Source organism: Triticum dicoccoides, chromosome 3B (assembly GCF_002162155.2).
Source record: "Triticum dicoccoides isolate Atlit2015 ecotype Zavitan chromosome 3B, WEW_v2.0, whole genome shotgun sequence".
NCBI classification, from domain to species: domain Eukaryota; kingdom Viridiplantae; phylum Streptophyta; class Magnoliopsida; order Poales; family Poaceae; genus Triticum; species Triticum dicoccoides.
In genome coordinates this window covers 135,626,740-135,698,828 of record NC_041385.1, presented here as the reverse complement: position 1 = coordinate 135,698,828, position 72,089 = coordinate 135,626,740, and the positions used below count along the sequence as shown (strand labels likewise).

Below are 72,089 nucleotides of genomic sequence, written 5' to 3'. Positions count from 1 at the left end.
GATTCAATGCGGTACCACACTATGCATACCTCAAGCTCAAGATGCCAGGCCCGCGCGGTGTCATAACAGTCAACGGAAATATGGACCGCTCTCTTCGTACAGAAGAGCACACTGCAGCCCTTGCGGCCGAAGTACAATGCGGCCTCCTCCGGCAAACCACCAATCCGGTGACGACAACCTCAAGCTCCGTCAAGCGAGGGCGGAACACCCCACAACAAGATCAGCAGGCACGCCAAGAGCATAACAAGTAGTCCGACCTCCGCTCAAATCCCATCCAAGCAGCATTCGTGCCACACGCACACAATTACGCACTCAAAATATCATGGGGACAGGCAGAGGCGTAGCAGTGGCTCAGTCAAAAGTACGGTATTGCTTCGTAACCTTTCCATTTACCCTTAAGGACATTGCTTTAGTGCAGCTTCTCCAGAAGAGCCGGATTGTCGGACTTACATAGGAGAGGAAACCCAGGAGGCAACAGGCTTCGGGCACAGCAGGAAACACCCAGGTGGAATCTATTTACGATAATTGTCCCTGCTTTATCTATCTGTACTTAGCCTGCCCCTGGATAGGATATGTCAAATAATCCTATTTATCTCCGCTTAATGCATTCATTGTAAACATACGCTTAAACATATTATTCATCAATGGGAGACCATATATAGCGTCAGCTTATCCTTCTTATTTGAGCATTTTTTTACAAATGTCTATTTGATTTTGCATCCGTACACTTTGGTACGCTTAGTTTGCTAGGGGCTTCTTATGACACCCCATAATACGGCAAGACAAGTCCGAACACTTTCAAAGCGCGGCACCCCGAACTTATAGCATTATATGCATCAGCTCCGAATCATGTCTTGGGTCTATAGTTGGGATAGCCCGGCTCCCTTATTTTGGTACCTTACGTTCCGTTAATTTGGCTAAGGTAGCACAGGGAGAACTACTGCGATTGTGCCCTGGTTCTTCCAGACGAGCACCTCAGTAGAGAAAGCACAAAACTGACCGGCATGATGTGGCGAGAGCTGGTCGCTGTTCGAGAGGTCTTAAAATCCTTAAAGATTTTTCCGCTTTAGGAAATAATTCGGCTTTGTCCGATATAGGCGTGTATAGCGCCCCAATTCGGCCTTCTGGATTCTAGGGGCTTCGCCAAAATTTAAAATTGTAGACTTCTATGGCTAAGTGAAGGTTATAAAGCCGTATAGTCTGATTGCCTTGTTCGTTGCGCTGGACACCTCCTTAAGGGACCAAACATTTGGATAAAGAGTGTCCAGGTTTTCCACGAACACCCCAGTACTAGTTACATGGGGGCGGAAGCCAACGACTGGCCTACTTTCAGAATTTGATAAACAGCCGCACAGAAGGTAATATTTTAAATAACAATGGCGCTACATAGCGCAAGTAACTTCGTCTTTAAATTACAAACATGACAGAGGTGAATTCATTCAAAAATTATGTCTTTGGTACATTCATCTGCCACGAGGCAAGCACCCTTCATAACGCCATCATAATATTTCTCGGGAACGTGATGCGGCTTACCCTCTAGCGGCCCGTCCTTCACCAGCTTCTCCGCATCCAGCTTGCCCCAATGCACCTTCGCACGGGCAAGGGCCCGGCTGGCACCCTCAATGCAAATGGAACGCTTGATGACTTCCAGGCGTGGACATGCATTCACAATCCGCTTGATCAGGCCGAAGTAGCTGGTGGGCAGGGTCTCACCAGGCCACATCCAGACTACGACATCCTACATAGCCACTTCGGCCGCCTTGTGGAGTTTGACCAACTGCTTCGGTTGGTCACTCAGAGGCGTTGAATGTTCGGCCCCAGCATACTGGGACCAAAACAGCTTCTCCGTTGAGCTCCCCTCCTGGGCACGGTAGAACTCCGCGGCATCCGATACGCTGTGTGGCAGATCTGTGAATGCCCCTGGAGAGCTCCGGACTCGGGTAAGTAAAAGAAACGCCTCCTCAACATGTTTGCTTTGCATAAAAAATTTCTTACCCGCCACTATCTCTTGGGCCTCCTGGATCTCCCGTTGTGCCCTCTCGGCTCCGGCCTTGGCGTCTTTTATATTTGTAAGGGCCTTCGCAAGCTCGACCTATTTTGCTTTAAGCTCATGCTCCATGGACTCGAGCTTCTTGCCGAGCTCCTGGAGCTCTTCTTGTACTTCGCCCACTCAGCCTTCTTTCTTTTGGCACTCCTTGTGTTCCAAGGCTGCTTTGTGTTCAGCCTCGGACAATGCCTTCTTGAGGGACGCCACTTCGGTGGTGGTCTCTGCTACCAAATCACGACGCTTCGTCATTAGCATAATCAAATTTTATTTATATTTTACTATATGAGAGAGGGGAATCATTCACCTTTGCTCTCCTCGAGCTGCCTCCTCGTAAGGCCGAGCTCTCCCTGCACCCGCTCCAAGTCCTGCTTTAGGCCGGCGATTTCGGCCGTACGGGCGGCAGCGGCCAAGAGCACAGCCTTTTTATTCATATTCAATCTTACTATTAGACTCCTGTGGATTATAATTGACCCTCCGTTTGGTTTTTCCTTCCGAACACCAAACAGAGTATCAGGGGCTACTACCTATCGGGTGGTAATTTCACACATTTTTACTACTTACCTCAAAGCCTGTTAGTAGGCTCGTGCAGGCTTTGGTTAGTCTGCTCTTGGCGGACGAAACCTTCTGAATCACCGCACTCATTAGGTTATGGTGCTCTTCATGTATGGAAGCGCCTCGAAGCGCTTCTAGCAGACAATCCGGCGCCTCGGGCGCAACATAAGTCCTCGACATAGACGGCCCTCCCTCCCTAACGAGGGGTTGCCCGCCTGAATCCGGAACCATTGAAGGCTCCGGGATAGTGTTCGGCTAAGAGTCCGGCTTACTGCGGCTCTCACCAACACGATCCGCAGGGATCTTGAACCCCGCATGTCCGACGTTTGGAATGCCGCCTTGGGGCGCCACCAGATCCACCTGCCCCTGCTCGGGGAGCCTTTGGGACAACACCTCCGTGTCATCCGCAGGCCGAGGAGAGGTGGCCGTTGGAAGTGAGTTCATTGCTGACTCACTCAAGGACCCGTCCGAAGACGACACCTCGGGATGGGCCCTGGCCGGACTGCATACAAGTTCGGCATTATAACAAAACTATGAAGCAAATTACGATGGCGTGCAGATACTTATGATCGCACTAGGGGCTTCCTCCTGGGCAGCCACCCTTCCTCGCTACCGACGCCGGTGGCAGAGTAGTTCGGAAGGGGCACCTTTCCCTTCTTGGACGTCCCAGTCTCTCCCACCGGGGCGGCCTTCCTCTTTTTCTCCTCCCCAGTACGGGGAGGTGGAGTTTCTTCTTGTTTTCCCCCTCTTCCGCGGGAGGAATCTGCCTCGTCGTCATTAGACGACAAGGCTATGACGGCCTTGCGACGGGGGCCTCTTCCTCCTCTTCTTCTTCTTCTTCCCCTTCGGGGGAGGAGTGCGCCTCGTCGTCTTCGGACGAGGCTTGCGCAGCCTTACACCGGGAACCCTTTTGGGTCCCCGGGGCCTTCTTATCGGCCTTCTTCTCCGGTCCCTTGTAGGGCGCCGGGACTAGCATCTCCGTCAGGAGAGCGTCAGCTGGGCTCTCCATCAATGGAGCCGGACAATCAATCTGCTCCGCTGTCTCCAACCAGTCCTGAACAAATACGCATGATTACTTAAAGGTTTCCCCTCGGATATACAAGGAAGAACCGAATCCGGTGGCAGCCCGAGAACTCACCTGACTAGGAGACCGCGTGGCGTGGAACCCACGGTCCTCGGATAGGAGAGGATGTACTTCAGAGGCTTTGAACAACGCCTTCCATGCGTTTTTGTGCTTCATGCCGTAGAGCCTCTGTAGCGTCTGGTGTTCGGCTGGATCGAACTCCCACAGATTAAATGCCCACCTTTGGCACGACAGAGTTCGGTGAACGAGCATGACCTGGATAACGTTGACGAGCTTGATTTTCTTGCCCTTCATGCCCTTGATGCAGTTTGTGAGTCCGGTCAGCTCTGTGGATTCGCCCCACAACAGGCCCTTCTGTTCCCAGGAGGTGAGCCGCATAGGGGTTCCAGATCGGAACTCGGGGGCCGCCGCCCAGTTGGTGTCGCGCGGCTCGGTGATGTAGAACCACCCCGATTGCTACCGCTTCACGGTTTCCGCAAAGGAGCCGTCAAGCCAGGTGACGTTAGGCATCTTGCCTACCATGGCTCCTCCGCACTCCGCTTGCTGGCCGCTCACGATCTTCGGCTTCACGCAGAAGGTTTGCAGCCACAAGCCAAAATGAGGCTTGATGCGGAGGAAAGCCTCACATACGACGATGAACGCTGGGATGTTGAGGACGAAGTTCGGGGCTAGATCATGGAAATCTAGCCCATAGTAGAACATGAGCCCGCGGACAAAGGAATGGATTGGAAACCCCAGTCCACGGATGAAGTACACGACCCTCTCGTGGGGTCCTGGAGTTGGAATGACCTGCCCGCCGTGTGGTAGCCGGTGCACTATGTCTACGGCCAAGTATCCGGCCGCCCGAAGACTTGCGATGTTCTTCTCCTTCACGGTGGAAGCCACCCATTTGCCTCCTACTCCAGACATGTTTAGTTGTGCGGAGAAGACTTGGACTAGGGCCCTGGAGCTCGAGGAGGCAAGAGTGGGCAGAGAAGGTAGAAGGCGTGGGTAAGGATGGGGAATTCTTATCCCTTTATAGAGGCAGCAAAAGCGGTGCGCCTCCCCACTAGCCTGTTGAGAGTCGCTTACTTCCCAAGCGCCACGATTGATGGCACGGGGGGATTACCCATACCCGCATTGATGAGAATCCCATGAAAAGGGGACACGATCTCTGCTTTGACAAGACGTGTCAAGGAAACCGCCTGGCAATACGCGCTGTGGCTGGTTGCGGAAAAATGGTTTGAATAATGACCCGACCATAAGGACATGTCACATCGTTTAAAAATTGTCAGCTGAAGTATAATTCTCTCTACGGTGGTATGTGAAGATCACTTTGCAGATCCGGACACAGCCTACATGTTCGATAATAACCTTGGAGTATTCGGAGAAGGAAACCGCCTTGCAATGCCGAAGACAAGACTGCGCGCCGGACTCATCGTCATCGAAGCCTGGTTCAGGGGCTACTAAGGGAGTCCTAGATTAGGGGGTATCCGGACAGCCGGACTGTATACATCGTTCGGACTATTGAAGCGTGAAGATACAAGACTCAAGACTTCGGCTCGTGTCCGGATGGGACTCTCTTTTGCGGGGAAGACAAGCTTGGCAATCCGGATATTATATTTCCTTCCTTGTAACCGACTCCATGTAAACCCTAGCTCTCCGGTGTCTATATAAACCGGAGAGGATGGTCCTTAGAAGGCCGATCACAATTACAATCATACCATCATAGGCTAGCTCTTAGGGTTTAGCCTCTACGATCTCGTGGTAGATCTACTCTTGTACTACACATATCTTCAATATTAATCAAGCAGGAAGTAGGGTTTTACCTCCATCGAGAGGGCCCGAACCTGGGTAAACATTGTGTCCCTTGCTTCCTATTACCATCAGCCTCAGACACACAGATCGGGACCCCCTACCCGAGATCCGCCGGTTTTGACACCGACAGTGCTCCTTCCCCTCGGGCAGTCCCTCGGTCATCAGCTTTTCAGCATCCAGCTTTCCCCAGTGCACTTTCACGCGGGCAAATGCCTTTCGCGCACCTTCTATGCAGACCGACCGCTTAATGATGTCAAGCCGAGGACAAGCACTCACAATTCGCTTCACGAGCCCAAAGTAACAGCTTGGAATTGGCTCGACGGGCCATAGCCGGACAATCAAGTCCTTCATGGCTAGTTCGGCCGCCTGGTGCAGTTCGACCAGCTGTTTCAGCTGATCAACAAATGGCACCGGATAATTCGGTGCCAAATACTGCGACCAGAAGAGCTTTTCTGCAGTCTTCTTCTCCTCAGCTTGATAGAATTGAGCAGTATCAGATATGCTGGGTGGAAGCTCCGCAAATGCCCCTAGAGAAATCAGAAGTCAATTTGTCACCTAGAATCTCTCAAGTTACTGCATAAAAATCGCTTTGAATAAGAAAAAGCCTCACCAGCCGCAATCTTCCTCTCCTGCTGAATGTACTTCAGAGCACCTTGGGCTTCCTCCCGAGCATCAGTGGAGGCTTGGAGAGCTTGGGCGAGTTCGGATTCTTTCAATGATTGACTCTACTCCAAGGTCTCGCTTTTCTTCACGGCCTCCTGAAGCTCTCGTTCAGCTTCAATGATCCTGGCCTCGTGCTTCTCGCGAAGAGCCTGCTCCGCGGCTGCTTTCTTTTCAGCTAAGGCCACAGCCTTCTTCAGTGCCTCAATTTTGGCATTTGTCCCTAGAGCGTGCAATATAAATACCTTCATTAGGCACACCTACTTATTTGTGCTAAACTTAATAAGGTTTCGACATACCTTGATTGTCCTCCAACTGCTTCTTCACCCGGCCAAGTTCTTCTTCGGCCTGCTCCAGACTTTGCTTCAGTTCAGATACTTCCGCAGTATGAGAGGCGGCAGTCGCTGCAGACGCCTGTTTATAAAGGAAGAGAAGAGATATATGCCATGCACTGAGTCTCCTGTGGGCGGAAATTTGATCCCCTGCCCGGTTCCCTCTTTCACCGGACAGTGTATCAGGAGCTACTATCTATACTATGACAAATCTTCTAAAAACTCCTAAAAAATACCTCCAAGCCTTTTATAAAGCTGATGCAGGATTCATTCAGTCCACTTTCAGCGGCCTGAACTTTCTCAATCACCACGCCCTTATGGGCGCGATGTTCATCGACGATGGAAGCACTCTTTAGCGTTGTCGATAAGCTGCCATGCACCTCTGGTTGGACAGAGGTTTCCGGCGGAGAAGGATCGCCCCCTCTAGTCAAGGGGGGCTGCCTACCTAATCCCGAAGCCTCAAAGGTCTCCAGGACTGTGTCCGGCTATGGGCCGAATCCAAGACCGCCCCCGCTGTCGACACTCATGGGAGACGCTGCTCCCGTATATCCGGCCCCTGAGGTATGCTCCTCCTAGTCTAGGTCCTTTTGGGGCGACACCTCGGTGTCATGCACGAGCTTTGGGGAAGGGGCCTTCGGAGGTATCTCGCTCTCTAGGGCATCTGAGGTCAACGAATCCTTTGATGAGGACTGTTCGGCGCGAGACCTAGCCGGGCTGCAAAAAGTGCGGCACCAATTAATTTCTTATGACTCAATAATCCTGGACGCATAGGTGTGTTCGGATTTCGTGTACTCACGAGTTTTCCAGGGGCTGGGCCCTGGGATCCCACTCCGGGCTGCTGTCGGTAGCCATAGTGGACGCCTCTGGCAGGGGAGTTTTCCCCTCTTAGGCAATTCGGCCTCTAGAGATGAGGAGGCCGTCCTTTTCTTTCCTCCCCCCATGGGGGACTCGTCTTCTTCCTCCTCTTCTCCCTCTTTAGAGGAGAGATGCGTATTAGAGTCTTTGGATTTTGTGTCTGAAGCACCACGACGATGGAGGCTGCTCCTGGTCTCCTTGGCCTCTTTATGGGCCTCTTTCTTTGGCGCCTCGTAAGGCGCCGGGACCAGCATCTTTGTCAGAAGTGTTCCGGCTGGTTCTTCTGGCAGCGGGGCTGGACAGTGTATCCGCCCCGCCTTCTTCGTCCATCCCTAGGATAATTGTGGGAAGCACGTTAGAGCATCTTCCTCGAGATATGCCAATGAAACATATGGATAGACGAAACATAATGATGACTTACCGGACTTGCAGGGCGGGACAGTTGGTACCCGCGGTCCGCGGCAGAGTCCGGCCACGGTTTGCCGGACTTAAAAAGCACCTTCCAAATGTCCTTGTGTGAGGATCCATAAAGCTCTCGCAGGGTCTGGTGCTCGGCCGGGTCATACTCCCACAAATTGCAGGCTCGGTGCTGACAAGGAAGAACCAGCCGGACTAACATCACCTGGACTACGTCAACAAGCTTGATGACCTTATCTTCCATACTTTTGACACGTGTCTGGAGCACCGACAGTTCGTCGGACGAAGACCAGTTCAAGCCCTTCTTGGACCAGGACGTAAGCCGCAAGGGGGCTCTGGATCGGAATTCAGGAGCGGCAGCCCACTTTTTGCCGCACGGCTCAGTGATATAGAACCACTGCTGCTACCACTCCTTGACGGAATCATTGCAAGTACCTGTCGAACATGTGACCTTGGGCATCCTGCTCACCATGGCGCCTCCGCACTCGGCGTGCTCGCTGTTCACCACCTTGGGCTTCACATTGAAGATCTTCAGCCATAAGCCGAAGTGTGGCGAGATGCAGAGAAAGGCCTCGCACACGACGATAAACATCGAGATGTTGAGGAAGGAATTGGGGGATAGATCATGAAAATCGATCCCGTAATAATACATGATGCCGCGAACAAATGGGTGAAGGGTAAACCCAAGCCGGCGGACAAAATGAGGGAGGAACACGACCCTCTCATGGGACTCCGGAGTAGGGACAATTTGTCCCGTTGTCGAAAGACGGTGGCCGATTTTCTTGGCTAGGTACCCGGCCTCCCGAAGCTTTTTGATATCCTTCTCCTGGACGGTAGAGGCCATCCACTTGCCTCCTGCTCCGGATCCGGACATTTTCGGAGAACCTTTGTTGGTGGAGAATATGAACGCTCGGGCGTTAGGGCTCAAGTGAAAGGGAATGGGCGAGCAGAAGGAGAAGGCGTGGGTGGAAAGGAAGAGGCCTTTCCTCTTTATAGAGGCAATGAAACTTTGCGCCTCCCCACATGGCTAGTAAAACCTGCTCGTTCCCCACTTACCGCGATTGGTGGTGTGGTTGGGTTACCCACGCCCGTATTGATGAGAATCCCGCAATAAGGGGACACGATCTCTGCTTCGACAAGACGTGCCAAGGAAACCGCCTCGCAATATGCGCAGTGGCTGGTTAGAAAAAATAGTTCGAATAATGACCGGACCATGGCGTGATATCACTCTGCGGAAATTGTCAGTAGATGTGATTTGTTGAATACTATGCTCTCTGCGATGGAATGTGGAAATTATCTTTGCAGAGCCGGACATGATCCTTGTGTTCGGAATCTTTCACGGAGTATTCGGAGATAGAACCCGCCTTGCAATGCCGAAGACAATCTGCACGCCGGACTCATCGTCATTGAAGCCTGGTTCAGGGGCTACTGAGGGAGTCCTGGATTAAGGGGTATCCGGACAGCCGGACTATATACTTTGGCCGGACTGTTGGACTATGAAGATACAAGATTGAAGACTTCGTCCCGTGTCCGGATGGGACTCTCCTTTGCATGGAAGGCAAGCTTAGCGATTCGGACATTAGATATCCTTCTCTGTAACTGACTCTGTGTAACCCTAGCCCCCTCCGGTGTCTATATAAACCGGAGGGTTTAGTCCGTAGGACAAGAACAATCATAATCACAGGCTAGCTCCTAGGGTTTAGCCTCTACGATCTCATGGTAGATCAACTCGTGTAATATTCATATCATCAAGATCAATCAAGCAGGAAGTAGGGTATTACCTCCATCGAGAGGGCCCGAACCTGGGTAAACATCGTGTCTCCAATCTCATGTTACCATTAGCCTTAGACGCACAGTTCAGGACCCCCTACCCGAGATCCGCCGGTTTTGACACCGACAGCCGTGAAGGGATTGACAACCCCTTTATCGTGTTGGTTGCAAGGTTCTTGTTTATTTGTGTAGGTGCAAGGGACTTGTGAGGAGCCTCCTACTGGATTGATACCTTGGTTCTCAAAAATTGAGGGAAATACTTACGCTACTTTGCTGCATCACCCTTTCCTCTTCAAGGGAAAAACCAACGCATGCTCAAGAGGTAGCAAGAAGGATTTCTGGCGCCGTTGCCAGGGAGGTATTTGCTCAAGTCAAGACATACCAAGTACCCATCACAAACTCATCTCCCTCGCATTACATTATTTGTCATTTACCTCTCGTTTTCCTCTCCCCCACTTCACCCTTGTCGTTTTATTCGCCCTCTCTTTTCCATTCGTCTCCCTTTTTCTTTTGTTCCTCGTTTCTTCCGCCACTATGTCTGAAACTGGGGAGGTTATTGTTGATAAGGATAATAGTAATAACTTGGGAAACTTTGATGCTTTTGATGATCCTGTTGAAGAACCACCCATCTTACATACTAAAAGGTTTCGAATCGGTAGTGGTAATATTATTGGAAAAGGGGTCATTCAAGATTTCTTTACTTGTGTCGGTGCTTTACCCACTATGGGTGGATCTATTCTTCATAGAACTAATAGTCTTGCGGATGCTATATCCTTGCTTATAGTTGAACTTGAAAGACAATTTATGCATATGCATCCTTGCATCCAAAGAATTTTCCTAGAATTTTCCAATTTTCAGCATTCTTCTGTCAAGTGTGCAACTACTATCTTTTTGGTTCATGAGTTTAGATTCATAATAAAAGAAGCCAAAGAAATTTTTGCTCACTATAAAGTAGACGCTGGCCGTCCTCCCATAGAGGCAATCCTCTACAATCAAGAGGACATAATGCGCTTACAATCTTTATATTATATTGGTTTTAATGAAAACCTTAGAAAAAAGGTTCCTACCAACGTTCTAGTTGATAGAATTTCCGAACTTAATAATGATTTTGCCATTTGAAATAATGAGCTAGGATTTTCTATTGAGTATAGGCTCATAACTTTCTGCCAAAAGAATGCTTACAATAATGAATTAGTTGTACAATATGAAGGGCCGAGGGAGGAACCCATACCTCCCGAGATTGATCTTGGGGACTCTTGTCCCATTAAATATAGCCCTTTTGATTGTTTTTTCTTGCCACAAAGAAAACTTGCTGCTGAACGTAGGGAATATGAGATGAGTTCTCGTGATTTATCTTATCATTATGGCAATACTTAGATCTATCCTCGCTTTTATGCCTAGCTAGGGGCGTCGATAGCGCTTGTTGGGAGGCAACCCAATTTTATTTGTGTTCCTTGCTTTTTGTTCCTATTTAGTAATAAATAATTCATCTAGCCTCTGGTTAGACGTGGTTTTATGTTTTAATTACTGTTTGTGCCAAGTAGAACCTATAGGATCATCTTGGGTGAAAGTTAATTTGATCTTGCTGAAAAATAGAAACTTTTGCGCTCACGAGAAAAAATCTAATAAATCACAGAAACGTGCTTTTGAGTTGATTCTTTTTGCAGTAGATCAATAGACAAAATTCCTAGGACTTACTATTTTGGTAGGATTTTTAGAGTTCCGGCAGTATTTGAAAGTTACAGATTGCTACAGACTGTTCTATTTTTGACAGATTCTGTTTTTCGTGTGTTGTTTGCTTATTTTGATGAATCTATGGCTAGTATCGGGGGGTATGAACCATAGAGAAGTTAGAATACAGTAGGTTTAACAGAAATATAAATAAATAATGAGTTCATTACAGTACCTTAAGTGGTGGTTTTTCTTTCTTGCACTAACGGAGCTCATGAGATTTCCTGTTGAGTTTTGTGTTGTGAAGTTTTCAAGTTTTGGGTAAAGATTTGATGGACTATGGAATAAGGAGTGGAAAGAGCCTAAGCTTGGGGATGCCCATGGCACCCCAAGATAATTCAAGGACAACCAAAAGCCTAAGCTTGGGGATGCCCCGAAAGGCATCCCCTCTTTCGTCTTGGTCTATCGGTAACTTTACTTGGAGCTATATTTTTATTTACCACTTGATATGTGTTTTGCTTGGAGCGTCTTGGATGATATGAGTATTTGCCTTTTAGTTACCACAATCATCCTTTCTGTACCCACCTTTTGTGAGAGACACACATGATTCGGAATTTATTAGAATACTCTATGTGCTTCACTTATACCTTTTGAGCTAGACAGTTTTGCTCTAGTGCTTCACTTATTTCTTTTTAGAGCACGGCGGTGGTTTTATTTTGAAGAAATTTTTGATCTCTCATGCTTAACTTATATTATTTTGAAAGTATTTTAGAATAGCATGGTATTTGCTATGGTTATAAAATTGGTCCTAGAATGATGGGCATCCAAGTTGGGTATAATAAAAACTATCATAGGAAGTGAATTGAATACTATGATCAACTTGATGTTGGATAATTGTTTTGAGATATAAAGGTGGTAATATTAGAGTCATGCTAGTGGAGTAATTGTGTATTTGAGGAATACTTGTGTTGAAGTTTGTGATTCCCGTAGCATGCACGTATGGTGAACCGTTATGTGATGAAGTTGGAGCATGATTTATTTTTTGATTGTATTCCTTATGAGCGGCGGTTGGGGACGAGAGATGGTCTTTTCCTACCAATCTATCCCCCTAGGAGCATGTGCGTAGTACTTTGTTTCAATAACTTGTAGATTTTTGCAATAAGTATATGATGTAACGCCCCGGATTCGAAGCGCCAGGTGTCTGCCAGTTATTCGCCGTAGTTGCAATGTCATTTGCTTGCGTGTTGCATTTTGCCATGTCATCATCTGCATGTTTTTCAAAACTTGCATCCGTTCGGGTTCTTCCGTTTCTCTCCCTTGTCCCTTCGGAGTTCGGACCATTCGCGCGTGCCTGTCGCCCCCTCTCAGACCTTGTTTCATGTGCGGGTGTTAAACTTTCTCGGAATGGACCGAGGTTTGCCAAGCGGCCTTGGTATACCACCGGTAGACCGCCTGTCAAGTTTCGTGCCATTTGGAGTTCGTTTGATACTCCAACGGTTAACCGCGTAGCCCGAAACCCCCCTTTCTCTTTGCAGCCCAACACCCTTCCAAAGTGGCCCAAAACCCAGCAAACTCCCCTCCATGCTCTCGGTCGTTCGATCACGATCGCGTGGCCGAAAACCGCTCCTCATTTGGACACTTCTAGCTCCCTCTACCTATAAATATGCCCTCCCCTTCCAATTTTCGCAGTCCAAACCCTAGCCCCGCTCCCCTCGCGCGCCGGACATGTCCGCTCCCTCGCCGGACATGTCCACCACCACCAGCCACGTCGCCCGGCCAATCCCCGTGCGCCACCTCACCCCAGCGGCCGCTCCCGACCAACCGGAGCGCGCCACGTCAGCTCCTCCGCCGCCAGCCAGCCGCCTCCACCGCGCCGGACCCACAGGGCCCAGATCCGGCCCGTCCGGGCCTGGATCCCCGCCGCCGCCGGGCCGAGCGCCCGCTCCGCGCCTGAGCCTCCCGCTCCCCCGAGCCTGCTCTGCCTCCGCCGGCGCCGAACCCCTCCGCCCGCGTAGGTGCGCCGCCCGCCGTCCCGCGCCCGTAGGCCCCTGCCGCCGGCCTCAGCCTCCGCCGCCGCGCCCGTCCTCCGCGCCGCCTTCTCCCGCCGTCGCGTCCCGGCCGCGCCGCCCGTCTCCACCTCGCCCTTGTCGCCGCCCCGTCACGGTTTCACCTCCCGTCGCCGAAGTCCGGCCAGATCCGGGGAGCCCTCGCCCGGAGCCGCCGCCCGTGCCCCTCACAGGACCGAGCTCGTCGTCCCGCGGAGCCCCGTCGCCGGAACCGCCATCCCCGAGCTCGCCGGAGCTCCCCGTCGCCGGATCCGGAGAAGGTGGACGAGATCCACCAAGCCCCCGATCCAAACGGGCCCGCGCCGTACCGCTCCATCCCGGGACCCCTCCGTCCCAGTTTTCTGCGAGGTCTAAATTCCACCGTCCTTTTCTTTGTAACATTTTCATGCCCTGTTTGACCTGCCATATCTCCTAGCATATTGCTCCGTTTTGTGCGTGTAATATGTCAAATTGTTCGCCTCAACGAGTACTTCATTTAACTGCATTGAACCATGTTCATTTGAGTCCATCTTAATGCCTAAATCATCATAGCAAGAGTGCTTCATAATGTTGTCTGCTGTCTGTTAACAGAACTTGCTCTTTTGTCATTTTTGCCATGTTTGATGTGTGCATCCTATGAGGTTGATGTCTACATGTGTTTGAACTATGCCATGCCTTCTTTACAGTGGTGCTTACCATGTATTTTTGTGATCAATGTGGTGACTAGCACAAGCATGTAAACTAGGCTTCGTGATGTTGCTGATTTTAGTCCCTGTTCTGCTGTTATTTTGATGCCATGTAAACATGTTGCTACAGAGAGATCAATGCATATTTTGAGATACTTCAATAAGGGTGTTTTATTATACATGTCATGCTCTATCCATTCATGCCCCTGGTTGCATTTATAGCCTGCTGTAGCTTGTTGTAATCTTGCTCCAAAGTTGTTAAATAACGTTACTGCCAGCCTGTTAACATTAAGTTCAGTTGTTGCCATGATTGTTGCTAGTGTTCCATGCACCCTATGAACTTTCTCTTGCCATGCTTAGATTCACAAACATGCCTTCTTACTGTTAGTTGCCTTGCCATGCCTTCTTATCGGTGTTCCTGCCATGTATGAATCTGTAATATAACTAGCCATTTTTACATGGGTGTCATCATATTTTCTGATCCTTTTTGCTCATGGTCAGTAAGGGACTCTTGTTCTATGCAATTAGTAGATTCATGCCATGCCTTTGGTCTCCATGATAAGTTCTTGTATCATGTTGTTTGATAGCTCTAAACATTGTAACCTGATGTTAATTTCTGCAAAGTCTGAAATTGTTATTATTTGCAATCTTACCATGTGTGTTTGAGCATGTTCTAGTGATTTCTCGAGATAGCTCAGTGTTCATGTTTTGTTAATCTCTACCTGTACATCTTGACCATGTCTATTGTTTTCATGTTGAGATGTTGTAGCATGTTGTTTTGATGCTTGCAATATGCCTAGTTGCTGTTTTGGACAGCTTGTCCTTATAACTTGTTTCATGTGTGCGTGTTGAACCATTGCTCCGTTTTGAGTGTGCTCTATATGAAACTTGCTTAGAATTGCATATAGTGTCATATTATCATGTTGCATCCATGTTTTGAGGTGTTTGCTTGATGTTTGGGTGCATTTTGCATCAATGCCATGTTTAACTTGTTTTGCTCATATCTTCTAGGCCGTAGCTCCTAATTAAATGAACTTTATATGTAACTTGACTAGAATCATGTGTAGATCATCTTGGTGCATCTTAATTTGTTGTTTAACAACTTGAACATAATGTTTATTCAGATCTGGACCTATTTCGAAATATGCACATGAGGACTTACCGGAATTGTTATATGTTGTTCCTGGCCTCATTTAAACTTGCCTTGATGTGTTATTCTTATATGCATCATCTCTTGCCATGACTAGCTTCATGTAGTTTTGTCTTGCATCATGCTTGTTGTGCATCATGTCTTGTCTATGAGTGGTGTATTTACTATGTTGTGTGCTTCTTCTCGATAGTTCCTGTTTCGTGATCGCGAGAGCTTATCATGGGCTAAGTTGGGACACCCCTGCAGGGTATAATCTTTCGAAAGCCGTGCCTGCGGTTATAGGAAGACGGGAATTTGTTAATGTCCGGTTGTAGATAACTTGACACCAGATCCGATTTAAAATGCATCAACCGTGTGTGTAGCCGTGATGGTCTCTTTTCGGCGGAGTCCGGGAAGTGAACACGGTTTCTGTGTTATGTTTGACGTAAGTAGGAGTTCAGGATCACTTCTTGATCATTGCTAGTTTCACGACCGTTCCATTTGCTCTCTTGTCGCTCTTATTTGCGTACGTTAGCCACCATATCATGCTTAGTCGCTCCTGCAGCCTCACCACTTTACCCCTTCCTTTCCTATTAAGCTTTGCTAGTATTGATACCCATGGTAATGGGATTGCTGAGTCCTCGTGGCTCACAGATTACTACAACAACAATTGCAGGTACAGGTTATGCGATGATCATGACGCGAGAGTGATGTTTTCTTGTTTTGGAGTTCTTCTTCTGCTTCTTCTTCGATTAGGGGATAGGTTCCAGGTCGGCAGCCTGGGCTAGCAGGGTGGATGTTGTTTGAGTTTCTGTTTGTGTTTCATCCGTAGTCGGATGTTGATCTTGTGTATGATGATGTTGTATTCATGTGGCATTGTATGCCTTATGTATGTATCCCCATCTATTATGTAATGTTGATGTAATGATATCCACCTTGCAAAAGCGTTTCAATATGCGGGTCTATCCTTGGTGGGACCTTCGAGTTCCTTTTGGATATGGTCGCATATTGGGCCTGAAAAGTTCTTTATGACTAATGTTGAGTCCATGGATTATACGCACTCTCACCCTTCCACTATTGCTAGCCTCTCTTGTGCCGCGCAACTTCCGCCCTGTACCATACACCCACCATATACCTTCCTCAAAACAGACACCATACCTACCTATTATGGCATTTCCATAGCCATTTTGAGATATATTGCCATGCAACTTTCCACCGTTCCGTTTATTATGACACGCTCCATCATTGTCATATTGCTTTTGCATGATTATGTAGTTGCCGTTGTATTTGTGGCAAAGCCACCTTGATAATTCTTTCATACATGTCACTCTTGATTCATTGCATATCCCGGTACACCGCCAGAGGCATCTACATAGATTCATATTTTGTTCTAAGTATTGAGTTATAATTCTTGAGTTGTAAGTAAATAAAAGTGTGATGATATTCATATTAGAGCATTGTCCCAAGTGAGGAAAGGATGATGGAGACTATGATTCTCCCACAAGTCGGAATGAGACTCCGGACTTCAAAAAAAAAGAGGCCAAAGAAGCCCAAATAAAAAAAAGAGGCCAAAGAAGCCCACAAAAAAATGAGAGAAAATGAGAGAAGGGACAATGTTACTATCCTTTTCCACACATGTGCTTCAAAGTAGCACCATGATCTTCATGATAGAGAGTCTCCTATGTTGTCACTTTCATATACTATTGGGAATTTTACATTATAGAACTTGGCTTCTATATTCCAATGATGGGCTTCCTCAAAATGCCCTAGGTCTTCGTGAGCAAGCAAGTTGGATGCACACCCACTTAGTTCTTTTGTTGAGCTTTCATACACTTATAGCTCCAGTGCACCCGTTGCATGGAAATCCCTACTCACTCACATTAATATCTATTAATGGCCATCTCCATAGCCCGTTGATACGCCTAGTTGATGTGAGACTATCTTCTCCCTTTTTGTCTTCTCCACAACCACCATTCTATTCCACATATAGTGCTATGTCCATGGCTCACGCTCATGTATTGCATGAAAGTTGAAAAAGTTTGAGAACATTAAAGTATGAAACAATTGCTTGGCTTATCATCAGGGTTGCGCATGATTTAAATATTCTATGTGATGAAGATAGAGCATAGCCAGACTATATTATTGTGTAGGGATAGCTTTCTTTAGCCATGCTATTTTGAGAAGACATTATTGCTTTGTTAGTATGCTTGAAGTATTATTATTCTTTTGTCAATATGAACTTTTATTTTGAATCATTTGGATCTGAACATTCATGCCACAATAAAGAGAAATACATTGAGAAATATGCTAGGTAGCATTCCACATCGAAAATTCTATTTTTATCATTTACCTACTCGAGGATGAGTAGGAATTAAGCTTGGGGATGCTTGATACGTCTCCAACGTATCTATAATTTTTGATTGTTCCATGCTATTATATTACCTGTTTTGGATGTTTATGGGCTTTACTATACACTTTTATATAATTTTTGGGACTAACCTACTAACCGGAGGCCCAGCCCGAATTGTTGTTTTTTGTGTGCCTATTTCAGTCTTTCGCAGAAAAGGAATATCAAACGGAGTCCAAATGAAATGAAACCATCGGGAGCGATTGTCGGTGTCAAAACCGGCGGATCTCGGGTAGGGGGTCCCGAACTGCGTCTAGGCGGATGGTAACAGGAGACAAGGGACACGATGTTTTACCCAGGTTCGGGCCCTCTTGATGGAGGTAAAACCCTACGTCCTGCTTGATTGATATCGATATTGTGGATGTTTACAAGAGTGGATCTACCACGAGATAAAGGAGGCTAAACCCTAGAAGCTAGCCTATGGTATGATTGTAATGGTTGTTGTTGTGTCCTACGGACTAGAGCCATCCGGTTTATATAGACACCGGAGAGGGCTAGGGTTACATAGAGTCGGTTACAATAGTAGGAGATCTACATATCCGTATCGCCAAGCTTGCCTTCCACGCCAAGGAAAGTCCCATCCGGACACGGGACGAAGTCTTCAATCTTGTATCTTCATAGTCTTGGAGTCCGGTCGATGATGATGATAGTCCGGTCGATGATAGTTCGGCCGATGATGGTAGTCCGGCTATCCGGGCACCCCCTAATCCGGGACTCCCTCAGTAGCCCCTGAACCAGGCTTCAATGACGATAAGTCCGACGCGTATATTGCTTGGCATTGCAAGGCGGGTTCCTCCTCCGAATGATAGAAGATTGTGAACACCAGGATAGTGTCCGGCTCTGCAAAATAAATTCCACATTCCACCGTAGAGAGAATAATATATACACAAGTTCAATCTACTGACGTTTTTTGCGGCATGACGTCACGCCACTACCAAGCCATTACTTGAATCGTTTTTTACTCTACCACCTCAGCGCATTTAGCGAAGCGGTTTCCTTGGCACGTCTTGTCGAAGCAGAGATCGTGTTCCCCCTTAATCCGGGATTCTCATCAATACGGACGTGGGTAACCCAATCACGCCATTGATGGTGACGCTTGGGGGATAAGCGAGTTTTACCAGGCCGGTGGGGGACGCGTAGACTTCGCCCGCCAATATAAGGGATAAGGATTCACCTTTTCACCTACGCCTTCTTCCTCCTTTGCTTATCCATCTCCGTGCACTCGAGCTCCAGCGCCCAAGCCCGCACATCTCATCTCAACCTTCCCCAGTCATGTCTGGAGCGGGAGGCAAGTGGATGACCTCCTCCGTTACGGAGGAGCACATCAAAAGACTGCGCAGCGCCGGCTACCTGTCCGGCGACATTGCGCACCGGCTGCCCGACGAGGGGCAGCTCATCCCCACTCCCAGGCCCCATGAGAGGGTCGTTTTTCTTCCCCACTTCCTCCGCAGACTGGGCTTTCCACTTCACCCCTTTGTCCGAGGGCTCATGTTCTACTACGGCCTGGATTTCCATGATCTGGCGCCAAACTTCATCCTCAACATCTCGGCGTTTATCGTCGTGTGCGAGGCCTTCCTCTGCATCTAGCCCCACTTCGGCTTGTGGCTCAAGACCTTCAATGTCAAGCCGAAGGTAGTGAAGGGCACTCAAGCGGAGTGCGGAGGCGCCATGTTGGGCAAGATGCCCAACGTCCTTTGGTTCGAAGGGGCCTTCGTGGAATCCGTCAAGGGGTGGCAATCGGGGTGGTTCTATATCACCGAGCCGCGCGACCCTACGTGGGCGGCGGCCCCCGAGTTCAGATCTGGTATCCCCATGCAGCTTACCTCCTGGAAAGAGAAGGGCTTGCTGTGGGGTAGTTCGGAGGAGGTGACAGGACTCCAAGCCTGCATCCAGAAGCTGGTGAAGAAGCTTAGGCTGGTTAACGTGGTCCACATCATGCTCGTCCGCCGGATTCTCCCATGCCAGGAGCGGGCATTCAATCTGTGGGAGTTCAATCCGGAACAGCACCAGGCGCTGAGCGGGCTCTTCGACACGACGTACGAAGGCGCCTGGAGGGTGCTGTTTAAGGGCGCCGAAGCCCCCGCATCCGCGACTGAAGATCGCGGATCTCACTCGCAGCATCAAGCCGATGAGGTAAGTGATTCTACCCCTTTACGGGACACTTGCTTTTCATAGTTTGACTCTATGCAAGTTTTGATTTCCCCTTTTCCTTTGACAGGACTGGATGAGGAAGGCAGAGCAGATTATCTGCCCGGCTCCTATGCCAGAAAACCCAGTAGACGCCCATCTAACGAGGTTGCTAGTTCCGGCATCGCACGTGGTGCTGGAGAAGAAGGCCAAGAAGGAGGCCACGGGTGCTCGAAAGAGTTCCCGTTTTCAGGTGTCCGACGACTCCGGGGCGGACTCCTCCCCCGAAAACGAGGAGGAGAAAGAGGACTCTCTCCCAGAGGAGGGAGATAGGAAGAGGAAGGCTTCCCCAACAAGGGAGGCTGAAGGGTCGAAGAGGGTAAGGACTATTCCCCCGGACAGCTCCGCCAACATAATCGTTGGCGAGGAAGAATGGACTTCAAGGGCCAGGCCTCCGGCGAGATCGTAAGTATCCGGATTCCTGAATGATTTATAATTTCTTTTTCTGTGTCACATAGTGTCATTCTGATGCCGCATGCTGCTTGTAGTCCGGCCAATGATGATCTCCCCGCTTGATCGAGCGGGTCGTTGGCTCCGTCGGATGTAGACTCCATCCCGACCGCCTCCACCCCTCGCGACACCGAGGACGCCGAGGTGGGATCCCAAGAAGGGACCCATCAGGGGGAGGCTCCGGAGGCTCCATATCAGAACCCGCAGTGGTTCCGGAGTCCGGCCGGCGGCCCCTTCACACGAAGGGCAAGACCGTGATGCCAGCAGCTTCTGTCCAACCAAAGGCGCCGGATAATTTGTTGGAGGCGCTGCAGAGCGCTTCCATCGAGGAAGAACACCGCACTATTATGCGTGCGGTGATTCAGAAAGTACAGCTTGCCAAGAGCGGGCTGACCGAAGCCTGCAATAGCCTTCTATCAGGCTTTGAGGTAAGAAGTTAAAAATATGCAATGTAATACCGCATAGACAGTAGCCCCTGATGCTCGGTTCGGTGTTCGGAAAGAAAAGCCGGACTGAGGATCTGAAAAAAAAAGAAGATATACGCAGGGTTGCTTAAAAATTATGTCAATATGGGTTGCAGGCTGCGCTGCTGACCTCTGCCGCACTGACTGCGGAAGTTGGTGCTTTGAAGCAGAAGCTCGAGCGGTCCGAGCAAGAGCTCGGCCGCGCCAAGAAGCAGCTCCAGGACAAAGAAGGTGAGTAACACCTCTTTGAACTTGTACCTTACAGAAAAGGATTTAGGTTGCAGCAAAAAAAATAACAAGGATAACATGGGTACTGCAGGGGCCACGAACGAGGTGGCGACCCTGAAGGAGGCCGTGTCCGCGGCCGAACGCAATGCGGCCGCGGAACGGGCAGAGCGAAAAAAGCAGGAGGTGCGGGTGGCGGTGGTTCGGCAAGAGCTCCAGGCTCTCATGGAAAAGCATGAGATTTTGGAGCGTGACTCAAAGACTCGAGAGTCCGAGCTTGCCTCGGCTCTCAAAAGTGCCAAAACTGCCAAGGCCGATGCCCATAAGTCCCTTCAGGAGATTGAGTCGGTGAGGAAGATATCGGCGGGTAATTCATTTTTCATGGAGAGCAAGCATGTGAATGTAAATTACATGTTACTTACCCGAATTCGGAGCTCTCCAGGGGCGTTTGCAGATCTGCCTCGCAGCGTGTCTGATGCCGCCGCATTCTACTGAGCCGAGGAGGGGAGCTCAACGGAGAAGGTCTTCTGGTCTCAGTATGCTGAGGCCGGCCATCCGGTGCCCCCTAGCGACCAGCTGAAGCAGCTGGTCGAGCTCCACAAGGTGGCCGAGCAGGCCATGAAGGGCCTCATAGTCCGGCTGTGGCCGGGAGAGGCCATGCCTGGGAGCTACTTCGGCCTCGTGCGACGGTTGGTGGATGCATGCCCCTGGGTGGAGGTTATCAAGTGCTCCGCCTGTATTGAAGGTGCTCGTCGGGCCCTTGCCCGCGCAAAGGTGCATTGGGGCAAGCTGGATGCGGAGAAGCTAATCACTGACGCGCCACCAGCGGGCAAGGAATATCGTACGCCCGAGATGTACAATAAGACTGTCCTGAAGGGTGCCCGCAAGATTGCGGATGAGTGCCCCAGGAATGTAATTATTGAGTAAATTCGCAATGTGTTATCCTGTGCGCTGAAAACTTTGTTCATATGCGCTAAGCAACGCTTGTTGATTTAAAATATTACCTTCTGTGTGGCCGTTTATTAAATCTGAGAGATGGCAAGTCGTCGGCTTCAGCCCCCATGCCATGAGTGCTGGGGTGTTCGGGATAAACTTGAGCACTCTTGTTCCCATTTTTGGGTCCATCTAGGGAGGCGCTCAATACAATGAACAAGGCAACCGGACTTATAGTGCTTGAACACTCTCACTTAGCCATAGAATTCTATAATTTTAAATTTCGGCGAAGCCCCTAGTATTCGGAAGACCGAATTTGGGCGCTATCCACGCCTTCGTCGGACATTATCCGGTACTTCGATCGAAGCGGCGTAGGTCTTTAAGGACCCGAAAAGACCTCTCGAACAGCGACCAGTCTCTCGCCTTATCATGACGGTCAATTTTAGCTTTCTCCACTGAGGCGTTAACCCGGCTCAACCGGGGCGCAATCGCAGTGGTTCTCCCAGTGCTACCTTAGCCGATAGAACGGAACGTAAGGTGCCAAACATGGGAGCCGGGCAAACCCAACTATTGACCCAAGACATGATTCGGAGCCGATTCATATAATGCTATAAGTTCGGGGTGCCGCACTTGTGAAAGTGTGCGGACTTTATCACACCATAATGCGGGGAACATAAGCCCCTGGTGTATTTGGCCGTACCAAAGTGTACGGATGCAACATGTCGTAAATGAACATATATATGTATAAGGTAATGCAATTATGGGCAAAAAGTGCTGCATTTTATTCGAGAAGATTTGCTATGAGCGCGGAATGATACAAATAGTGCGGAAAGCAAGGGATTGGACGAATTAAAGGCGTCTCCCTCCAGGGGTAGGCCGCGGAATGGTGTATTTAACAAATTTAATGCTCATAAAGGAGACCACCTGAGTGTTCGTCGCGGCCTTTGTCCCTCCCTGGTTGTTGCATCATGAGTTCGGCAGGTTCGCCGCCGGAGTGGGTTCTGTATAAAAAAGAGAGAAATAAAAGATAAAAAGAGCGACACACTTGGGAGCCCCTGGCGTGGTCGAACCGCACTCTGGGTCAGTTGTGGTTGCGCCTCTCCCCCTATGCCCATGGTATCTCCAAGGCGTATTTATGTACGCGGAGAGTTTGTCTTACAATTGTGCGAGGGCTGGGGTTGAGGCCGCATTGCTACGCGTGCTCGGAATGTGCCAAGTGGTCTTGGTTGATGTTGCTCCGGGCGCGTTTGGCCGTGTCTGGTCGTTTAACGGCCGGACTCGAAAATTGCCTTAAAAGGCTGCTCTGTACTTCTGCCGCGAGAGCCGCTGTATGTTCCTCCGTTCGGAGGGAGCGTTCCGTGTTTCCATTGACCGTGATGACTCCACGAGGGCCTGGCATCTTGAGCTTAAGGTATGCATAATGCGGCACCGCGTTGAATTTTGCGAACGCGGTTTGTCCGAGCAGAGCGTGATAGCCACTGCGGAATGGGACTATGTCGAAGATTAACTCCTCGCTTTGGAAATTATCCAGGGATCCGAAGACCACTTCCAGTGTAACTGAGCCTGTACAACTGGCCTCGACACCTGGTATGACGCCTTTGAAGGTTGTCTTTGTAGGTTTAATCCTTGAAGGGTCTACACCCATCTTTCGCACTGTATCCTGATAAAGAAGGTTCAGGCTACTGCCGCCGTCCATCAGGACTCTCGTGAGGTGAAATCCATCGACGACTAGGTCTAAAACCAATGCGGCGAATCCGCCATGGCGGATACTGGTCGGATGGTCTCTTCGATCGAAAGTGATCGGGCAAGAGGACCATGGGTTGAATTTTGGGGCGACTGGCTCCATCGCGTATACGTCCCTTAGTGCACGCTTCCGCTCCCTCTTGGGTATATGCGTTGCGTATATCATGTTTACCGTCCGAACTTGAGGGGGGAATCCCTTTTGTCCTCTGTTGTTCGGCGGCCGGGTCTCTTCCTCGTCATCACTGTGTAGCCCCCTGTCATTGTTTTCGGCGATTAATTTACCTGCCTGCTTGAATACCCAACAATCTCTGTTGGTGTGGTTAGCTGGCTTTTCGGGGGTTCCATGTATTTGACAGGAGCGGTCGAGTATTCGGTCCAAATTGGACGGGCCCGGAGTGGTTCTTTTGAATGGCTTCTTCCGTTGACCGGGCTTAGAGCCTCGGAATCTGGCGTTGACTGCCGTATCCTCACTGTTGTCGCCGTTAATGCGGCGTTTGTTTTTGCTTCGACGCGACCTCCATTGCGGTCCTTGGTATCCGGACTGCCAGCATTTTTGCAGAGGTTGTTGCTGCAAGCTAGCCAGCTATCCTCTCCCGCACAGAAGCGGGTCATGAGTGATGTGAGGGCTGCCATGGATTTCGGCTTTTCCTGTCCTAGGTGCCGGGCCAGCCACTCGTCGCGGATGTTATGTTTGAAGGCAGCGAGGGCCTCTGCATCCGGACAGTCGACGATTTGATTTTTCTTTGTTAAGTACCGTGTCCAGAATTGCCTGGCCGATTCGTCTGGCTGCTGGATTATGTGGCTTAGGTCATCTGCGTCCGGTGTTCGCACATACGTGCCCAGGAAGTTGTCGAGGAATGCGGCTTCCAGGTCTTCCCAGCATCCAATAGACTATGCGGGCAGGCTGTTAAGCCAATGCCGAGCTGGTCCTTTAAGCTTGAGCGGGAGATATTTGATGGCGTGAAGATCGTCGCCGCGGGCCATATGTATATGGAGGAGATAATCCTCAATCCAAACCGCGGGGTCTGTTGTGCCATCGTAGGATTCGATATTAACGGGTTTAAACCCTTCAGGGATTTGATGATCCATTACTTCGTCAGTGAAGCATAGTGGGTGCGCGGTGCCTCTGTATTGAGCAATATCGCGACGTAGCTCGAGAGAGCGTTGTCTGCTGTGTTCGGCCCGACCGGAGTAGTTGTATCCGGCGCGACGGTATTCGTCGCGGGTCTTGGGGCGCCCACGTGATCCATAGATAGATCTGGATTGTCTTGCCTTGTCCTCCAATATATCCCGCAAGTCCGGCGCGTTCCCCCGTGGCTTCATGCTTTTTGAGCGGTGCCGGGGTACGGTTTTGGTGGAGGGCTTGCACGCCTCTCTGTCGCGGCCACGAGGTGGTCGGTCTACCGTATTGTGCGCTGGTGATGCCGATTTGTACGCTTCCTCCTCTAGTCGGGGGAGCAACTTGCATTTTGGGTAACTTTTGGAGGGGTGTTCGAGTTCATACTCTTCGACCGCGAGGACCTCGGTCCATCTGTCGGCCAGTAGGTCTTGATCAGCTTGAAGCTGTTGCTGCTTTTTTCTGTAGACTGTTTGCCGTGGCCATTAGCCTGCGTCTGAAACGCTCTTGTTCGATGGGGTCCTCAGGGACGACGAATTCGTCGTCGTCGAGGCTTGCCTCGTCTCCGGAGGGAGGTAAGTAATTATCATCCTCGACCTCTTCGTCTGCCGCCCTCTCGTGAGGGCTTGCTTCTGCCTCCTCCTGCGCTGGATCGTGCTGGAGGGGGTTGTCTTCGGCACTTTCTAGGGTGTTATTGTCTCCTGTGCCGGAATCTCTATTCTTGCTGTGGCGGGATTTAGAGCGGCGCCGCTGATGTCGGCGCTTGGGCTCTTTCTTTAAGGAATCGGCCTCCGTTGCTTCTTCGCCGTCCCCATCTTTTGGGGTGTCCATCATATATATGCCGTATGACGAGGTGGTCTTCCAGTGTCCTGTAGGCACTAGTTCTTGATGGTCTCCGGCGCCGTCGTCCATACCGTCGATGTCTTCGGAGTCGTAGTCGAGTACGTCGGTTAGATCGTCGACGGTGGCTATGAAGTGGGTGGTGGGTGGGCTCTGAATTTCTTCGTCGTCCGCGTCCCAACCATCCTGGCCGTAGTTCGGCCAGGGCTCTCCGGATAGCGAGAGATGCTTCAACGAATTTAAGATATCGCCGAAGGGTGAGTGCTGAAAGATGTCCGCAGCGGTGAATTCCATGATTGGCGCCCAGTCGGATTCGACTGGCAGGGGCGCAGGAGGTTCGGAGTCCGGCAGAGAGTCCGACACCTCGGAGTCATGAGCTTTATGCGGGACAAGGTAAGTGTTCGGCTCCATCGCCGTAGAAGTTGCAGCTCCCGAGGCGGTGTCCAGCCATCCGTCCTCGATCCGTGCGATCGGCTCCGGACCATGGGTCGGAGCGGATTCGTGTGCGGCCTCCAAGGTGCTGTCCGGCGGCAGAGTTAGGTCGTGCCCATCGCGACAGCGCGGCACGCTCGGCTGTGGCTCAGATCCATCGAAGATCAAGTCCCCGCGGATATCGGCTGTGAAGTTTAGGCTTCCAAACCTGACCTGACGGCCAGGGGCGTAGCTTTCGATCTGCTCCAGATGGCCAAGTGAGTTGGCCCGCAGTGCGAAGCCGCCGAATACGAAGATCTGTCCGGGGAGAAAAGTCTCACCCAGGACTGCGTCATTGTTGATTGAAGAGGCCATCAAGCCTATCGGTGACGACACAGAGGAACTCTTAATGTAAGCACCAACGTCGGTGTCAAAACCGGCGGATCTCGGGTAGGGGGTCCCGAACTGTGCGTCTAGGCGGATGGTAACAGGAGACAAGGGACACGATGTTTTACCCAGGTTCGGGCCCTCTTTATGGAGGTAAAACCCTACGTCCTTCTTGATTGATATTGATATTGTGGATGTTTACAAGAGTGGATCTACCACGAGATCAAGGAGGCTAAACCCTAGAAGCTAGCCTATGGTATGATTGTAATGGTTGTTGTTGTGTCCTACGGACTAGAGCCATCCGGTTTATATAGACACCGGAGAGGGCTAGGGGTACATAGAGTCGGTTACAATAGTAGGAGATCTACATATCTGTATCGCCAAGCTTGCCTTCCACGCCAAGGAAAGTCCCATCCGGACACGAGACGAAGTATTCAATCTTGTATCTTCATAGTCTTGGAGTCCGGTCGATGATGATGATAGTCCGGTCGATGATAGTTCGGCCGATGATGGTAGTCCGGCTATCCGGACACCCCCTAATCCGGGACTCCCTCAGCGATCTTTTTGGAACAAACGCAATCCAGGAGACTTGGAGTGGATGTCAAGAAGCAGCCGAGGCGGCCACGAGGGTGCAAGGCACGCCCTAGGGGGGGGGCGCCCCTGCCTCGTGGGCCCCTCGTGGCTCCCCTGACCTACCTCCTTCGCCTATATATATCTACGTATCCTGAAACCATCCAGGAGAACCATGAAAAACTATTTCCACCGCCGCAACCTTCTGTATCCGCGAGATCCCATCTTGGAGCCTTCGCCGGCGCTCCGCCGAAGGGGGAATCGACCATGGAGGGCCTCTACATCATCACTAAGGCCTCTCTGATGAGTTGTGAGTAGTTTACCACAGACCTTCGGGTCCATAGTTATTAGCTAGATGGCTTCTTCTCTCTCTTTGAATCTCAATACAAAGTTCTCCTTGATCTTCTTGGAGATCTATTCGATGTAACTCTTTTTGCGGTGTGTTTGTCGAGATCTGATGAATTGTGGGTTTATGATCAAGTTTATCTATGAGAAATATTTGAATATTCTCTGAATTATTTTATGTATGATTGGTTATCTTTGCAAGTCTCTTCGAATTATCAGTTTGGTTTGTCCTACTAGATTTATCTTTCTTGCAATGGGAGAAGTTCTTAGCTTTGGGTTCAATCTTGCGGTGTCCTTTCCCAGTGACAGCAGGGGAAGCAAGGCACCTATTGTATTGTTGCCACCGAGGATAAAAAGATGGGGTTTATATCATATTGCTTGAGTTTATCCCTCTACATCATGTCATCTTGCTTAATGCGTTACTCTGTTCTTATGAACTTAATACTCTAGATGCATGCTTGATAGCGGTCGATGTGTGGAGTAATAGTAGTAGATGCAGGTAGGAGTCGGTCTACTTGTCACGGACGTGATGCCTATATACATGATCATGCCTAGATATTCTCATAACTATGCACTTTTCTATCAATTGCTCGATAGTAATTTTTTCATCCACCGTAATAATTATGCTATCTTGAGAGAAGCCACTAGTGAAAACTATGGCCCCCAGGTCTATTCTCTATCATATAAGTTCCCAATCTACTTTATTTTTCAATCTTTACTTTTCAATCTACATCATAAAAATAGCAAAAATATTTATATTATCATATTATCTCTATCAGATCTCACTTTCACGTGGCCGTGAAGGGATTGACAACCCCTTTATCGCGTTGGTTGCGAGATTCTTGTTTGTTTGTGTAGGTGCGAGGGACTTGTGAGGGGCCTCCTACTGGATTGATACCTTGGTTCTCAAAAACTGAGGGAAATACTTACGCTATTTTGCTGCATCACCCTTTCCTCTTCAAGGGAAAACCAACGCATGCTCAAGAGGTAGCAGTACTACCAGGCCAAAAATGGTGGATTGTATGCCACTTGTTGACTGCATGGAGAGAAGGATGACAGCTAGTTCTTCTTTCCTTAACCAAGGGGAAAGGCTTCAGTTCTTAAATTCTGCCCTGTCCTCCATGCCCATCTTCTATCTTGGTAGCTTGCTTGCTCCTGCAGGAATTTTAAAGCAATTGGAGAGAATTCAGAGACAGTGCTTATGGAGAAAGCATAGGGATGAGCCCTCACCATCTCTAGCAGCTTGGGACCTCATTTGTAGGCCCAAAAATAAAGGTGGTTTGGGAATTCTAAACTTTGGTGTACAGAACATGGCCTATTGCTCAAACATTTGCACAAATTTCTAAATAGGGTGGATCTGCCATGGGTCTCTCTTATTTGGGACACACACTATCATTCCTCTGTACCTAAAGGGACTGATTTTTGTGGCTCTTTTTGGTGGAAAGACATTTGTAAGCTGCTGGATCACTATAGGAACACAACTTGGGTTGAGATCAATTCTGGACAGTTTGCTCTATTTTGGTCTGATAAATGGAAGATTGGTGACTCAGTAGCACCATTGCAGTCTAGGTTCCCTAGGCTTTTTTATTATGTGAAAGATCCATGGATTACAGTCTTTGAAGCCTTCCAATCTTAGGATATGATTCATATGTTCCATTTGCCAGTATCTGCACATGCATATCAGGAATTTATGACTGTGCATGATCTAATGGTCTCTTGCAATAGGGAAGTGGAGGCACTTGACATTTGGTTCTGGCAGGGGACATGTAATGCTTTCAAGCCAAAGTTGTTCTACTCTTTCATGCATTCTAACATGTATTTTAACCCTCTCCTTCTGTGGATATGGAAATCCTCCTGCACGATGAAAATCAAAGTGTTTCCCTGGATGTTAATCATGGATAGGCTCAATACCAAAGATATGGTTGAAAGAAGGCATTGGCATTTGGATGATGGAGTTAATTGCCTTCTTTGTCCCTTGAGGACTCCTGAGACCAGGAATCACCTGTTCTTTGAGTGCAACTTTAGTGTGAGGATATGGAACTATCTGCGAGTTACATGGCCACCTGGGGATGACATGTCTGCTATTGTTCTGCAAGCTAAACAGGATTTTGCAAAACCTTTCTTTACTGAAGTTGTTTTTGTTGCTTGCTGGAACATTTGGATAATCAGAAATGCAAAAGTGTTTAGACATGAGAGGCAGAGTTTTAATAAATGGAGAAGTGCATTCATCCATGATATTACACTTATGCAACACAGAGTCAAGGCCAGGTATAAGGAGGAGCTACTTAAATGGATTTCCATTCTACCTCCATGAGGTTTTGTATACTAGATGCTTAGTTCTTCCTTCTTTTTCTTTCTTTTATGATTACCTCTTGTAATCTTTGTACATTGTATACCTTTGCATATGAATAAAATTTAAATGCTATGGGGGGTTTCCCCTACAGTCACCAGTCAAAAAAAACCTCAACCACTTTCTCACATCCACATATGTCCTAAACCGAAATTTCAAACTCGGCCCCACCGCTTTGATCTATCCGGCGCCACCGAGTTTCACTTGAAATAGCCACTGCCACAAACCCTAGTTGCTTCGGTCTCACCGACAAGGATCTCGGTCTCACTGAGATGGGATTGCAAACTCTCTGTTTCCTTTTTGTAACATTTCGGTCTCACCGAAATGAGAAAATCGGTCCCACCAAGTCTGCATTGCAAACTCCCTGTTTCCTTTTCGTAACACTTCGCTCCCACTGAAGTGAGCGAATTGGTCCCATCGAGTTTGCCTGACCAGCCCTCTATGTACCTATTGCTGAAATCGGTCCAATCGAGTTTATGCAACCGGTCACACCGAGATTACATTATGCCCTAACCCTAGCATATCGGTCCCACCGAGATAACTATATCGCTCCCACCAAAATCCTAACGTTCACATTTTGAACTGAATCGGTCTAACCGAGTTTGCTGATTCGGTCCCACCGAGTTTGGGAATATGTGTGTAACGGTTAGATTTTGTGTGGAGGCTATATATACCCCTCCACCCACTCTTCATTCGTGGAGAGAGCCATCAGAACAAACCTACATTTCCACTACTCATTTTCTGAGAGAGAACCACCTACTCATGTGTTGAGACCAAGATATTCCAATCCTACCATATGAATCTTGATCTCTAGCCTTCCCCAAGTTGCTTTCCACTAATCATCTTTCCACCATAGCCAAATCTGAGAGAGAGAGTTGAGTGTTGAGGAGACTATCATTTGAAGCACAAGAGTAAGGAGTTCATCAACAACACACCATCTATTACCTTTTGGAGAGTGGTATCTCCTAGATTGGTTAGGTGTCATTTGGGAGCCTCTGTCAAGATTGTGGAGTTGAACCAAGGAGTTTGTAAGGGCAAGGAGATGCCTACTTCGTGAAGATCTACCCTAGTGAGGCAAGTTCTTCGTGGGTGATGTCCATGATGGGATAGACAAGGTTGCTTCTTTGTGGACCCTTCGTGTTGGAGCCCTCCATGGAATCGCGCAACCATTACCCTCCGTGGGTTGAAGTCTCCATCAACATGGATGTACGATAGCACCACCTATCGGAACCACGCAAAAATCTTCGTGTCAACATTGTGTTTGCTCCCTCCAAACTCCCCCATTTACTTTCTTGCAAGTTGCATGTTTTACTTTCCGTTGCTCATATACTCTTTGCATGCTTGCTTGAATTTTATTGTGATTGCTTGACTTGTGCTAAGTTGCTAAAATCTGTCAAGAACTAAAATTGGGAAAATGTTAAGTTTTATTTGGTCAAGTAGTCTAATCACCCCCCCTCTAGACATACTTTTGATCCTACAAGTGGTATCAGAGCTTTGGTCTCCATTTGCCTTGATTTTCATCGCTTTCGTGATCATAGCCTTTGTTTCACAACCTAGGAGAGTATGGCGTCTAGCAAGGGAAATTACCAACGTAGAGGTCCTTACTTTGATGGTACTAATTTTGCTAGTTGGAAACATAAGATGAAAATGCATATTCTTAGACATAACCCCGCCATTTGGGCTATTGTGTGTATTGGCTTGCAAGGTGAATTCTTCAATGGGAGAGAACCAAACCGTGAAGCTTCTGTGGAAGAATTGAAGATGTTGCAATACAATGCTCAAGCTTGCGATATCCTCTTCAATGGATTGTGCGCCGAAGAATTCAACAAAATCAGCCGCCTTGAGAATGCAAAGGAAATTTGGGATACTTTGATTGATATGCACGAAGGTACCGACTCCGTCAAGGAATCCAAGTTGGATGTGCTTCAAAGTCAACTTGACAAGTTCAAAATGAAGGATGGTTAAGGTGTCGCCAAAATGTACTCTAGGCTTGCTCTCATCACAAATGAGATAGCCGACTTAGGAAGTGAAGAGATGATCGACAAATTCATCATCAAGAAGATCTTGAGAGCCTTTGATGGAAAATATGATACCGTGTGCACATTGATCCAAATGATGCCAAATTACAAAGATCTCAAGCCAACCGAAGTCATTGGAAGAATTGTTGCTCATGAGATGTCACTCAAGGACAAAGAAGAGCTTCACAACAAGTCTAGTGGTGCTTACAAAGCCTCATGTAATGCTCCTACATCATCAAGTGAGAAACAAGCCTTCAATGAAGAACTAATCTTAATGGTGAAGAACTTCAACAAATTCTACAAGAGTCGAAGCAAGGAAAGAAGTTCCAAGTCAAGGTGCTACAATGACAAAAGATCTTCTAGTCGTGAGCGAAACTGCTACAATTATGGAAGACCCGGACACTACTCCAATGAGTGTACGACTCCCTATAAAAGAAGAGAAGACTCACCTAAAAGAAGAAGCAAAAGGGAAGAATCACCTCCAAGAGAGAGAAGGAGTAGAGATGATCGCTATGAACGAAGAACCTCTCGAAGAAGCAAGTATTTGGAAAGGAAGGACAAGTCATCAAGGATCTACACAAAACGATGACATCAAGCTCATGTTCGTGAATGGGTATCCGTCTCCGACCAACACTCCAAGAGAAGTTATCACTCCGACTCCGAATATACTCAAGATGAAGGTGTTGCCGGTCTAGCACTTGTGTCAACCAACTCCTACGACATATTTGATTCACCAAATGAAGGAATTGGGAGATGCTTCATGGCTAAAGGCCCCAAGGTAACACACCCGAGTATTTTGATTTCAATAGTGATGAAGATGACTTGCTAGGTGATGATGATTTACTTGTTGACAACTCTAGTGATGAATACTATGATGAAACATCAATTAATCATGTTAAAATGAATGACAATGATAAGGAGAAGATTGAGCGTCTAACTAAAGAACTAAACACTCTTAAGTTAGATCATAAAACTACTTTAGAAGATCATTAAGAACTTTTAAAAACTCATGAGAAGTTACACTTTGACAAGCTCAATCTTGAGCAAGAGCATGAGTTCTTAAAGGCCATCAATGATGATCTTCGGAAGAAAAGTTCTTCTTACATTGCCAAGCGTTTACTCTTTTCTACTTACATGCCACAAGTAAAGTCTAGAAACAAGAACAAGAAAGATTCTTCTTCTAGTAGTAACAATAATCATGCTAAATCCAATATTGTTGCTTCTAGTAGTTCTCCTGATTCTACTAATGATTCTCTTAGGCAAGTTACACTTGAGCAAGAAAATAGCTTATTGAAGGGAATTATAGAGAAAGGTGTTTACAAAAGACTTGCCGGAAGTAAGCAATTTGAGGAAATTGTACTCAAGCAAGGAATGCACCGGAAGAATCAAGGTGTTGGTTTTGGACATAAGTTCAATGCCAATGGAGTTGAGTGAGAAGATCAATACCCCAAGACGAAGTTTGTTCCTCAACAAGAGAAGTATGACCCTAGTTCCTTCAAGGGGACACAAGCTCAAGATGATCTTCCACCACAAGACCACAAGCTAAAAGGCAAGGACAAGCTTCAAGAAGATATTGATGCATTTGAAGATGCTCTGAAGGCCTTGGTCAAGTGGGTTCCCAAGACTACATCAAGTTCTACTTCATCAAGTACATCTACAACTCCAAGGATTCCCATCAAGATGATGTGGATCCCGAAGAATAAGAACTAGAGAGTTCTTGAGGGTGACTCCGCCAACATACTTCACTCATATTTATTTTGACAAGAACAAGGGCACACAACTTCCACATCTTGCACTTGTTCAAGGAGTCACAAACCCTCTTGTTGGTGAGACAAGGGACAAGGTAACCTAATGCTTTCATGGACATCATCATGTGTGTGCTTCACTCCATGTCTATGGATATCCTTGTTTGTTCCTTGTGGGACTAACCCATGTAGGTATTGAAAGTGCAACTCACTCCAATGGATTGCTTCAAATGATCTACATCAACAATGAGCAACCACATCTTCGATATCTACATGAAGTCATCATCGACAAAACCCAAGGTTAGTTGATCCCTCTTAGGGGAAATATCACATCTAGGGGGGTGGCTTTACTCTAAGAATTGAGCTAATGCAACTCTAATGGTGTGAACACAACAATGCTTTATGTAAAAGTGGTAACCCCACTTGTGCTTAAACGATGAGTATGACCTATGATCAAATGTTCTCATTTGACTCCAAAGTCAATATACTCATATATAGATGACCTAGTCATCGCCAATTTCTTGATAGATCCTAGAGTGATTGTGCATGCTTTGCCACATATTTCATTTGCTATTTTATTGTGTGAGCATGTTGGTTGCATACTTTTCTCATTCGAGGACATCCATTTGTTGCTTTGATTGTTTGGAGTTTCTTCCTTTTTCCAAATGGATGGACAAGAATTCCTAAGAACTCCCTCTAGCTATCTATGATTTTCTCTTCTCAAACTCTATTCATGCTACATCACAAAGTTTGATCGAAGTCAAATTCAAACCCTCTGTGTGAGGAGCACTCGGAGTCCCGTTTTGTCATAGATTTAAACTCCCAAAACCTCATTGTGTATTTCGGTCTGACCGAGTCCTCCATTTTGGTCACACCGAGTTCACTTGGTTGATCAAGTTTCAATCTCGATGCAACCGATTAGAACCTTTCGGTCTCACCGAGTTGCAGTAACCGCTTGCGATTCTGCGTCTCGGTGCCACCAAGTTGTTCCACACGGTCACACCGATAGTGTCAGGATATAAATACTGACGGGCCAGATTTTGGAAATCACTTCAAAACCATGTCGCCCGCGCATCTCCTGCTCTGCCTCTCGAGTATCCGAATCGTCACCTCATCGCCAGCGACCTCCCGCCGCTGCCAACGGATTTCTTCGCTGCCGTTGTCGCTGTAGCGAACTCATCGCCGAACTAGGGTATGAGTTTGACCCCTTGTGCAGTCCTTTTACTTTCGATTCCACGCACAAGGTCAATGCCATGTTCTATTCCACGTATGAGATTGATCCATCCATAGAGAATCTCAATTAGACTAGATTTGAATTGAAAATTTAGGGTTAGGTTTCCGCCAGATTCATCTCGGACCGACCGAGTTGTAGGAATCGGTTCCAACGATTTGGGTTAGGCCAAAGCACAAGTTTTTTGGTCTGACCGAAAATTGCAAATCGGTGTGGCTGATACCAGGACTTTGTGAAACCCTAGAAAACTCAGAGTCACCGAACTGTGCCTCGGTCTGACCGATTCCACATGTTTAGACTCCAAAGTTGCTTCAGTGTCACCAAGCTTTACAAATCGGTAGCTCCGAAATGCTTCCTATAGAAAACTAAAACTAAGTTTTTGACTCATTCCTTTTGAAAAAACTCTGCACTTTGTGATGCTCATCTACTCTACCTCATCTACATCTATTCACAGGGACAATTCTCAGTTTGCTGTGCAGAATGTCTGACCAGAGTGATAGCCAGAACAAATTAGAAGAGCAAGTGCACATGAGTGAGGGCACTAGTCCCTCTAGCAGTTCCGATGATGGAAGCATGAGCACTCCAAGCAACTTTCCCAAGGCAGCAACAAGGACAAGGAAGAAGAGAACCTCATATTCATAGGATGAGGACTATGTGGCTGCTAAGGAGCAAGTTAGCTCCAAGAAGAAAGTGCTGAAAAAAGGAATATAGAACTGCTGCTGCAACAAAACTTGGAATGCACAAGAAGGAACCTGCCAGGAGAACTCCAATGCTAAAAGCCAGAGCTTCAACTCAAATTCCTGCAAAACCAAGTGAATCTACTGGAGATGACAAAATAGGGAGGAGAGAGCAAAGAAAACCATGGCAAGAGTTATTGGACATCCATCAATGATGGAAGAGGAAGAAGAGGTTGCTACTCAAGCACCTCCTACAAAGGCACATAAGATGATGGGGGATGCCATCAAGTCTGGGGCAGCTCCTTCAAATCCCAAGACATCCCCCAAAGCTCCAGCACAAGCTCCAAAGAGAAGTACCAGAAATATACCTGCTACAGAGAAGAATAAGGCCCCAGTGCCTGAAGTTGCAAAAGAAGCTGAAGCCCAAGTGCTCAGAAAGCTCAAGCCCAAGATTCCACACCATAATGACAGTCACCCAGTGGCTGAAAATATGAAGGAAAGAAAGGATGCTGGTCTCAGGAAGTGGAGACAAGCTGATCCTTATGCTGTGAGGAGGAGGACTTCAGTGGACTACAGGTTCCACACCAAAGAGAAACATGATTTCTATGAGACAATATTGCTGGACAAGAAACCCATAGTCAGTGATATGAGATGGGTGGACTGGAAATTCATTGATGCTAATGTTGATAATTTTCCAGGTGTGCATGAAAGCTTTAAAGCTAATGGTGTTGATGACTTTGTTGGTCAGAAGCTCACCAAATGGAATGATGAGCTCATTATGCAATTCTACTCAACAACTCACTTCTATCCAGATGGAAGAATTGTGTGGATGGCAGAAGGACAGAGGCACCAATCAACTGTTGATGAGTGGGCTAGACTCATAAATGCCCCTAAAGAAGAAGAACATCAAATATATGTCTATGCTAAGAAGAAGAAGGATCACAACACCATGGCCAATATGTATAAGGAAATTCCAGATGAGGCCTTGGAAACACACAAGTTTGGATTAGTCTACTATCTGCTATCTGGTTCGGCCACTATAAACACTATTTTGAGGCACACTTTGTTTCCCAAATCTGGAGATCACAGGATGATCAGAGGCCATTCCATCAACTTGCTGCAGTTGTTTGATGTTGTGCCACAGAAATTCAAGGTCATGAGCCTAATTGTAGAGATAATCAAAAGAACAACATCTAACCAGAAGAGATCTTGTGGATATGCTCCACACATCCAAGAGCTAATCAATTCCAAGATGAAGCAAGGAGTGTATCTTTTGGACAAAGAACACCTTCCTTAGCTGTCTGAATTTGAGGACAACACAGTTGTCATGGATGCTAATGACCCATCTTCAGTTGCAACTCATGAGAAGAAGGAGAAGGCCAGGGCAACAAAAGCAGCAAAGATGCCAAGTGCAACAGAGGTTTCAGAAGTCTTTCTCAAGTCCAAACAAGACCAGCTTGGGTTTCTGATTCAATCAATCCTGAGGGTTGAGAAAGGACTAGCTACCCTGACCCAGAACCAGGAGAGCTTGGAGAGGATAATAGAGACAAAATTCAATGATCTGGACTTAAAGGTCACTGAGATTCAAACAGCTGTTTAAGAACTCTAGGAAGAAGCTCAAGAGAGAAAGGGCAAAGCTACTACACAGGTGTTCCACGGGGTGCCTAGGGCACAGAGGTCTGCAGTAGTGCCAGTGACAGACACTAAAGCTACAACTTCAGCACATGCAGCCACAACTCCCACAGCTCCTGTTACCCCTCCAGTGGCAACCCCTCCAGCTCCAACAACATCTACAAAAGCATTCGTCCTTGGAGTCATCTCAACACCACCTCCCGAAGATCAAGCCTAGAGAGACGCATAGCACTATGCATTTTTGAGCTTTTTGGTAACTTGTTGCCAAAGGGGGAGAAAATGTATAGATCATAGGCTTCGGAGAGAGAGTGTGTGTTATCTCTTTTTGCTACTTATTTGCTTTGCTTGCTTGTTTGAGATACATTATGTCTGTATGTGTGAGATACTTTGTATGATCACGTGCTTGATCATATCACTCTTTATGCTTATGCTTGGATGTTGACATTATCTAATCTCATGTATGATCATTCACTTTGCCTTGGTGATAAGTGCTTGTTCTTATTTATTATCATTTTGAGCACTCCACCAAGATGTATGTGACATGGAAGAGTAACCCATGATCCTAACAGATTGTGCATTTGCAGTCCAAAGCAAATTTTAACAATGCACAAATTTAGGGGGAGCTCTTACTTATCACATACTTCTCAAAGCGACAATGTACTTCAATTCTTATTATCATTTGTCGAAGCTTTGATCTATATGTTATCATCAATTACCAAAAAGGGGGATATTGAAAGTGCAACTAATCCCTGGGTGGTTTTGGTAATTCTTAACAACATATAGTTCATTGAACTAATTCTATTTCAAGATAATCATTTCAGAAAGTTCCATGTTTGGCATGGCATGGACTACAGATGTGGACCCCTCAAAATGCAAAGGACATATATTGGCAACAAGTGCAAGACTCTACATTTTCATTTTAAGTGATCCAAGATCACATTGTGTCCATAGGAAAGCCAATACTATTAAAAGGGGATGAGGTGTTGCTTAATGAGTTACTTGCTCAAAATGCTTTGTGATATGCTCCAAACCCTCAACCACTTTCTCACATCCACATATGTCCTAAACCTAAATTTCAAACTCGGCCCCACCGATTTGATCTATCCGGCGCCATCGAGTTTCACTTGACATAGCCACTGCCACAAAACCTAGTTACTTCGGTCTCACTGACAGGGATCTCGGTCTCAGCGAGATGGGATTGCAAACTCTTTGTTTCCTTTTTGTAACATTTCGGTCTCACCAAAATGAGCAAACCGCTCCCACCGAGTCTACATTGCAAACTCCCTGTTTCCTTTTCGTAACACTCTGGTCCCACCAAAGTGAGCGAATCGGTCCCACCGAGTTTTCCTGACCAACCCTCTGTGTACCTATTGCTGAAATCGGTCCAACCGAGTTTATGCGATTGGTCACACCGAGATTACATTATGCCCTAACCCTAGCATATCGGTCCCATCGAGATAACTATGTCGGTCCCGTCGAAAATCCTAACGTTCACATTTTGAACTGAATCGGTCTGACCGAGTTTGCTGATTCGGTCCCATCGAGTTTGGGAATATGTGTGTAATGGTTAGATTTTGTGTGGAGGCTATATATACCCCTCCACCCACTCTTCATTCGTGGAGAGAGCCATCAGAACAAACCTACACTACCACTACTCATTTTCTGAGAGAGAACCACCTACTCATGTGTTGAGGCCAAGATATTCCAATCCTACCATATGAATCTTGATCTCTAGCCTTCCCCAAGTCGCTTTCCACTCAAATCATCTTTCCACCATAGCCAAATCTGAGAGAGAGAGAGAGTTGAGTGTTGGGGAGACTATCATTTGAAGCACAAGAGCAAGAAGTTCATCAACATCACACCATCTATTACCTTTTGGAGAGTGGCGACTCCTAGATTGGTTAGGTGTCACTTGGGAGCCTCCGACAAAATTGTGGAGTTGAACCAAGGAGTTTGTAAGGGCAAGGAGATCGCCTACTTCGTGAAGCTCTACCCTTGTGAGGCAAGTCCTTCGTGGGTGATGGCCATGATGGGATAGACAAGGTTGTTTCTTCGTGGACCCTTCGTGGGTGGAGCCCTCGGTGGACTCGCGCAACCGTTACCCTCCATGGGTTGAAGTCTCCATCAACGTGCATGTACGATAGCACCACCTATCAAAACCACGCCAAAAATCTCCATGTCAACATTGTGTTTGCTCCCTCCAAACTCCCCCCATTTACTTTCTTGCAAGTTGCATGTTTTACTTTCCGCTGCTCATATACTCTTTGCATGCTTGCTTGAATTGTATTGTGATTGCTTGACTTGTGCTAAGTTGCTAAAATCTGTCAAGAACTAAAATTGGGAAAAGGTTAAGTTTTATTTGGTCAAGTAGTCTAATCACCCCTCCTCTAGACATACTTTCGATCCTACAACCAAGCCCATCCCACTAATTTTAGTATATGTATCCAGGTTTAGAATTTCAATCGTACAAAAGAAATATTTCCAGGGAGCACCTAGTTTTTGTTTAGTGTTGGGAGGAGAACTGTCAAATTCGTTGGTTAGAAAGAGGTATTACAAGAACACTCTTAAAGGAGGAATGCATCGCATACAGGTGAGTGCTAAAAGAGAACAAAGGAAAAGAGGGTTGATCGGTTTATTTAGGAAAACCATGCTAAAACCAAAGAAATGCCTAGCTCGACTAGGACTAAATCACCACAACATTTACAAACGCCAGAAATCCAAAGCACCACAACACATCCGGGTGGGCACTCGACGCCTACGCTGCTACCAGAGTGCACACCGACAACTGTCGTATTGTACCAGGCTACTACGAGTATATCCACAAACATCGAGGAAACCAGAGAGGAACGATACGTCTGAAAGAGCGATACATATGTCGCTCCGATCCCACGAGGCTAGCTAACATAGCTCGCCTGGCGCTACTTGTATACCAAGGGTGCTCCTACTGCTCACAATGTCGATGCACGATCAACTCCAAATGGATGCACCACCAATGCTCCATGCTCACCAAAACGTTGTCCGCTCTAGATCCACCACACGACAACTAACCAAGTACCCCCAACACCAGACTTGACTCCAAGGCAATGCTTCCAACAAAGTAATGACACCGCATGCGCCACCAATACATTTCTCCGGGAAATAAGAACTTGGAGCAGGGAGAGGTGTCAGACCCCCTCAATGGCACCTCCAATAAGGAAAATCACACCTGAAGGTGACATTTGCCATCAACCCAAACCGAAGTCGAGCATGACTTTCGTTGGGGAACCGAGCACCCATGCCGAGACGACGTCTCCAAACACACCATCACTAGAACGGAGCAGCATATGCCACTTATTGCACCGCACAAAACTAGCCAGAGCACCACCGCGTGGTGAAAGCCTAGAGCATCCCGAAGGCACTGCTCAGACCACCATCATGACAGGGAGCCACCACACAGTCTACTTGCAACCAGTCGCCCGCTTAGCCACCTCTGGGCCTTCGGCCACCATAGCGCCAGATCCGACCGGCAAGGCCTGTCAGGTCCGTCCGCTCAAGCCAGAGGCCGCCAACCAAGGGAGCCTATGTCCCCCAACATCACCCATGACGATGATGCGTGCGTCCGTGCTAGCCTGGGTATCCCCGCAACAGTGACCACTCCCAACCCCTCCACTGCGCAGCCAAGGGCGTGCGTGCACTAGGCGCTGGACGGGCGCGCGGACAAGTGCCTCCAATGCGCTGGCACTAACGTGTATTGTGCGAATCTGGGTGCACAGACCGCTGATCTCAAGCTCCAGCAAGTGCCTGCGGATCTCCATGATGCGCCATGATGTTGCCCCTCTCGACGCGCTGCACTGGTAGGGGATAACGCCCCGCCACCACCTTCCTCAGGGTTGGCCCAGGCTTCACTAGTGGGCACCCTTTGGTGACAGCGAGATGGGTAGGGGAGGAGGAGGCTGATGGCGGCGCTAGGGTTTTTACCCCATGTTGCCAGAGCTAGGGGATGCGGGGGTCAGGTTACATGGGGGAGCACCTAGTTAACAGGCATCCCCACAGAGGGCATCGCAAGGGTGGAAGAATTGCTGGGAACCCAAGGGTGCACGGTCGTCAGGCGGACGATAGGTGAAGAGCATGGGACCAACCTGAGCGAAGGATCGTGGAGCCGAGCGTGCTCTGAACGACAGAATGGTCCCTCAGGTGGTTTGCATGTTGTCCCATAAAGGAAGCACACATTGCACTAAGTGAGAAGCGTAAGTACATTGCACGGGGAGTATATATTGTGCCACATGTGAGTACAGTACCATGTTTGCTATCACATAAAGCACAACTATGTTATGGAATCTCCAACGCGGACACTCAAATAACTTGCATCCAGTCGAATCACGTGATCCAGATCCTGCAAATCATCCAATGGAGTCCCGCGTCCATCCTAGACCAGTCGGGACTTCTGGTTCCCGGCAAATCGAAACCAAATTAGGGGGCTCTGCGGGAGTTTGGATAGCAGCCACATATGACTTCGACACATCCGGCTCACCCAAAATGAGGCGGAGCCCGCAAATTTAGAGCTGGCCGCACTATTTCCGCGGCAAATACTTTGATTCCGCCCCTCACATGGAGGTGACGTCCAAATAATTCCATATTGATTTCTCTACTACAAGAAAGCGAGATTGATATATGTTTTATTGGCAAGCATCATCCAATGCATCCATGATAATTTCCGCATCGACTTCTTGGCCGAGTGTTGACAAGACCAAAGGTTATGCACACCATTATCTTCATCATATGTGTAGTGCCGACAAGGCTAGACAAAATCATGGCCAAGTGCCAACGATTCCGGGTCACCACTCTACCGCCATGTCATAAACCTACCGAATTGGGCACACCATTGTTGGGCATCGATGAGGCGATAGCAACATACACATGTCCAGGTTCGATGAAGTGAGATCCTCTTTTCACCAGCTTTTTTGGCGGGAATTGTTCAAATTGTCTGGTGTTCAACTACACATGAGTTTAGCTTTCCATTCACAGTCTGACAGACAAACTGAGGTGGTCAACAAGGTCATTGCCATGTATCTCGGTTGCTTAACAGGAGAGCGACCACATCGTTGGTTGGAGTGGCTTTCTTGGGTAGAATACTGCTTTTTTGATAAAGAGTATATATTAATATCGCAAAGATACCAATTACACCCAGCCTCTGCAACAACTCAATGCCCTAACGACATGACTGATGCACAGAACCAAAAAAAGTCCCGCTACAGTGTTCCAGGCCTTGCAGCAACAGCACAACCACAGCCAAGACAACACCTGATGTCCAAGTTCTCCAAAAGCGATGCCTCCAAGGAGGAAACAGTGCACCAACACCATCATCATCCGATTGTAGATCTGGGATTTTTACCACGGAGATAATCCCCGCTCTCAAAACAATGCCTTCAACAAGACCATTGCCAGGCACAACCAATTAAGGCCGGACCTTGGATTTTTACCCTGAACGGAAGACTTTGAACTTCACCCGTGTTGTCGCCTCCACTTACATACCCCTGCTACAAATCCCAAAACTCCAAGCAAGTTCCTCAACGCCATAGACTCCAATCACCATTATTAGTTCTCCAATATCGGCTTCCATGACGTTCTCCGCCTCTGACATCAACATGGAACTAAACATATCTCTTGATGGCAACAGATAGCAGAGCTTCACGCCGCTCGTTCCTTAATTAAGAACCAATGGGCACGAAACATATCTCCTGATGGCAACAGATAGCAGATCTTCGCGCCGCTCACTCCTTAATGGAGAACCAATGGGCAGAATACTGCTATAATACATCATACCACTCCCCCTTTGTGTTATGCCTTTTGAAGTACTTTATGGGCGCTTACTCCCTTGTCTGCGTGACTACATCCCAGGCATGCCGAAGGTGGAAGCTGTTAACACGGCCCTTCAAGCCCATGGTTCTTTCCTCTGTGATGTGCGCGAGCGGCTACTTCAGGCCCAACAACGGTCCAAGCACTACTATGATAGTATGCATCAAGATCTCTCCTTTGACATTGTCAAGCGGACATGGCTTCGCCTTCATCATCGGCCAACGACATCTCTACCAGGGCACAAGCAGGGCAAGTTGGCACCTCGCTTCCATGGGCCCTTTAGGTACTTGAGCGCATCGGCTCAGTGGCATACAAACTTGCCCTTCCTGTTGGTACACGTTTACATGACGTGTTTCATGTCAGCTGCTCAAGAAGTTTCACGGGGATCGTCCCACATCTACTTCTACATTGCCTCATATTGAAGATGGTCATGTCATACCTGCCCCCAGAAAAGTTCTTCATGGTCGTCTCCATCATAGTATCAAGCAGGTCTTAGTACAATGGGTGGGTACTTCTGAATATGACACAACCTGGGGAGCCGTCGGCAAGTTCGCCTCCCGTTTTCCTTCCATCTAGCTCGCGCTCGAGCTACTTTTTGAGGAGGGGAGTGATGTTATGTGGGGCCAGACTTATAGCCATAGGGCCCACAAGAATACAACAAAGGAACCACCATACAAGGAGTGAGCAGCAGGGAGACTCTATTTCCCGTAGCTTTTAGTTTGAGTCAGAATGCAATTAGCTTTCAGAATGTGTTTAGATAAAAAGAGAAAGAGTCCAGATTGTAATTAGTTTAGTTTTCCCTTGAGGGCCAAGTTAGATCGGCTATAAGAAGGGACTTAATCCCGATGAATAAAGCAAGTCAATTCAGAGTATTTTCTTACCGTAGCTGCCTAAAGTAATTAGAAATTCGAGTTCTTCCAAGTGCATTGTCACATGCATCTTTCTACTAATCTGTGAACCAAAATAGACAATTTGATTCTTTTAAATAAGGTCAAGCTCATAAGAGGATAAAAATCCACATGACCGGTTGTTCTTTGATGCTTCTTGAATTACCAGTTTCACGTTGCCTGGTATTTTTAGAGAACACATGGTGCTAGTCAATATATTTAAATGGCTGGTTTCATTTATTATATTACACCTTTGAATTTGTAAAGATTAAAACTTAAAATGGTTGTGTGCAATGTTTATTTCTGCTGGTTGCTGAATCAGTCTTTTATTTTATTTTTTATAGAAGGAAGGAAGGAAAAAAGAAGAGTACTTTTTTGGTGATAGTGTAAGGAGGAGAGTGATTTAACATAAACAGGTCTAAAATACTCGCTTGATATGCATGATGAAATATGAAAGTAATCTTTTGGAATAGCAGAGGTCTTAAGGACTTGGCTAAAAGAAGGTTTCTAGCGGATGCTTCTATAGAGCACAAATTGGATTTCATCGCCCTGTCTGAAACTGGAAGGGACAATTTCACCCCCCAGTTTCTTAACACTCTTTCGGGAGGGGTTTATTTTGATTGGCATTGCTTACCTCCAAGAGGAAGATCCGGTGGGATTTCACTTGGGGTTAAATGCGATTTGTTGGAAGTTCAGAATGTTGTTATGAGAGATTTTGCGGTTAACTTTCATGTCCGGTCGAAGGCCGATGGGTTTAATTGGGCTTTGGTGGCGGTGTATGGCGTCGCGCAGCCTGAACTCAAACCGGACATTTTGGTGGATTTAGTCTGTATTTGCGGTAGCGAGAAGCTCCCAATTTTGATTGGGGTGATTTTAACATTATCCATAGACGGGAGGAAAAAACAATGATAACTTCGGGGGCAGATGGTCGTTTATGTTTAATACAATTATTGAAAGCTTAGATCTTCGAGAGATTGAGCTTTCTAGTAGAAAATTCACATGGGCCAATACATTACCAATCCCGATGTTTGAGAAGCTAGACCGGGTCCTAGCGAGCATCGAATGGGAGCAAAAGTTTCCCCTAGTGACGGTCCATGCACTCTCTCGCGTGATCTCCGATCATACCCCATTATTGGTCGACTCGGGAGAGGCAACACATGTGGGGAACAAGAATATGTTTTCTTTCGAATCAGTGTGGTTTGAAAGAGAAGGGTTCCTGGATCTAATAGCAAGAGAATGGGCTAAAGATTCAGGAGGGAGATCGAATGTTGAGAGATGGCAGAATAAGATTAGGCATTTAAGGCAGTTCTTACGGGGTTGGGCCAAACATCTAAGTGGGATATATAAGGCTGAGAAGGAAAGGCTCCTCTTACTTATTCAATCCCTAGATTTAAAAAGTTGAGTCCTCCATTTTAGATACCAGAGAGCTGAAAACTAAAGTGGAGGCGGAATTAAGGCTGAAAGAACTGCTTCGTGAGGAGGAATTGAAGTGGGCACTGCGAGCTAAAGTGCGCAAAATCGTCCAAGGGGATGATAACACACAATTCTTCCACATGATTGCGAATGGCAAGCATCAAAAGAAGAGAATCTTTCAGCTTGAGTAGGATGAGGGGACGATTTTAGGACAGGAGAACCTAAAAGTTTATATCACCAATTATTATAAGCAATTGTTTGGGCCTCCTGAGGATAATTTCGTCTCCTTGGATGAGTCCAGGGTTGAGGATGTTCCCCAACTAGCTGCGGATGAGAACGATATTTTGACAACCCCATTTTCGAAGAAAGAGGTGTTTGAAGCAATTTCACAAATGAAAATTAATAAAGCTCCAGGCCCGGATGGTTTTCCGGCGTTTTATAAAAAGTGCTGGCACATCATTAAGTCCCGGATTACTCTGCTTCCTAAGAAAACAGAGGCCGTGAGGATTGAGCAATTTAGGCCAATCTGTTTGCTTAATGTTAGCTCTAAAATCTTCACCAAAGTTGGGACTAATAGGCTCACGCAGATTGCGCTTTCTGCAGCCGTCTCAAACTGCTTTCATGCTGGACAGAAACATCCTAGAAGCGGTTGTGTTCTTACATGAAACGCTCCATGAAATCCACATGAAAAAACTAGATGGGGTGGTTTTCAAAGTGGATTTTGAGAAAGCGTATGACAAGGTAAAATGGCCATTTCCTCGGCAGGCCTTGCCTATGAAAGGTTTCAACCAGGTCTGGAGGGACCAGGTAGAATCTTTCACACAAAAAGGGAGTGTGGGAATTAGGGTAAATGATGACATAGGTCATTATTTGCAGACACACAAGGGTCTGAGACAAGGAGATCCGATGTCACCGATTCTATTCAACATAGTCGTTGACATGTTGACAATCCTGATAGGCAGGGCTAAGGATGATGGCCAGGTAGGTGGCCTCGTTCCACATTTAGTGGACGGAGGAGTGTCTATCCTACAATAAGTTGATGATACTATCATTTTCATGGAGCATGATTTGGCTAAATCTAGAAACATGAAGCTGGTGTTGTGCTTGTTCAAAGAATTATTCGGGTTAAAGATTAACTTCAATAAAAGTGAGTTGTTCTGCTTTGGACGAGCTAAAGATGAACAACAAGCTTACAAGGAATTGTTCGGGTGCGAATTGGGGTCTTTAACCTTCACGTATTTGGGTATACCAATCCATCATCGCAAGCTTTCCAACAAGGAGTGGAAGTGCATTGAAGATCGATTTGAAAAAAAACTGAGCTGCTAGAAGGGCAAGCTTATGTCATACGGAGGACAATTGATTCTGATCAATTCGGTTCTCACAAGTATGCCTATGTTTCTTTTGTCCTTTTTTGAAGTACCAGTTGGAGTACGGAAAAGGCTAGATTTCTACCGACCGCGCTTCTTCTGGCAGAGTGATGAATTAAAACGAAAGTACAGACTCGCTAAGTGGGATATCATTTGTAGGCCGAAAGATCAAGGGGGTCTTGGCATTTAAAATTTAGAGGTGAAGAACAAATGTATTCTTAGCAAGTGGCTATATAAGTTATCTGTAGAGACGGATGCCACTTGGGCCCGGATTCTTTGTAATAAGTACCTTCATTCCAAAACCTTGTCCCAGGTGACGGTAAGACCGACTGATTCGCCTTTCTGGAAGGGACTGATGAGAGTGAAATCAACCTTTTTTAACAGGACAAAATTTGTGGTTGGAAATGGTACGTCCACAAGATTCTGGGAGGATACATGGCTAGGGGAGACGCCCCTTCCGATCCAATCCTTCTCTCTATAATATTGTTCAGCGAAGAGACGCGTACGTTGCAACAGTATTACAGTACAATCCTCTGAATATTCAATTCAGGAGGACGCTAGCGGGAAACCGTTGGGAAGCATGGCTCCATCTGATGAGAAGATTGATGGATGTCCACCTCTTTCAACAATCCGATCAGTTGCGCTGGAAATTAACAAAGAGTGGTGAGTTTTTGGTTAAGTCCATGTATTTGGATATTATCAACACTAGTGTTCTTCCTAGTTCGAAACATGTTTGAAAAGTCAAAGTGCCTTTAAAAACCAAAGTGTTCATGTGGTTTGTCCACAAACAAGTTATCCTTACTAAGGACAATTTGGCTAAGCGCAACTGGACTGGATCTAAACGATGTAGTTTTTGTGATAGTGATAAATCAATCAAACACCTCTTTCTCTACTGCCCTTTGGCAAAAAAATTGTGGAGGTCGGTCCACACAACTTTTAATATTACTCCTCCGAATTCCATCAACACGTTATTTGGGACGTGACTAGATGAGATTGATGCGGAAACAGCGAGGCACATCCGTGTAGGAGTTTGTACTTTATTATGGGTTGTTTGGAACTGCAGGAGTTTGTGCTTTATTATGGGCTGTTTGGAACTGCAGAAACGACTTGGTTTTTAACAGAACAACAAATATTCATTTCTTGCAGGTTACTTTTAGGGCTACTACACTCATTTGTATGTGGTCGCTACTCACTCCGACGGAGGCCAGGGCGCTTTTGGTTACTAGATCCATCTGATGGGAGATGGTAGCACGGAATATCTTCAACCGATTTGGATAACGGTCATGTAATAGGATAGATGTTTAGTTTCCTATCTTTTATTTTGCCTGCCGGTTGTCGCTATCCTGTTTTTGCTTTCAGGCTCTTAGTGAGCAATTTTCCTTTTTGTTTGAGACCTCAGACCTATGTTGGACCTTTTTGGTTATCAATAATATGGCTGTATGCACCGTTCTGATGCAGAGACTGGGGCAAACCCCCTTTTCGGAAAAAAATGCGTCCTCTCTCAAAGTCACCCCATCCTTGGCCCTATTATGACAGAGCCCATGGGGAAATGAGTAGGCTTCTTGATCTCTACACTCCATGGTCAGCACAACGACAATTCTAAATGTGCTAACTAGCCCAAATAAAGACTAGGCTTATCATGATTCTCCATGGCCTAAAAATAAAATAAAAATCAAACCGTAGCAACACACTCACACATCTTTTCGATAAGGGGCATTTTTATTGACTCAAAATGTAGCATCAAGCGAATATAAAGCATGATAGACAACATCTACTAGCATGTGATATATTTTTCTTCTTCCGTTGCAATGCACGGGCATGCTTGCTGCGCTACTATAAACAGAAGAGATTCGGCCTCCCGACCCATCCCCACTTGTACCGGCAAGGCTGCCGGAGAAGGAAATGTGGGGAGCCGGGAGGACGACGGCGACGCTCAAGGGTAGGAGATGGAGAGAGAACGGAGAGAAGGGAGAAAAGAGAGTCGGTAGTCTGAGTCTAAAGGGTACCTCTTAAGCAGTGATTTTCATATATTTATGTCCTCGTCGAGACATCGAAACTATTCCAACATGTTGTTGTCAAACATTTCAAGACCTAGAAGATTCCCCGTGCGTTGCTGCGGCACTTCATGCATTTTATAAAAAGCTTTGAACAAACACTTCCCAAGAGAAAAAGACATGGAAAAAATAAAAGTGACATCGACTGCAAGTACAGTTTGTTACATCCTCACAAAGAATTAGTATTCATATTAGGTTTCTCCCTCGAGAAAAACAAATTAAGATTTGTATAATAACCATCAAAACAAATTAGTACTTATACTAATATTTGATACTTAGCTGGCCTAAAGTGGTTTTGGAAAAGAACAACGCCTTTAGCTTCATCCCAAATTTGCCCCAAGCATATTTAAAATTTTACTGAGCAATGTATTGTATAAGAAATAGAAGTTTTGGAACTGCTCAACTAATGCAAGAGCAATAGTAATAGTGAAGTTAAATTTGTACCTACTCAGATGGAAGATGCACGTGAAATTAGTCCTCCAATGGACTTGTATGTAGACATGTAGTATCATAAATATAACTATGCTTACAAAACCATGAGATAAATATGAAATAGTTTAAACGTATTTGTGGAACTAAAATATATGTATATTGATTTCACTAACTGGACAAAACAAAAAAGTTATTGACTGCATACAGAAATAACATGGACACCAGTGTTCGATGTATAGACCAAAACTTCTATCAACAACATCCGCAACATAGATAATGATTTGTAGAAGCATAGATTATTCAATATGAACTATGATGGCTAATTGGTTGCTTACTCATGATCAAGCTGGATATTTATCTTTTAGCAAAAAAGGTGAACATCCATCAATAATAACATATACTTTCAGATTTGAGAAAGTAAAAGGAATGAATTAGGGAATTAAGATAAACCATGAATTATGGAATCCTATTTACCTTGCCGGGACACCGATGCAAATGATATAGAAGTGCAGCTCAAAAAATCCAATGAGTTCCTGCTTGCTTTCATTGGTGCGAGTGATGGCTCGATCTGACTAATAGAATTGAAGGGACATGGGTAAAGTAATGAGATCTCGATTGCTCTGTCTGGTAGAGGAAACAAAAAGAGTTATTTTAAGGGACCTGTTTAGAAGAACAATCACAGGAATTAGTAACTGACCATTTACTGCAGCTCAATCCAAAATGGAGAGTTGATGAATAGCTGTACTCCACATGTGCAGTTTATGGAAGTTGTGCACCTGAGCACCTGAATATGAGGAAACGAAGACTGGTGCAGAAACAAAGTATAGATGAAAACTGATGAAACACGGCGCGGATGAATTATATACCTTTTTGCATTCCCGGTGTGTCACCTATATGAACATGGTAGTACATACGATTCACATATTACGATGATTTCTAGCTGCCTGCAAAAACCAATGCGAGGATGGCACTATAGATTATTTCTGAACCAATAATAGTAGATAAAGATGATCCTGAGCTCCTTGTTACAGTGAAATAACATAAGCAAATGATTCAAGAAAAACTGATTATGGGGCTAGCCCAAAATCCCAAGCCAAATTCAAAACACAACCTCATCAGAGAAATTAAGTCTGCTTCAGTCTTGCAATCATGGACCACATGAAAAGAAGGGGTTAATATGGACTACGGCGACACCAATGGCAAGCATGGTGAGGGAACCGCAGCTCCTTTGAATAAGAGAGGGAGAAACTAATAGAGGAGCTCACCACGATTTAGGTTTGGTGACCGAACATCATGAGCCAAACAGTAGTGGTCGTTTGCTGGTGTCGCAGCGAAGATGAGGATCCGTATCAGTTTCTTTCGTGCCAAGTAGAGGAAGGGAAAGGAGGATAACTGGTTTAGGTAGACAGAGAGTGAGGAGGATAATTTATTACGGAGCGGAAAAGACAGCGGCATGCACGTCCGTCGGGGCAGGGAGCGGAAGAGACAGCGGCAGCGAGACGAACGGACAATGTCTGCGAGCGAACTTGGAGCAAGGAAGATGAAGCCTGATCGAGCAATTACATGGGCTCACGCTAGTACTAAGCTGGCCAGGCCTATATGGGGCTGGCACACCAATGACAAAGCCAGTTTCCATGTACAATTTATTGGATGCCAGCTCAGTTGTCGGCTTAAACGCACATCCCAGCAAAAACAAATCGAGCCAATTGTCTCGAAAAAATAAAATCGAGCCGGAGCGCTACGAGGCACGCAGCCACAGCGGAACTGCGCGATAGAACGAAGCGGTACTTTTCACTTAGCGGTGGCAAGCTCAGTAATTTTCATCAACTTCCGATCAAACGGCTGCTGATTGCTGATCTATACCACATCAATGGCTGCAACAATTCAGATGACGTGGCTTCACGAGGATCTAGAAAAATCATCTAGTGGGGTGTCCCTATTTAGATATAGAAGATTTTGACCTGAAATTTCCAGGCGCAAACATTTCGGCACCCACAAGGAATTTGGACCTGAAATTTCCAGGCGCAAACATGTCGGCACCCACAAGGAATTTGAAATTCGGTCACGAGTTGTTTCCTTGGTAAATATTTCTTTTCGGAGTGAGAATATACAATCAACTCAACTCCAAAAGAATTAGTTTTTATCTGCAACGGCCACAAAGCAAAATTGGCCTTATATACAAAGAGGAACACGTTCGGCTCTTTCCTTTCTCTCCCACTCTCTTTTACCTCCAACTTGGGCAAAAAACGAGCGACTGACCAACACTTCTTGATCGTCATCATCATCATCATCATCATCATCCGTCCATGCGTCGTGTAAGCGAAGTAGCGTCATGTCAAGCTCCCTACTTCTCTCTTTTCTTTCTTGTAGATTAGCTGTTCTTCAGTAGGTAATTAGCACGAGCGAGAATAAAACGTTCGCTCACGCACACGTGGACGAGGACCCCACCTGCCTCCGCTTCCACACGATCGGAGCGACGATCATCCATACTACAAGAAGCGCAAATTGTCCATTCGTCAGTAGATGTACACGAACAAATTATGAACAGTTTCTTCCAGAATACAGAAGAAAACTTCAGTTCAACAATGGCGTTCACACTTACTGTACGTGATCGCCGCCAGCCACTCGTTGCCGACGCGCACCCACGTGCTCGCCCAGCCCACGTCGATCGTCCACCTGAGGATGAAATCAGACAACGCGTTAATCAATTACTCAATGTTCTCAGATCAGGAACATTCTGATCTTGCAGTCAGTCAGTTCAGTCTGTCAGCGTGTTTTTTCTCTGTCTGATCGTCCACCTGGGGATCAGACTGGCCGCGCACTAATCAACCATCAGTGTTCTCACATCGGGAACATCTAGCGACCAAAGTCTGAACGTTCTGACTGCAATCTGTCAGTGTGTTTTCCCCTTGTCTAGAACCAAACAGCCCCTTACTTCTCCATTTCCTGATGCGCGTTCCAGCCGATGAAGAGCATGGCGAAGTACATGGCGCCCATGGCGAACACGAAGTGGAAGAAGCCGAACCCGTACGGGATGTCGTCGTCCTCGGACTCCGTCTCGGCGCTCTTGAACTGGATACACTTTGAGTCTATCCCTGTCGAGAAGGTGGCCGCGACGACGACGATCACGGCGATCACGAAGCTCTGCCAACAGTACATACATGGTTATCACCTATTTTCAGATAAGGCTAGCAAGTAGAGCAACTAAATAAAACTGATGGCATGTTTGCCTCCTCTGCTAAATTTCCACTTTATTAGTACAGTAGTACTATATCACTGAAGAGAGACTGGGTTCTTACCGCGATGTTGAGCCAGTCTGCGCTCGTCGCGACCGCTGCTTTCCTGTTGCACATCTCCGTGTGCGGCTCACTGTAAATTTCACCATGCAAAGAAGATGTAAGCAAGCAGCTCCCATATTACGAAATGGACTAGCTAATAAGTATACGTTGTTTAGCAGACATGTCTGAATTCATCTCTCTGTCTCACCTTCTGATCGCGGACCAGCAGAGGAACACGATGTAGATCCCCATCAGCCCCGGCGCCAGGTACCCCGCCTTCACCTGATCATCATTTAACTGACAGGTCAGAACGCAATTCTTACGAGACCGATCATAGAACTGAGACGACGCCATTCAGCTTGACTAAGCACCTTGGAGTTGACGGAGACGAATGTCATGAGCTGCACCAGCGCGAGGGTGACGGTGATGAAGAGGATGTTGAGCTTGCAGGCCGACGTGGGCGCGTACCAGATGTACATGAGCACGATCCCCAGGATGGACCCCACGTACGTCACGATCGACACCACCAGCACCTGCATGTGGCTGCAACATCCATCCCCAGTCGTTCGTTAGATCGAGCAGATTTCGCAGCAACTTGGTCAGACAGACAGAGGAGGAAAAAGGTAGCGACACCACGCACCATCTCTTGAGGTTCAGCTCCGATCGGCAGCAGTCGTTGAGCCACGTGATGAACCTGGTCACGCTGATGAGCTGGATCACGAGGAACGCCCTGCAGTTCATTTAACCCCGGAGGCAAGCTGATCAGTCACATGCTCCAAGAATGTGACTGAAGAACAAGGTAATTATTGTCTGAGAAAAGGCAGCCAAGATGAGATGTAAGTAGCTTACCCTGCTCCGAAATGTGCCACCTTCCCTGAGAATATTCAGACAAATAAACACCAACGTCGATCAGCAACAGCAATTAAATGAAGCTTTAATTATTTCTGCTTGGGAGCTGGTTTGGGACTGACCGTAGAGCTGGATGAGCGGCGAGGGCGCGAAGAAGGGGACGGCGGTGAGGGCCATCCAGAGCACGATCTTGACGGGCCACCACTCGGAGTGCCACGAGTTGCGGCAGTCGTGCACCTTCCGCGTCTTCATGGTGGACAGGAACATGACGAAGAAGAAGAGGAAGCAGCCGAGGCTGATGCGCAGCACGCCCTCGGCGCCCAGGCAGTAGCGCGCGCCCTGGCAGCCCTTGAGCCGCCGGAGCTCGCCCAGCACCGAGTGGCCGTAGTCGCGGACCGTCCAGGCCAGCAGGTTGGTCACCAGGAAGATGAGCGCGTACACGTACCGCGCCATCATCGGGTTCGGGCCCACGCACACGCACCGCGCGCAGCACGACTCCTCCACCACCTGGATGACGCAGTGCTCGCCGCAGCTCCTCCCGCCGCCGTCGCTCTCCGCCTCAGTCGGCGCCACGCCGGCAGAGCCGCCGCCGTCCCTCTCCATCGCAGGGATCGCCACGGCGGCAGCCCTCTCCGTCGCAGGGATTGTAGCGCCGGCACCGCTACCGCCATCCCGCTCCACCACCACCTCCGGCGCCACGCGGGCACCGCAGCCGCTGCCGCCCCTCTCTGCGGCCGGGGGCACGCCGGCGCCGTCGGTGGTGGCTGGCATGCCGCCGTCAAGCGTCATCGACCGATCGCTTGATCGCAAGAACGAGCACCAATGGACGAGTGCTGCTATAGCTGTGCCGGCTTTCCTGCGGACATGAACGAGCAGGGTCACGAGATTGTCCGTGGCGTACGCTTCCGTGGATCGTCTATGAATAGGCGCGCGGATCGGCTAGCTCGTGAGCGAAAACGATGTGTTACTTTTTTACTCCCTCTCAACGGAGTGACGTCCCGGGCATGCTTTTTTTATCGCCAAATTAGGACCGTTCTAAGCCGCTTTGCTTGGACAGAAATATGATTTTGTTGTGCCTGCCATCACTCCCAAGTTTGACTCCGGTTGACCACCAAATTTTTTATCGACCCCGCGTGACTAACGACCGGCAAACTACGGCTACTCGGTTAAAAAAAACCAATAACTACTACTACCACCTGAGTAATTGTGTGGCAAAACAAAACGGCTTGCTAATTGATTTTCACTGCTTACTCGTTTCCCTTTCAACGGCTAGGATTGTGGTGTTGTGTTGAACGACTGCTGCTGAATCATCAAAGGTTTTGTGCCAAAGCTGCATACATACATACATAGAGTGGTATCCAATTTGATCTGGATGATTAAAAAGGGAAAGCAAGGCGTGAGTGGAGTGACAGTGACCAGAGAACATGCATGTTACTACATGTATGCGTTTATGTGTAGCAGCAAAGCTTGCCTTTAAAGGAAGATTAGGGCCGGTCACAGATGGAGGTAAATAAAGAGAGAAAGAAAGCTCCGTGCATGAGTAGTCATAGGATTGAGGAGGATGCACAGTCGCACATGGCTCTCTTTCTTTCTGTGCCTGTCATGTGGAGCTTTGGACGGCCGATATGTTTGTGGAATGGAAAAACAAAAGAGCAAAAAAGAGCAAAGCCGCAAAGCAAAGCGTACAAATGATAGTGGCGAGGAGAAGGAGGGGGGGGAAAAGGAAAGAGAGACAGGTTGAATTCGTTCATCGGGAATACATATCACAGGAATGTACAATCAAACGTTTTTTTTATGGCAAATTATGTTGTCGTGAGAAAGGCAATTTGTTTTAGCAAGCATGCCAAATCATTTTTCTCAGGATTTGGCATGCTTGCTAACCGAAATTGCCATCCACACGACAACATAATTGACCATCAAAAGCGTTTGATTTGCCATGGTCAAAAATCTGACGCTCAATTTGTAGGGAGATCTTATGTATTATCGCTAATTAATTGCGCTTAGAGCAATACATAATCTTTGTTAAAAATCTGCAAGTTTGTCTGGGAGGGTTGCTTAGGGCTTTCTTTGCTTAGTCATGTCCTCTTCTCTGTCGTGCGGCGAAGTTGCTGCTGGTGGCAAGCAACCATGGATAGCTATGTAGTCCTTTTTGTATTACAAACCAGGTTACTAGGTAAATTCTAAATTTTGTGTAAAGCTAGGGAGGATCTTCTTTCCAAGCAATCAATAATCCCATCCTTTCCTTTCTGCTTGCACATATTCTCTGAATGATATGGAGAACCTTTTCTAAGCTTACTACTAGATATTTCCATTCTGCTAATCTATCTGCTAGACTGCTACATGAACTTAGAGATTCCCATTTATCCCAGCCACTAAATGGGAAAAGCATAGGAATCTTACCGCTAGAGACCGCGCTTAGAATCTTAATTGGAGAGGGTGAGAAAAGCATCGTTGACGACGCACCTTAATTAGATCCACGTACGGCCGGCCGAAGCTGAACGTCGCGGTACAGAATCCGATCCTACCTCTCGGGTTACCCGGCGGGCTGTAAGAAGGAGGAATCAGAGGAAGAGAGAGGGATTGGCGGGCACGGAACGCATCTCTGTAGCTTGCGCTCCCGACCACGGAAGGCAGAACCGAATGCGCTGCTAGCTACCCAAACCGCCACTATTGCGTATTATACTATTCGGTCTGCGTTCGTTTGCGACCTCTCCCCGGCAGCCGAACCGATCCGGGGAAAACGGTATTTGGCCTCGAATATATGCGGGAAAGGGATGGCGCTCGTTGTGGTTTCTGTACTGATTTGGTTAGAGTTCTAATGTATTGTATGAGAAAAAAGAGAGGAAATTCAGCGCGGCCAGGAGCTAAGATGCTAGCGAGCTTATGGTGTTGGTGCATGGATGATGATCATGGGAGCAAGCAAGCGGACAGAGAGGAGGATGAGGAGGAGGAACTCACATGCACGATGGATGGGAGGACGGAGGAAGACGAAGAACTCCTTGATAATGTCTTGCCGGAAGTCGGAGCTGCCTTGCCTGCCTGAGCCCTGGGGTGTACGCCGGTAGCTTAACTGTGCTGCTTAGCAATAGCGGATTGGCGGTGCGCTGGATGCGTCAATGCCGGCCTGGGGTTTTTATTCGGGCGAGCGGCGGAGGGGAGAGATCGTTTGGAGAGTGGAGGTGGCGGTGGTGCTCTGTTTTATTCCCGCCGCAGGAAAGGAGGCAGCGCCCTCGCGCGCGGCGCCTCTATATTTTACTACGTTTCGTTGTCTCTCTGTTGGCTGTACGCGCGCCCGGTGCGGTTTTCTTCTTTCTGTTTTCGGCTCGGTAAGAGTATTTTGTACGTGCCGCACGCGTACACGCACCACCTCCACCTCGCTCTCCACAGACATACGCTTGGCTCCGGACCCACGGCCCGTTGCTGTATACATGTCCAGCCAGCAGCCCTCCGGCTGAATCTTCTGAGCTCCATAGGCTGTGTACGTTTTGGATCTACCTCACGGATCTCTGGTTCACATTGTCGCTGTGGCGCCGTGGCACTTTCATAGTTTGCCATATCATCGTTTCTACAGCGACGGTGTGTGTGGACACGTACGGAAGTAAACGAGCTACCATGAGTGTCCTTCACAAAAAAGATGTGGAGCGAGTTGACCCCACCACAAGCTAAACCCCGGCGACTCTGGTCCGCGCGCCTCGCCCCGCCCCGGCTTGGATTTTTGCGTCCACGGCCCATGCCGGCGTGGCCTGAGCGCCACACTTGCACGGAGACGGCAAAGACGAGCGAGGAGTTGCAGTCGCTCGGCTCAGGCCCCGTATCCGCCACAACTGGAGCAGATTTTTTTCTTGCGTTTGTCTACATTTGACGGATTTTTTTTTCTTCTTCCCTTGCCAAAACTTACATGTGGATGAGTGGATGGATGGGCAATTGGACAATGCCTGGGACTGCGAGGACAGATGCAAAATCGGGTCTTTCTTAACCTTTTCTATTGCATGGCCGTGCTGGAGGGCACTGTTGCGTCACGAGGTGCGGATCCCGGGTTATCCCACCAACTGACACAAGTTGTAAGACTGCCTGAGCAAAATCTTCCTCGTATACCTTTGTCAAAAATAAACATTGGCCTAGCTAGAGCATGCCTGTGTATTTGGCTCTCCCACCGATCATAATAAGCTCTTCGACCTTCTAAAGTCCAGACATTATCCTTAGGGTTATGGGTCTTAATTTGACCCATACTATCTATGCATATCCATTTAGCTGACGATTTTCACTTTCTGATCAACGGATAGTGCACTTTGCGAGTATAAATCATGCATGATTACTGCTTTTAGGCTGACCCGTCCTACTCGACAACTGACCCCTCCATAGGCCTACAGCCAGAGCCAGCTGAGGAACCACAAAGCCACTTGTGATTGTGAATCGACCGACCCACACATGTATGCCCGATGAGCAAGCAAGCAATCACTTGCAAGGAATAATCGCCTCAGCAAACATATATAGGAGGAGGAATATATATCGCCGATCTGATCACTAGCTCTTTCGTGCACTTTTGGACCACGCAGACGCGCGCCGGCGCACGTCATGGCGCCCCATATATGTCCGTGCATGTGCAACATGCTCCGGGAAGGGCGTTCCGCCTCGGGCCCCTTTTGGGCTCGCCGCCATCGCCAGTTGAGCGCAACCGCGATAACCGTACGTGCACACTTGGACGTGTAGATGGTGTGCATCATCATGTTCTACGACTCGTCAATGTCAGTTGGCTTTGGCTACGTCTACGTACCGCCTTGCACGGCTGGATTTGGCGCGGCGACGTGGATGGATCCTTGACCTCCGTAGTGCAGGCACGTACTTTCCCACCAAGACGCACTCTCTGGTGCATATGGATGCGGAGGAGCACGAATCGGGTGGGTGCGTTCGTGGTTTGTATATGGTGCAAAAGGCCATAAGAATGCACATAGAAGACAGATTGAATCCATGATGCAGTGAACATTTCCCATGTCATATCATTTTAGAATATGAGTTTTTTTACACGTAGTCGAGGACAGGAAAGGGATAAATTCCGTTGTAAATAATACCCAAAATACACTTCATGGAAGTTAAGGTTTCTCACGGCATATAATGTATTTATTTTGTTGCCTCGTGTGTAGGTTGAATTCGACTTGAATCTGTGCGGCAAGATGAAAGTACTTCCGTAGTCTGCTACTCTGCTCAGAGGTTGTTTACATTGTTACGTTCATTTTGCATCACTATTTTTTTATTATAAATTGCTTATTTATAATCATGTTTTATATATTATGTCATCATTCTTATACCATTTCCCCCTTTTATTTTGCATGTGTAGAACAAACAGGGGGGACAATGAGAAGCTGTCAGACAGGACCAGTCGAAGGCAAAGTAAAGAAAATATTTTTTTCTCAAGCCAGAATAATTCCAGAAGAAATAAAGACTAAATGCATGAAGAAAAAGAGCCAATGTGAAAAGTCCCAGGCATAGGACTGGCATTTGGAGCCCACACCCCCACGAGTCGAGGCCCAAGGGCGTCCACTTGGTTGTGTGGGGCTTGTAGGGTCCCGGTGGTCTCCACTCCAGTCCCCTTATTCTTACATCAGGGAAAAACACTAACTTGACTATCTAGGAATTTTTTTATCACTAAGGCAAAATGGGTAGCACTTTTCCTCAACCGGGGGCTGATTTTGCCGGGATCAAACCCCTTCGAGCAGGGGAATTCAAAGCCATTGTCATCACTAACACTCTAGGCATCGTGGGGATCATCTTCATACACACCACCTTCACCAACTCCATCTACAACACCAACCCCATCTACATCTCCCTTTCAATCTATGTACTTGTTATAGATTGGTTAATGTGGTCACTTTCCGGTGTTAGTCAGTGCATTGTGATTTATTGGTGAAAGATTTATATGTTAAAATTGTTAGCCATATAATTACCCCATTGCTCATGTTCATTATGACGTCTTTTGAGTAATCTATTATGTTCTTGAGGACTTGGGAGAACCCATGTTGTTAGTAACCATATGAAGTTGCATCAAGTTTGATATTTTGATGTTATGTTGTGGTGTAATTCTCTAATCGTGATATTCAAACATCAATTGCATGTCACTTCACCTATGGGCCTAGAGGATAAAATTATATATTATTTTATCTAGGAGGGGTGGCAGAAAAGGAAAATATTACCATGCCCTAACTTTATAAACTATTGCATGACGAATTAATGGGGACCCTAGAATCTAACACTATGCATGGTTAGACGTTATCTTAATTATCCTTGGTATATGTTGATTCTTATTAAAGTATATAATCATAAGTATGTATGAGTCCAAGTAGGGTGGTACATAAGTGTAGGCTCCACCACACACTTATCAAAGCAACAAAAGTTATAGTTAACGATACTAGGTGAAAACAATATGGTAAAATACTCTCCTGTCCTCCAGAACGATTTGGCCAATATAAGAAACACAACCGACATTTCCTTCGCACAAATAAGGATTGGGATTTGCACTTATTTACTTTAATTGCTATTTAAATTACTGCACTTGCTCTCTCAATCAAGCAAACAATCAAACAATTTTTTCAACTTTTGTAGTGATTCCTTGATGATTTCCATAAGACAATTAGATGCGGAGCATCCTTCGGCCATCTCCATGGACACCACACCGACTCATCAAACACCAAGTGGACTGCTACTTGTGAGCTGTGTTGGGATTTCCTCGAAGAGGAGATGATGATGCAATACAGTAAAGATAAGTATTTCCCTCAATTAAGAACCAAGGTTATCAATCCAGTAGAAGAACCACGCAACACCTCGTTAGCAGTACTTGCACAAAAGATAACAAATCCTTGCACCCAACATGAACAAGGGGTTGTCAATCCCTTGGCAGTTACTTGCAAGATTAAATTGTATGGTGATAGATAGATAGATTGAACAAAAATACAAAATAAAATAAATAAGGAAAAATTGCAGCAAGGTATTTTTGGTTTTATTATATGATAAAATATAGACCCGGGTGAAAGATCGAGGATGTCGCCTAGAGGGAGGGGGTGAATAGGCACGGTTTAGGCTTTAACAAATGCGGAATAAACCTAGCGGTTAATTTGTCAAGCACAAAACCTACAACAACTAGGCTCACCTATGTGCACCAACAACTTATGCTAAGCAAGATAAACAACTAAGTGATAGCAAGATATATGACAAGAAACAATATGTCTATCACAAAGTAATGTGCATGAGTAAAGGGCACGGGTAAGAGATAACCAAGGCACACGGAGACGACGATGTATCCCGAAGTTCACACCCTTGCGGATGCTAATCTCTGTTTGGAGCAGTGTGGAGGGACAATGCTCCCCAAGAAGCCACTAGGGCCACCGTAATCTCCTCACGCCCTCGCACAATGCAAGATGCCGTGATTCCACTAAGGGACCCTTGTGGGCGGTCACCGAACCCGTACAAATGGCAACCCTTGGGGGCAGTCATCGAACCCGTACCCTTTGGCAACCCTTGGGGGTGGTCATCGGTACCCATCAAATTGCTCGGAGCGATCTCCACAACCTAATTGGAGACCCTGACGCTTGCCCGGAGCTTTACACCACAATGATTGAGCTCCGAACACCACCAACCGTCTAGGGCGCCCAAGCACCCAAGAGGAACATGCTCAAGGGTACCAAGCACCCAAGAGTAATAAGCTTCTCAACTTGTAACTTCCACGTATCACCTTGGAGAACTCAAACCGATGCACCAAATGCAATGGCAAGGGCACACAAAGTGCCCAAGTCCTTCTCTCCCAAACCCCACCAAAGCAACAAATGCTAGGGAAGAAAATGAGAGGAAGAACAAGAAGGAGAACACCAAGAACTCCAAGATCTAGATCCAAGGGGTCCCCTTCACATAGAGGAGAAAGTGATTGGTGGAAATGTGGATCTAGATCTTCTCTCTCTTTTCCCCCAAACACTAGCAGGAATCCATGGAGGAATTGAGAGATATCAAGCTCGAAGAAGGTCAACAATGGGGGAAGAACACGAGCTCAAAGGATAAGGTTCATTGGGGAAGAAGACCCCCTTTTATAGGTGGTAAAAATCCAACCGTATGCTCACAGCCCGCACAGAGCAGTACTACCGCTTGCGAGCGGTACTAAAAAAATACATCTGTGCCTCCCACCGCTGAACTCATGACGAGTTTTTGGTCCGGAGCAGAAGTAGACACGAAAGTAGCCGCGGTAGTACAGCGGTAGTAAAAAATTACATCCCCTCCAAGTGGTAGTACCGCTCCCGTGAGCGGTAGTACCGCTGTAACCTTTTTAAGGACACCAAAACTGACACAACTTTTGCAAATGGACTCCGAATTCAACGAAACCAAGTTTGTTGGAAAGCTAGCGACAAGGGCTAAAACAATATTGAGAGAAATAACAATAAGAAGGAAATTAGAAAAAGGCCCATAAGAAAATAGTGAGAACCCTTCCTCGAATAAGACCGGTAAAACCACCAACACCGAAAACGCAATAGAAGAAGCAAGTGAACTCTGTTTTCGATGAACTTGAGCTTGTCAAGAAGATGACCATAAGATCCAAATCTCACAAGGAGAAAACCAAACAAGAACCAAGAAAGTTGATGCAAGCTGCATGGTTTGAGCTCGCTGCGAACGATACGATCAAACTACTCACTTGAGAGCCCCCCTGGATAGTACGGCAATCGATCCTATAACCCGGTCTCCAAACTACCACCATGAGACCGGTAAAATAGAGAACCTACCAAGGCCAAACATTTGCCTTGAACAAAGTCCACTTGAGCTAGATGTAGACAATCTTGACTTCCTCAAGTTGGACCGCCTTTCTTGATTGCGTTGGCTCGGTGAAGACTAGTAGATTGCCCCCCCATACTCCCTTATGGGTGAGACACTCTTCGGCACATCTTCACACCATTGTCACCACAATGGACGGCAATCTTCAAGCACTTGATCTATTTGTGATGCATCACTTGAAGGTGCACACTGCAACCTAACCCCACAAAGAACTCTCACAAAGACCATGTGTTAGTACACAAAGCGTAATTGACAATGCTTACCATACCATGGGATCACTTGATCCCTCTCGGTACATTTTCTATGCTTTGTGTGTTGATAAACTTGATTCACTCTTTGGCTTAGTCTTGATTAGCCTCTCACATGACCAATCTTTAGGTAATTCCTTGAATAGCACCTTGGTCATCACAAACTCTCCTTGAAACCAACAAATGGACTCCAAGAAAAGCCTATGTACAAATCCTTCAAATATAACTCAAGGCAACCATTAGTCCATAGAGATTGTCATTAATTACCAAAACCAAACATGGAGGCACTGCATGTTCTTTCAATCTCCCCATTTTGGTAATTGATGACAATCACTTTCAAGAGAGTTTAAATAAGGAAATATGCATCACCATGCAATGCAAAGCAAGAAGAAACAACTCTCTAATCTTCTCCACAAAACTCTCTGAAACTTCTCCCCCATTGGCATCGATTGCCAAAATGGGAGAAAAGCTTAGAAGGCCAATATAAATTGTGTTCCTCCATAAATTGTGTATTTCTCAACAAGAGAGTGGAATGCAATACACATATCCAACGATAAATACTTGGAGGAAGACAAACTATATTGAGGCCCAAAGATTGCAAAAGAATGATATGCCACAAAGACATAACAAAGAGAGAAACAAGCAATCACTCAATCAAAACATACCAATTGAAGCGAGCTATCAAAAGATACCAATTGAACCAACTAGACCAATGATCCTACGTGCCACATGAATAAAAGATATTATGATATGAGCAAAGGAGTGTTCTAGATAAGCTAGAGAAGATCCCCATGATTTGTGCACAATTTAGTTTTGTAATTGGATACAACAAGCACAAAATAGGATCGTCACTCCCCCAAGATCAATAGAACCTCACGACAAGTGCAAGAGAGCAACGGGGTGTTCTAAAGACACTAGTGAAGCTCCCCATGATTTGTGCACTCCTTACAATATTTGCATTAGAATACCAAGTGCACAAAATAGGATCATCACTCATCGAAAACCAATAGAGACTCACAACAAGTGCAAGTGAGCATGTAGGAAACAAAGCCTAGCACTTGCAACAAACAAATGGTTGAGCAACATATAAAAGAGGCAACTTAAGAGTAGGCTCAACCAAAATGATGTGTGTGAGTCATGGCAAAGCACTTGAGAAGACTAAGGTAAGGGCGAGCATTAAGCATCAACATAGTCTTGAATAGTGGAGATACAAGGTGCATGCCATGCCCTTCCCACACACACCAAGCAAATGTGTTCACAAGCACACTAAATATGCAGAATGAGTAACCAACACTTGTGACAACCCATGGTGAAGAAAGAAAATGATAGCTTTGTCAAGAGGAGGGATACCAATCGAAATGGCAAAAGCCTCATCAAGTCAAGCAAGCGAGAAAATATCTTCACCACAACAGATTGCTTCAAGATGCAACGATATAAGATCCGCACTCATGATAAATCCTTTCACATAACCACCAAGGAAATGTGGACGTGAAAGAATAAGGATATCAACTCCAGATGTAACTTCTCTCAAGTGTATAAGATTCTAGGTAGATGAAAATCATGATGATATCAATCCACAAAGAAGGATATACACACAAAATAGTTACAAAAAGGAAAGAACAAGATATCCATAAGGAAGTCATAAATATACCAAGAATAAATTTGCTTGAGAGCATAGCACATGGCTAGATATGGTCTTATTGTATATAAATGAATTCCAACCACACAAACATCAAAGAAATCACAACTAGCAACAAGAGATCATTGTTGGGATGCTTTGAGAAAGGAAACAAGTATCACAAGAAAGAATGAATAACATGCCATGATACAACCTAGACAAAATTGATGCAAGAAATGTGTGCATGAAGTATATGAAGATACTTGTTACCAAGTTAACATTGTAAGGATGTAGTAGATACCAATTGAAGGTAGATAGTAGTTCATTGATCATCCTAGTTTGACTCCAATAAGCACATGGTGACAACACCTTCCTTGTGAGTGAGCCGAGCATCCAATGCATCTCCAATTGGTCCTAGAACAACAACACAAACAAAATGGTACCCCACCTCATTGGGACCAAAGAGTTAGAAACACCAATACATAGGACAAACTCCACATATATATGTGCACATATATATATATATATATATATATATATATATATATATATGAAGATAAATTTCATGCACATCTCATCCAAATTGAGACTTGGTGGAGTTTCACTTATATATTGGGTCAAAGGAAGAAAGCACGCGAAATAAAATACATGAAGTAAATATGCATGCTCAAAAATTTCAAGAAACAAAACCAAATGAAAATAAATACCAAGTGAAAATAGGTTAGCAAATGGAGAAATCATCACTTGGAAGATATCATTACGAGATACATCAAGGAATGAGATATCCATTGAAACACACAAAATTATATTAAACTCCCAAAAGAGAGGATGGTTCCAAACAAACCAAGCTCTCTACAAAGTTTCATGATGGCACAAAGTACCAACAAGAAACGGCTTGTCGTCCACCAATACACACTTAATATGGATCACGAGATGAGTGTTTTATAGAAAATAGGATAGCTCCCCCACGAGTTGTGCATTATAGAGAATTTTGCATTCGAATACAAAATGCACAAGGTGGGATCACCACTTTCACTATATCAAGAAAACACTAGACAAGATCAAGAAAACAATAAGATCCTCAAGTGGCACGGAAGGCAATGGGAGTTGACACAATCTTGGTAGGAGATAAGGCAAATGAAAGAAAACCCAATGAATATGATCAATAATTTCGACCACACATAAGTGAGTACCAATTGCCAAAAGACAAGAAGTATTTGGAAATGATTCCCGGTGGTAGATAGAAGGAAATCCAATATCATCTTCACACCAAGAACAAGCAAATTGCAACTTGTAGAGCTAACATGTCACCTAGGAAAAAGATAATTTACAATATCAACTCTAGGTGACAATATCTCAAATGTACACATTTTCTAGTCTTGTAACATACACATAGTATATTACTCCCCCATAATGTGATACCAAAAAAACTTAACAAGAGTCAATAAGAGGATCCAACAAGAGATAATTAATGGACTATTTAGAATTTGAATTTCTCATGAGAAGACATACCACATAGTGACTAGATAAGCTTGCAATATCAATACTAGGTGGTATTCCTCATGTACACACATTTGTTTTTTTTTTGAATATTTACTATGAGGCAAAGCCCCACAACCCTTTATTGAAACAGAGAAAACTATACAGACATAAGCAAAAATGTACAAAGGCTAACAAACAAAGGAACAAAATCTACCTATGCCTACCTAATTTACAACAGAGAACCGATCCAAGCCAGCAGCTTAGGTTTGATACTATCCTTCACCCTATAAGCTAGAAGTGATATATCATGAATAAATTTACATTTCCATGCACTGAAGGTGTCTCTCTCAGTTCCGAAAGTCCTGCCATTCCTTAGAATCCAGATATTCCATGTTGCTGTTAACATAACTTCAAAGAAGAAGGGATGCTTGAATCTGGTTTTAGCATGAAGGATACATTGTTGTATATCAGAGCCTCCAGACCAGTCAATACCTAAGTAATTCCACACCCTGGAGCTAAAACTGCAATTGAAGAACAGGTGAATCATGTCCTCATACACATACTCATTGCAAATGAGACAGCTATTATCATCCTGGCTAGATCTCCGGTGTCTTCTAACCAGCATGTCCTTGGTGTTTAGTCTGTCAAAGAATAGCAGCCAGCCAAAAACCTTTATCTTCATGGTGCACCTACTCTGCCATACACTACATGAATCAACTTCTTTGCCATCTGCCATGGCGGACGGCAAATACACGGATGGCGGACGGCAAAGAGCTTTGCCGTCAGCTGCGGACGACAAACAGCTCCGGCAAAGACAGGGTCGGCAAACACCTTCTTTGTCGTCTGCTTTTTGCAGCGGACGGCAAAGAGGCCTTTGCCGTCAGTGGCGGACGACAAAGAAGGTGGACAACAAATAGTAGGTGTTAGCCACGTTAGGTGCTAACGGAGGTAACGGAGGCTTTGCCGTCCGCCAAACTAATGTTTTGCCGTCTGCCGATTAATAACAGACGACAAAAAATGTCCATCTACACGTTTATTAAAATCAGAGACATCAAAGGATTTTGTTTAAAATATAGTGAACCAGCAGCCCAAGTGCACCACAGTATCCATCTAAGCTTTGTTCCAACAATCGACGACAAATGAACAAATTTCACAATACCAAATTAGTCTATTTATATAGAATAGATTTGCATCTGCTCCATCTACACAAAATTACTCCATTTACATGAACAGTGTGGTGACCCGGAAGAACAAGTGCCTGGCGAACGTGAGGTCGCTCCTCATCCTCGCAACCGCCCCGGCCTCGACGTCCAGATCGATGGCGGTCCTTGCTCTTCCAGGGCGCCTCGACAACAAGCTAGAGTCTAGCGTGGCAGGAGTCGTCGTTGACGGCCACGAAGGCCATGGTGCCGCCGCACTGGACGCGGCCGACTCAGACCAGCCGCCGACGACCACACGCTTGCCGGCGAGGGCGTCCGTGGCGGCCTGGATTGCGCGGATGGGTGTGCAGGACGCGGCCTTCGGGGGCTACAGGTGGTCGGCGGCCATCGGGAGCTCAGCCGTCGGTGCTGCTGCTGCCATCGGGGGCGACGGGGCACGGATTCCGCTGGAGGCGACGGGCGACGGGGCACGGAGGCTGCCGGGGGGACGAGCGAGGGGGCGGGGCCGGGGCCGGTGGGCGAGATGGCGGCCAGCGAGGATGGGGCCGACGGGTGAGATGGCGGCCAGCGAGGGCGGGGCCGACCGGCGAGATGGCGGCCAGCGAGGTGGGGACCGGCCGGTGAGGTGGTGGCGAGCGCCGGCGGGCCTACGGGGGCGACAGGGGAAGTGGTCGGGGGCGACGGAGCTGGGGGTGAAGGCGGAAGTGGCCGCGGCCGGCAGGCGATGTGGTGGCCGGTGAGGACAGGGCTGGGGCGGTGGCGGGTAGGTGCGATCAGGAGCAGGGAGAGAGATGAGAGAGAGACGTGGTGGGGTGGGTGAGATCGGGAGCAGGAAGAGAGATGAGAGAGAAGTGGTGGGTGGGTGAGACCGATGGATAAGGCATGCAGTGGGGGCGTGGGGAGCGCGGGTGTTGCCATGGGGGCGCGTGCATCGTGGGTGTGTGGGGTATGCGTCCGACAGAACGTGTGTCTGAGATCTTGCCAACTCATCGATCTAGGTGATTGATCCGCGAGCTGTGCTTTCTCTTTGCCGTGAGTGTTTCTTTGCTGTCTGCCTTTGGAACCGTTGCCGTCCACTGGCAGACGGCAAAGCTTCAGAAGGCAGACAACAAAGATTTGGCGGATGACATTCAGCCAGCCCGTCTGGATTAATCAGCCACAGGGTCCAGTGGGGCCCAGTTGGGCTCTTTGCCGTCAGCCTTTTGAAGCTTTACCGTCCGCTGGCCGACGACAAAGAAATGGCAGATGGCAAACAATATATTTGCCATCAGCCAGTTTTGACGGCAAAGAACAAGCTGATGGCAAATTCCCTGATTCCTGTAGTGATAACCATTTACAATGTTGTATGATAGGCAAATGTGAGTGCATTATTGTGTAGAAGCTTTTGGCAGAATAAACCACTGATTTGCCTGGCCATATCCAAACATCAGGAATAGTGGGGTCTCTGTCTAACTGTAAGATCCAACCTTCAAGCACATGTAGCTCAGAGGCAGCCTCATGAGACAGTGGAAGATAAAACATGGAAAACAAATCTTGGGACTGAAGAAATTCCTGGACTGATATTTTGTCATTATTGACAAAGGAGAACAACTTAGGTAATCTCCAACACAAAGGTCTAGAAGAGCCCCCAATATGCCAGGAATCAGTCCAAAACAAAGCAGTGTCCCCCATGTTGATATGAACTAAGGCAATGGGAGTGTAAGCCTCATGAAGTTTGAGCACATCCCTCCACCAAAAAGAGCCAGCTTGTGCTGTGGCATGGGGAACACCAAGATCATAGTAGCTGTTCCACATCAAAGCCACCCAAGGTATGTCAGCCTTGTTATAGAATTTGTGAAGATGCTTGAGGAGGAGGCCTTTGTTCTGGATGTTGAGATTAATTACTCCTAGACCACCTTTGTCTTTTGGCCTGCAGGCTAGGTCCCATGCAGCCAGAGACTGCTTTGGAGCATCACTATTGCCCCTCCAAAGGCATTGCCTAAAAATTCTATCCAACTGTTTGATGATCCTTGGAGGGATGTGCAGACTACACATGAAGTAAATTGGCATGGAGGTCAAGACAGAGGTGAGCAGATGGAAACGAGAGCCTTGATTCAACATGGAAGAACTTGCAGTTAATCTCCTCTCAAGACTATCAACAAGTGGCATGAGATCAATTATCATGGGTCTAGTAGTTCCCAAGGGCAAGCCAAGGTAGGTGAATGGAAGCTACCCAATTCTACATCCAAGCACAATAGCCAATCTAGTAGCTTCCCCTTCCTCCATGTTCAAAGGAATCATAGAGGATTTTGCAAAGTTCACTTTTAAACCAATGGTTTGCTGGAAGGTGTACATCATGTTCTTAAGGGAAACACACTCCTCCTCTTTGGCTGATAGAAAGATAATCGTATCATCAACATATTGTATGATAGGGAATCCACACCATGAGATCACTACTAGGAAAAGGGCTATAGATGGAAATGACACTAATGGCGCACCAGACAAGTGGTGCGCCATTAGTATATACTAATGGCGCACCACCCTCTGATGCGCCATTAGTGTTGAAACTACTAATGGCGCACCCTGACCACGGTGCACCATTAGTACCAATTTTTTTTTGAACTAGTGCGCCTGTCCAAACATACTAATGGCGCATCCCCTGGTGGTGCGCCATTACTAGTTGTAACTAGTAATGGCGCACCATCCAGGAGGTGCGCCACTAATGTTATTTTTTTTATTGCTTTTATTCCTTTTTTTGCAAAAGTTCTAATGGCGCAACGCCAGGGGGTGCGCCATTAGTAACCTGGATTACTAATGGCGCATTTGTTGCTGGTGCGCCATTAGTAAGTGGGCAGCAACAAGATATTTTGGACAACCTCTCCTCCCACACTCACTTTCTCCCCACTTCATTCTCTCCACCGCCTCCTCCTTGTCTCGGGTGCCTCCTCTTTTTCACCTCATTTCCACCATAGATTCATTCAAATTAAGTGGTTAAGTTACCTTGTTTTGCTAGGTAAGTAAGGGGGGAAGCTATATTTATGTTGTTCTCCCTACAAACAATGTGCACATGCACTTTTTATGGCCTAGCTAGATCTATGTATGTTCGTGGTGTTGCATATGTTTGTGGTGTTGCATATGTGTTTGTGTTTGGAGGTGTACCGGTATTTGAAATGCGATAGTTGCCAATATTTTGCCGGAATGTTGATTCATTTCCGTTTCGGCGAGAATTTTGGCATTAGGCATTCTTTTTGGTCCTATTTTTAGGGAAAGTCATGCCAAATTTTTTCTTGGTTCTAAAATATCGTTTTGCTCTACCCCGCAGGCGACCATGGTCCGCACGATGACCGAAGGCATTGTGAATAGGTTTTTGAGGTCCGCGAAGGCCGAGATGCTTCAAAAGAACGAGACGGAGATAAGATGTCCGTGTCGAAGATGCAAGCTGAATAGCCTTATTGCGGACCCGGATTCCGGGCAGGTGCGGGACCACCTGCTCTTGCGTGGTTTCATGGATGGCTATCGGTGGCAAGGTGATGATGATGACTACGAAGTCGTTCATGGGGGCCGGGCAAGAAATGAGGAAGGGCAGCAAGACAACCACCGCGGCTCGGGGGGGCGAGAAGACGAAGAATCCCCAGGAGATGATCACGACGGTGATGCTGTACACAGTCATCATGTAGAAGATGCAGGACATGATGATGATGCCGGCGGAGCAGACGATGTTGGACCATCGATGGGCTGGGTGCAGGACCCTCATATTCAAGAGCTTCTTCTCAAGCAGACGGATAACGCAAGAGCTGCCGCCCGAGAGAAAGCCAAGATGGATCAACTTGAGTTAGACGCGGTTACTCCGTTGTATGAAGGATGCAGGCCCGAGGATACCCGCCTGAAAGTAACACTCATGGCTCTGGAGATGAAGGTAAAACACAAAATGACCGACGCATGCTTCGACGAGAACATGTCATTCTGGCACGAACGTCTTCCCAAGGGGAACAAGTGCCCGACCAGTTTGGAGGAGGCAAAGAAAATCATGTGTCCTCTGGATTTACCGCACGTGAAATACCATGTGTGCATGAACAATTGCATCATTTATCGGGACGAGCACGCGGAGTCTACAATATGTCCGGTGTGCGGTGTCACTCGATACAAGAAGAGGAAGAAAGCTCCTCGAAAAGTGGTGTGGTACTTTCCGATCACTCCTCGTCTGCAGCGGTATTTCGCGGATCCTAAGGTAGCAAAGCTCCTGCGTTGGCACGCGGATAGGGAGGAGAAGAAGCGAGAAGATGACGCAAATGATCCGGAGATAGATAAAAAAGACAAGATGCTGAGTCACCCTAAGGATGCGAGCCAGTGGCAAGCATTGAACTTCGAATACCCAGAATTTGGGAACGATCCAAGGAACATCGTGCTGGGCGCGAGCACCGATGGAGTCAATCCGTTTGGCAGCCAGAGAAGCACACATAGCACCTGGCCTGTGTTTGTGTCGATGTACAACCTTCCCCCCTGGTTGTGCATGAAGAGGAAGTACATTCACATGAGTATGCTAATTGAAGGGCCGAAACAACCAGGGAACGACATCAATCTGTATCTGGGGCTGCTGAAAGAGGAGCTTGACACGCTGTGGAAAACGCCAGCCAATACGTGGGACGCCGCAGAGAAAGAATATTTCCCTATGAGAGCCGCACTGCTCACGACGGTGCACGACTATCTCGGTTACGGATATCTTGCGGGGCAGGTAGTCCACGGATTTTCTGGATGCGTAAGGTGCATGGATGACACAACGTATCGCCAGCTAGATAGAGATCCCGGGTCTTCGAAAACCGTGTTCATGGGACATCGAAGGTGGCTTCGCGACGATGACCCGTGGAGGAAACGCAATGATCTGTTCGATGGTGAAACCGAACCCCGAAAACGCCCGTGTACGAGGAGCGGCGAGGAAATAGACAAGCTGTTGAAAAATTGGAAAGACTGCCCACTGCCGGGAAAGAAGCAAAAGGCGCCAGAGCCGGGAAAGAAGCGAAAGGCGCCAGAGCCGCTGCTGAAGGTATGGAAAACGAGGTCTGTTTTCTGGGACTTGCCGTACTAGAAGATCCACCGTGTGCCTCACAGCCTTGATGTCATGCATATCACGAAGAACATGTGCGAGAGTCTGCTTGGTACCCTGCTCAACATGCCAAAGAGGACCAAAGATGGGCCGAAAGCAAGGGCAGACTTGAAATCAATGGGCATCAGGCAGGAGCTTCACGCTATATATGATGATGATGATGATGAGGCGAAGCAGGACACAGAAAGTCGTCGCAAAGGCAAAAAGGCCAAGAAGACCGGAAATGACTACCCTCCCGCGTGCTTCACTCTAAGTCAGGAGGAGATCGAGCAGTTTTTCACCTGCCTCCTAGAAGTAAAACTTCCTTACGGTTACGCGGGGAAGATAAGCAGATACCTAGACCCAGCGAAGCAGAAGTTCAGCGGGATGAAGTCTCACGACTGTCACGTGCTGATGACGCAGATACTTCCAGTTGCAATCCGTGGGATCATGGACGCGCACGTCCGTGAAACGCTATTTGGCCTATGCAACTTCTTCGACGTCATCTCTTGGAAGTCGATTGGCGTGAGGCAACTCAGAAGGCTACAGGAAGAGATCATGGTGATACTATGCGAGCTTGAGATGTACTTCCCGCCCGCATTCTTCAATGTTATGGTGCATCTGCTGGTCCATATAGTGGAGGATATCATCCAACTCGGGCCGACGTTCCTGCACAGCATGATGCCGTTCGAAAGGATGAATGGTGTCATCAAAGGATACGTTCGCAACATGTCACGTCCAGAAGGAAGCATAGCCAGGGGCTTTCTGACCGAAGAGTGCATCTCCTACTGCACGAATTATCTAGGCATCGAGAACCCCGTTGGT

General features: G+C 47.0%; 1 protein-coding gene across 2 annotated transcripts; it reads right to left on the bottom strand.

Annotated features, from left to right (window-relative positions):
- Nucleotides 1–50,780: 50,780 nt before the first annotated feature.
- Nucleotides 50,781–56,083, bottom strand: LOC119275169 (probable serine incorporator). 2 transcript variants are annotated; one of them, XM_037555971.1, is made up of 10 exons: nucleotides 55,851–56,082; nucleotides 53,015–53,748; nucleotides 52,893–52,917; nucleotides 52,684–52,773; nucleotides 52,415–52,586; nucleotides 52,252–52,325; nucleotides 52,065–52,134; nucleotides 51,701–51,909; nucleotides 51,368–51,441; nucleotides 50,781–51,254 (listed from the first exon to the last, which is right to left on the bottom strand). In XM_037555971.1, coding segments are annotated over exons 1-10 (1,518 nt in total). In that variant the 5' UTR covers nucleotides 55,853–56,082; the 3' UTR covers nucleotides 50,781–51,186. The 2 variants fall into 2 exon arrangements, 1 of the variants encoding a protein (XP_037411868.1); XR_005135539.1 differs by lacking the exon at nucleotides 50,781–51,254 and having other exon boundaries at nucleotides 51,564–51,909; nucleotides 55,851–56,083.
- Nucleotides 56,084–72,089: the final 16,006 nt, after the last annotated feature.

Excerpts from the sequence above, each read along its gene's own strand:
- LOC119275169 (XM_037555971.1), bottom strand. Across the intron at positions 52,135-52,251 it reads TGCTGGTCCGCGATCAGAAG|TGAGCCGCACACGGAGATGT; the intron begins GTGAGACAGAGA and ends TGAAATTTACAG. Across the intron at positions 51,255-51,367 it reads GCTGGCGGCGATCACGTACA|TATGGATGATCGTCGCTCCG; the intron begins GTAAGTGTGAAC and ends CGCTTCTTGTAG.